The sequence below is a fragment of the Emys orbicularis genome, chromosome 7, assembly GCF_028017835.1.
Source record: "Emys orbicularis isolate rEmyOrb1 chromosome 7, rEmyOrb1.hap1, whole genome shotgun sequence".
Lineage (NCBI taxonomy): Eukaryota > Metazoa > Chordata > Testudines > Emydidae > Emys > Emys orbicularis.
Genome location: NC_088689.1, coordinates 72,893,067 through 72,964,998, shown reverse-complemented (window position 1 = coordinate 72,964,998; position 71,932 = coordinate 72,893,067). Strand labels below are relative to the sequence as shown.

Here is a 71,932-nt window from a genome sequence, read left to right as displayed (position 1 = left end):
GATAATGATACTGACCTCCTTTGTCAGCTGCTTTGAGATTTGCAGGGGGAAAGCGCCAGGCATTATTAAGACTAAGTCTTGTTTCTCACTGTTTGAATGTGTTAGAAGCAATTGGAATGTGTCTTTAAACCTTCTCAGCAAGACTACTAGGAAAGCGATCATCTTCAGAATCAAACTGTTATTGGAAAGACTCAGGTGTGGGGTACAAGTGTCTTTGCTTTTAAGAAGAGGTCAGAGGCCCTTTCCTGCAGTGATGAATATGCTCAGTCAAATTCCACACAATGTTTTCCCATCACTATGGGAGCGTCACACATCAGACCCCAGCTATTGCACAGGTTTCTGCAGCTTTCTGCCCCTTCAACAAAACCACTCAGAGGTGCCCCTACTTCATGGAGGGTTCTCGACAAGGCCTTGGTTTTCAGCTGCAGGGCATTCCCTATGATGATGAGAAGAACAGGCCCTGGTGGCAGCTTCCCATTTCTGGACAACTTTCTCCATGCTGTAAAGAAAAGAAGGCAAGAGATACAAGCCACCAGGAAATAGACTTGCTCCTGGAGGTTCCATTGCAGAATGTAGCAATTATTCTGGGTTCTAGTTGGAGTTAATTGGTATGTCAGAATCTGGAGTTGATATACTGCTTGGTGCAATGGCAAGTGACAGCAACTTAGCCAGTAGCAGCTCTTAGTTACTCTGTGTAAATAAAAGTTAACTATTAACTAGTTTGGTTTGCATAATATTATCAGATTAGGAATGAACTTCTCTGAACCCTTATTTATGCATCAGTTTGCATCTCCAGTTCCCTCCCACATCATATATATGCTCCCCAAAGACAATGGTGGTTACGCAACTAATCCTGCAGCATGGTGTCAAGATTTGCATGACAGTATCTGCTCTATAAACCCAACACTGTTGCAATATCCTTCACCTCCCGGGTGCTAGCTGGAGCCTGACCATGCCACCTCTCATTCACGGGAACTGGGATTCCTTCTTTGTAAAGCCCTGCTGAAGTCACCGAGATGGGAAATGGGGGGGATTCACTCCCCCCACAAATGTTAGTTGTGCTTATGCCTGAAGCTGGCTATAAGAGGTCACTAAACTAAACCCAGATGAAAAGGGCTCATGCGGATCTTCACAAGTCCTGTATTCTCTCTTGAGTACAGTTACAGTAACCATCTACACAATCAGAACCCAAACAAATTCCAACCATCTAACCGCAGGATGTGGAACTATGGGTAAGCAACATTATAATTCTTGTAAATGAGGGTGGATGCTGCTGCCTTTTTTCACCTAATAGAGGAAGCCTCTAAACCTTCACCTTCTGGTGTGTACTTGCCTATAGGAGATCTGTCATACTAGGCGCATGCTAAGTGATTCTGATTAAAATCCTAGCATTATACAAAATCAATATGGAATCTGGTAAATGTTTTACAAGCTGAATAACTGAGATCTCCAAACAGAGCTGTTAATGGGGATGTATCAACTGGTTCTGTTGGGGGAACTAGTTTTCAGCCCAATGTTAGTGAGTATTTTTATCACTGATTTGGAAGAAAACATGAAACCTTTGCTGATAAAGTTTGCAGATGATACAAATGTAACCCTTCTGCCAGGCCAAGTTGATAGCAGCAAGGGCCGGGTTCAATACATAGGGGTCCCCTCCCAACAGCGTGACACAAAACCAGCTCGAGCCCCCACCCAGTGACCTGGGAAAATCTTACACACACCCCTGGGCGCCTTGAAGAGGCAATACTTCCCCTCTCGCAAGCACAGAGCCTTGTTGTAGCAGAAAATGTTTAATAACATGAGGTAAACGACATAGCATTAAATTGGGAAAACACCACAACTAGAGTTCATAGACCAAACCATGAGCGAAGACCCACCCCAGCAAATTGGGCCGTGTCCTTTCCCATTGGTTCTTGAAACCAGCAACCCAAAGTCCCAAAAGTCCAACAACCCCAAAGTCTCTTGGGTCCAGCAACCCAAGAATCACCAAAGTCCCAAAAGTCCAACAACCCCAAAGTCTCTGTCCCTGGTCAGTGCAGCCCCAGAGTTCAAAAGGGGGGGGCACGCAGGGTGTTAAGGGGCACCTTACGTGATCCGAGGCCGACTGGCCGCCTCTCCATGGGGTTCCGCCACAGCCTTCACCACGAGCCGCTCCTGCCATCCCACGAACTGCTCTGCTCTACCAGCTGCTCCGCTCACCGACCTGTGAGCCGCTCAGCTCCGCTCCAACCGTTCCTTGGGCCGCTCAACCGTCCCCACAAGGCTCCGCTCTGCTAGCTGCTCCTCCAGCCGTCCCCGCAAACTGCTCCGCCAGCCGCTTAGCAATATAGCTTCAGGCTCCCCCACTAGTCAACACAGCCTCAGTGATCTCAGCTCTTAGTAACTTTAGCTCTTTTGTGATTTCAGCTAGTAGTAGGGGAGCCCCAGTGCTGGTGCACTATTGGCCCGAAGTGAATTCAGCTCAGCAGCCTGTAACTAGATTCCTAATAGAGTCAAAGTTAGCTCTGACATTCAACAGTGGAGAGAGGGAGAGGAGGAGCAATTGGTGTTTCAGGCTCACAAAAGGGGGCCCACACCACCAGGTACAAATACATGCCCCCAACCTCTCTCAATTCACTAGGTTTTGTAACCCATGCCCCTTGTCAAGCAAGTGCTACTTAGGTAATGGTGTGTCCTTCTGTCATACAACAGTTCCACTGGCCTTGATTCACAGAATCAGGGTAACAAAACTTTATTCTTCCTGCCCCAATAACAGAGAAACTGGGGATCCCACATCAGCCAAAGTAACCACTTTCAGTTGCTGTTGTTTCATGCCAGGCGAGTGCGTGTGCCTGTGCAAACAAGATCAGCCCCTGGAGTTCTTTTCCACACTCGCCATAATTCACCACCAGATGTCAGGGTAGAGCTCATCCTGACTCTGCTTACACAAAGATTAGAGGGTTAGTTGACAACACCAAGGACAGATCATGGATACAGAGCAATCTGGACCACTTGGTGAGTTGGGTGCAATCAAACAATGTCTGTTTTAATGCAGCCGCCTGCTAGGAACAAAGAATGTAGGACATGCTTATCTGGGGCTCTGTAGGGGATTTTATCCTAGAAATCAGTGACTCTGACAAGGCCTTAGCAGTCTTGGTGGATAACCATCGCCCAGTGCGATACTGTGCCAAAAGGGCTAACATGGTGCATGGATGTATAAATAGGGGAGTATCATGTAGGAGTAGGGCAGGTACGACCCTACCAATGTTGACTTCATGACTAGCAAACTCTTCCCTTTAGTGCTCTGGGCTGTCCCGGTCACATGGACCCTGACGCTCTTCAGGTCATAGTTTGCTTCCCAAAGTCACTGACTGTAAAGGGCCACTGTGTCCTGCTGTTCTACACCCCAAACACACCAGTGCAGGGACCTGCCCCCTCTTTGACCTGTCCTCCGGAATTTCCACCTCTGGGAATTTCAGGCAGTGTTTCCTCTTGACCTCCTGGGCCCCCCAACTCCCTTCCCCTGCTGCCAGCTCCTAGATGCCCTCCTGCTGAGAGGTGTACCTCTTTGGGGTCCAGAACAGTCCCAAACTTCTCCACCATAGCATCCAGAGCAGCCATACACCTGCCATGAGACCTCTGGTCTTCAGAACCCAGTGGCTTGCTCCACAGAAGCCTGAACACTCAGTAATGACTTTGGCTCGTTACTGGACACGTTCCCTCCATCCCAACTTAGCTGGAGCGAAAGGATCCCACCAGTGGAGGGCTCCATAATGCCTAAAGTATCCTGGGGGACCCTCAGTGATGCCCAAGGGGGCCAGGCTCAGAGGGGGCATGAGAGCAGGAGCAGCAGCCTGGAAGCTGGTGGCAGAGAAAGGCTAGACTGGGACAGGAAGGCTGAGAGCCGGCAGAGTGACGCATGGTGCCAGCAGTAGCTGTAACAGGAAGGATATGGGCAGTGGCTGGCAAAGGGTTGACAAAGAAAAACTGTTACCATTAGGAACTGTTGGGGGTCATCTTACATGCACTGTGATTCGGGTATTTGCACTTTCTGGCAGCCAGCATTGTCCATGTGACTGGGCGACCCCCAGCGCACTGAATGGACGAGTTTCCCAGCAAGTCACGGCTGAATTTTCTCTTTCCCAGCTAACAAGAGGACTGTGACTGCATGTGAGGAGGAAGGGCATGGGCAGGGAGCAGCTGAGGGAGGAAACGCTTGGGGTATTAGCAGAAAGTGCAAGCGGGAACAATGCCCAATTCTCTGAGCTGGAGGGGGCATCTAAGAGCCTGCATAACAGTACTCCTGGGGGAATTCTGCGCCAAAAAATGAAAAATTCTGTGCACAATATTTTAAAATTCTGCATATTTTAGTTGTCAAAATAACACAGTATAATTATGCCAGTTTCAATTATTTTGGTAATTTATTTCAAAATACCCATCAGCAAGTATGTCTGTAAACATACAACAAAGAAGCTTCAGGAAATGTTTTTTGACAAATAGATTCCTTACTGGGAATATTAATACAGAACTCTGAGTTATAAGTCATTTAAACTACAATACGGAAATGTATTTCCCACACCCCTCAGAAGCAGTGCAAAGGCTTGGAGGAGTCAGGGGTAATGAAGGAGCTGAGGGAGAGGGAAGAAGTAGTGTGGAGTGAACCTGGAGGGTTGTTGGGTGTGGGTAGGCGAAGTATGGAAGAGTTTTGTTGGGGGGGGGGAGAGTGGGAAGGCTTGTTGGGGAGCTTCCCCCATGCAGACCCTGGCTGACCCCCCGCCCCAGCCTCTCCCATTCAGTCAGGCACATCTGCCCCTGTGCCCATGTGTCAGCCACCCTCCCTCCCTCCCCTTCTCCCCATGTCCCTGTACCACCCCCCCCCATCCAACGTGTCCCTGCATCCCCACTCACATTCAGCCCTGGCTCAATACTATCACCCATTAGCTCCTGTGCACCTGTCCCAGTCTGCCTCCCCACTAGCCCTTCTGAACCCCAGTCTGTGACCCCTTCCCCAAAGCTGCACTCTGTCTGTCCTCTCATATTCTGTGCTGCCTCACCTGGCAGGCTGCTGTGAGGAAGGCAGCCTTTCCTCCTCCCTCTGTGTGGCTGGTTGCCCTCTCATCTGGTGCTATAGCAGCCTCTGGTGGGTGAAATGCATAATTGTAGTCCCTCCCTGGTAGAATGTATTTTCTGTGGGCGGGCGGGGAGCGGGGGGGGGGGGGGTAGGTCTGCAGGGGACATGAATTCTCTGTGTGCGCAGTGGTACAGAATTCCCTCCGGCGTATAACAGAGAGAGGGCAGTAATGGGATGAAGTGTGGGAAATATTTCAGGTAGAGTGTATCCCCCTAGTGCCCATCATAGAATCCACGCAAAGGCAATGAGCTATCAATGTCCTGGCTGTGGGAAGGCCACGCCATGCCAGCCCTGCTCTTCCTGGGCATCGCAGACACTCCAGGGAAAAGAGGCTGCAGCTGTGGGAAACGTTTCCTGCATGGCCTGGCACTTCTCCAATACTGCAGATGAGTCGCAGGGAACACTGGGCGGCTAGGGCTGTAGGCACGTTACCTCCACCTAGGGTGACCAGATGTCCCGATTTTATAGGGACAGTCCCGATTTTTGGGTCTTTTTCTTATATAGGCTCCTAATACCCCCCACCCCGTCCAGATTTTTCACACTTGCTGTCTGGTCACCCTACCTCCACCAACTTGCCCCAAAGCAACAGGTTCTTTACTAGTTTAATGCAGCTGTTTCATTTGTGAAATTGGAATCTTCTCTTGCCCTCCCCACTTAAAATCCACTCTCTAGCTCGCTCCTCAGCCTCTTTTCTCCTTCCGCCGCTTCTTTTGTCCAGGTGTTTGTACCCATCACTGTAGTACCTGACCATCGGCCCATTGTTAACCAGCGTGTTCTCACCAGCCCTTCAGAAGGAGGGGAGCATCATCATTAAACACCTGTATGATGAGGCCAGAGCGCTTCAGCTGTGGTCACATAGCGAGCCCATGGGAGAGCTGGGAACTCAATTCTTGTCTCCTAGTCCAGTGCCTTAGCCACAGGCCCATCATTGCCTCCTCCCTCCTTCAGCGCCTCTGAGCATAAAAGAGCAGTAAGCCAAGCTGATGTTAGCAGGATCTCACCTGGGCAGAGCCCTTGGCCTCCCACCAGCCTGTGACTGAGCAGTGGATGGTCACTGGGCAGCAGGCTCTGAGGGGGGCGCTGTTGTTGCGGGACTTTTCAGGAGACGGTGGTGCATTTCAGTGCTGCAGAACAGGCTCTCTGGACGAGATGCAGAGGGCACTGCCCAAAGAAGTCATGCTGGAGAACTATGGGAACGTTGCATCACTCAGTAAGGTTTTGCTTCCCTATTTATGAGGAGCCGGGAGGTCTCTGAGTCCCATGCCTAGGACAGCTTCAGGTCACTTTAGATTCCCTGGGGGTCAGCCCCTGCAATGGCTGTGAGAGCCACGGCTGCCCCGAGCCCTCACAGAGCCATAGCAGTGATGCTGCCACAGGAGCTCTGCTGTGTTAGCATTCCCCTGTTCCTCTTCCCCAGGGCCTGGTGCAGGACTGGTCTCAACAGGGTAGATACAATCATAGATGTGTATGGCTGGAAGGCCCCAAGTCCAAACTCCTGCACAGAGACTCCTCTGTCTGCTCTACTGTACAGACTGTACTGTACTCCAGTGACTGAGTTCCCCCACGTCCCTTAGGAGATTGCTTCCCACAGCGGTAGCTTGCACTGCTGGGAAGTTTCTCCTGATAGTCAGCCTAAACTTGCCTTTCCCGTTAGTCCACCTCCAGCGCCGACAACCCTTCTTACTGCCCTGACTGCTCCCTTGTGCTGGCTGGGGGTTACACCCATTAAATATTTGCAGCCTGTTTCCATGGCCCTACTTGCAGGGCCGGATTAAAGAATTTTGGGACTGTGCATTATGAAATTCCTCCCCCCCCTTCCTTTAACTCAACAGAGAATGTGATTTACAAATATGAGAAGATCTCCATTTATTTGTGTAACTAGATCATATGGACTCAGCTGGGTATTGTGCCAGCACTCTAGAGATTATATTACATATAGGGATTATTATTTTCATGTGTACATAGTGCGTGGGAGCTGGACAGACATCTGAACACTCCCACCCACCCACCCACCTTCTCTCCCTCCCACCGCCCCTCCCCCCCCCCCCCCGTGCCAGCCAACCCCAACCACAGGATTTAGCGTGATGGTTTTTTCACTTATCGGGATATCAGAAATAGTAACTTCTCCGCCTTTCACTGGGAGCAGAGCTGTCCACCAGGACCTTCCCAAAATAGCCAAATGAGAGATTATTCAAAACGGGCAGAGCAAGATCGCAGAAGACTTTAAAAAAAACTTCTAACATGAAATATATTAATATTAATAGAGCTAGTATATTTACTGTAAATATGTACAGCAATTTAATTTTTAAACTTCTACTAACCACTCTGCTCTTCTTCGTGCTCTGAGAATCATTTGCTGAGCTGGCTAACTGCTTGGGTGGGTTTATGAACTGTGGCTTAGAAATGGAGTGGCCAGTTCCCCGCTAGCTCCCCACTTATAGGGGAACGTGTTCCTCACGAAACCAGAATTTGGCAGAGGCCCTATACATCAGAAAAGAGCACATAGTGCAGGAAACAGCTGAGACAGAGCTGCTTTGTTGCCTTTTGGAAAAACAGGCAAAGCAAAAAGAGGAACTTTACCAGCTTCTCGGGAAAAGGGGCTCCGAGTCTCAGCTGGCTCGGGACACAAGTGTGAGCTGAACCAATACAAATCAGGGCCTGCCTGAGACCCTGGGGTTCGGCAGCCAGGCAAGCAAGAAAGCTGGGGCTTTTCACTCAGGAAAGGAGGGTGAAGTTGGGTGCCATGACTGGCACACTGAAAACTTGCCAGTTCGAAAGAGCTGGAATAAGCACAGTACACCTAGCTTCTCCTCCCCCCCCCCCCCCACCAACCCAACCCCGGATCACCATTCACAACTAATGGTGCTGCCTCTCTCAGCCCCACTCAGTGTTTCCTGGGAGGGGAGGGGGGAGGGAGAAGCAGCCCCGGTTGACTCAATGCAGGGGAACTTTGGAGGAACAGGGGCTCCGGGGAATGGAGACAAACAGAGGATGGGGGTGGGGAAGGGTAAGTACTGTCACGCTTTCTATAGAGCAGGATTTCGGGGCTGCCACTGTCTCCCCCAGACAGAGTTTGGGGTTCCTGGCCTTAGCCCCATATGCTAGACTATACCACTGTATTCACATCCTACACAGTACTGTAATAATCGTTGTCCAAAGAATGCCTGATGAGGGTTTTTTTTTTCCCTTGAAAAGATGATTTGCAGGTCAGGCGTGGCCTGGTAAAATATCTGTGGCAACATTGTATGGGAAGTTATAAGATTCCTGAGTATGGTGCCCAAAGAGCCAAAGGAATGTGTACACTGCTTAATTTGCATTTAAGCAGTAACCAGCATCATCAACCAGGAAAGGGGGGAAAAAGAAGTTCAAACAGGTAGAAAACCAAGCAGGGAACAGTGTTCTACATAGACTCCTAGTGCTAGTTCTCAGCTGGAAATGTTTTTCAAGAGGGGAACTAAAACTATAAAAAAGAGGAACAAACACCCCCCTCTGACTCTCCCTGACCACTGCAGTCACTGCCCCTGAAGAGATAAAGGAAGCAGCCATTGGACTTGGGGGCAGGGAGGCTTGACTTAAAGAGTTTGGTCAGAAAGCCTGCTGAAAGCATCTGGTGAGAAAACTTTCCTTTGAATCGAAGTTAGGCACCAGTAAGCATTATGTCTTTCATTTTCTTGTACCCTTTTATGCCTCATTACTTGTACTCACAGAAAATCTCTCTCTGTAGTTAATAAACTTGTTTTAGTATTTTATCTAATTCAGTGTATTCACGTTAAAGTGGCTGGCTAATGCCATTGGGGGAGGGTGACAAGTTGTGTGCATATTGTGCTCTTAAAGGAGTAACGGACTCAACATATTTGGACTGGCCAGGAGAGGGCTGGGCAGTACAGGCCATACATTTCTGGGGGAAGAGCCAGGACTGGGGCTGTGCTGGGGTCACCTTGCAGCATAACCCAGGTCGGCAGGAGCCAAGGCCTGGCTGGCCGACTGAAGCATACCCAGACATGGCTGGGTGTGACTTACATGCTGGAGGCTGTTTGTGAGCAGTCCAGGTTCGAGGCTACAGCAGCAAGGCATTGTAAAGGGCACCCCACTTACAGGGCCGGGGTGACACAGCTACTCAGTCTGGATTGGACCCCAGTATGTCATACTCCCTCCCCAGTTCATGGCCCAGCAAGACACCCTCTACTCCAAACTGGGGGAATAAAAAAAAATTGTTTGATTGGCAACAAAATGCAATCAGCAACAGACCACAAAAATTGCCCCCTCCAGCCTCCCGAACCCGCTGCTCCCTCCCCCCTGCCCGCATTCTGCCGGGGCTCACCCCCTCCCCTTCTTCCCCCCGTTGAGGTTAGGGTTGCGAGGCTTCTGGTTTTTGACCAGGACACCTAGTTGAAGAGGGACCCTGGCAGCTCCGGTCAGCACAGCTCTGCAGCACCCATTGGATGGGAACTGCGGCCAATGGGAGCTGTGGGGGCAGCGCCTGTGGGTGGGGACAGGCCAGGGAGCCCCCTGGCTGCCCCTCCACCTAGGAGATGGAGGGACATGCCATCGCTTCATGGGAGCTGTGCAGACTTCTTCCATCCCCAGGAAATGCCGGGGCTGCCTGAGGTCTGCGCTGCCTGGAACCTGTGCCCCAACCCCCTTCCCTCCCACACCCAAACTCCCTCCTGGAGCCCGCACCCTGCACCCCCTCCTCCACCCCAACCCCCTGCCCTGAGCCCCATCCTGCACTCCAAACCCCTTGGCCCCAGCCCAGAGCCCCCTCCCACACTCCAAACCCCTTGGCCCCACCCCAGAGTTCGCACTCCCAGAGCCCTCTCCCACACTCCGAACCCCTCAGCCCCAGCCCAGAGACCCCCTCCTGAACCTCAAGCCCCCGGGCCCACCTCTGAGCCCGCACACCTCCAGCCAGAAGTCTCACTCCCCTCCTGTACTCCAACCCCCGTCCCAGCCCATAGCCCCTTCCCACACCCTGAGCCCCTCATCCCCATCCCCACCCCAGAGTCCGCACCCCCAGCTGGAGTCCTCCCCCTCTCCCGCTTAGCCCAGTGAAAATGAATGACTGAGCAAGGGTGGGGGAGAGTGAGCAACGGAGGGCATGGAGTGAGCAGGGGGTGGGGCCTCAGAGAAGGGGCAGAGCCTCAAGGCAGAAGCGGGGCAAGGGGGTTCGATTTTCTGCAATTAGAAAGTTGCCAACCCTACTTGGGGCTGGGTGCTGTGGGGCCAGTGCTGGGGCCTGATGAGTCGGGCAGACGAGTGACAATCCCCAGCTGACTCCCTTCTCCAAAGGTCTGTCTCTCCCTGGTGCGGGAAAGATCTCTGGATCCTCTCTATGCCCCTGCCGGCAAGGGGCTCTCCACTGAGAACAGCGCAGGAGAGAGACCAGCCCCCATGCTGCCTCCCTCAGCTAGGAGAATCCCCCAGCCCTCTGCTGAGCCATGGAACCATGTCAGGAGCATGCAAGTAGCATTGGAGCCATCTCACAAGCTAGAAACCATCTGCCGCCTTTGGGCCCATGGGGCAGCATCCTCAGCCCAGCTGAAAAGTGACTAAGACCCCAGGGCTTGTGGCTAAGAATGGATGCGCATCTCCCTGTCACAGGGTGACACTGCCCTGGGATCTTAGCCATACATACCAACTGGGCCAATTAACTGGGCTTAAATGAAGGCACCTGGAGCCTAGGGAGTGCGAAGCCCTGGTGAGGCAGGCTGGAAGTTTAAGCTAGACAAATTCAAACTGGAAAGCTGGTGTAAATTTTTACCAGTTAGGGTAATTAACCCTGGTATAATTTATCAAAGGTTGTGGTGGATTCTCCATCATTGGCAATTTACTAAATCAAGACTGGATGTTTTTCTAAAAGATTTGCAATAAGAATTAGTTCGAGGCAGTTCTCTGGCCAGTCTAATACTGGATGATCACAGAGGTCCCTTCTGGCTTTGGAATCTGTGAAGCTCCACCAGTTGCAGAGCTGAGCATTCTACCTTGGTGTGAGAGCCCCCCATCCCTTGGTTCTCTGTTCGCAGCGGCTCCTAGCACCTGGTGCTGACCCATCTCCCTGTGAAGTCAGTTGAAAGGCACACATAGACTTCAGTGGGACCTGGATCAGGTTGGTGAGCAGGAATTCATTAACCATCTTTGTAGGTCATTTGGTTGTCATTAGTGCATGAAGATAAAATGTAGGGCATTCACTTGCAAGTCAGTTTGCACCTGTGACATTCTCTCTGGCCCCAAGAGGGAGGACTGGGGGGAAAGGTCAGGTTCTAGGTGTTTCGCCAGCGTGGACACGCATCACACTTGTTGTTTAAAAGGCTAGGGAGAAAGTCTCCTCTGAACAGCATGGCTTGTGCACTTTTACCTCACTGGTCCGAAACAAATGAGGCAGGAGACTTCCAGTTCTCCTTCACGTAGCCCCAACCAGTTCCAAACCACTGGATACAGGTGGAGGCCCATGAGCCTTTGGCTGAGAGAGAGAAGGTGCATCTGGGACTGACTGATCAGAACGGCTCTGCGCCAGTGGGTGAGGATAATTCCTCCGGTCCACTGACTGGAGGCAAAAGTAGGCTGAACACTTGGAGCATGGTTCTCCATAGCAGCACAGAGACTCTTATATTGACTCACTTTCCAGCCAGTATGGAAGGAAGGGTCTCTCATCCATATGTGCTCCAGCATCAACCAGCTCACTGGACTCTGGAATGGGAGGCCCATCAGGCAACCTTGGTTCTCCTGGGATTGGATCAGACTGGCCGTTATCAATTCAGTGCCAGTGCTCTAGGTATACCTAGCAACTCTACTTTTATCCCACCATCGTGTGCCAGTGACAGGGAACAAGAGTTGCAAGTGAGCGACTGTCTCCTCTCAGTTTGTTTTTAATTTTTGTAATTAAAGAAATCGAATTTTTGACAGTGCAAATTAGTTTCATAATCAGAAAGCGTGCACCAAATATACCAGAGACCATAGCATCTGCAGCATTTTCTAGTGTAACTTTGTTTCGTGCCACTTGCACACAAAGAATCTGATCCCCTGGTAAATACCCTGCGATTGCTAAACAAATACATAGCTTTACTCCTGCAGTCAGCACTTTTTAGGTACTGTGGTCAAAGAAAGGCACATCAACTTCAAATATATTATCGCCCAGCAGGAAGTGGTTTTACCTTCCGCATTTGCTGTTACTATTCGGTGCGGGGGAAAAAACAGTTTGAAGTATAAGATGTATGGAATCTATTTGGCTTTCCCTTTCCACAAACCAAGGTGGGGAATATGCAACATATAAAACATACATGTTTTAATGGCACCATTTTCTAAAATTTATATTAATAGTGAAAATGACCATATTTCTTTAACTGCAGAAGTGTGACCATCTCTAAATTGTGAACACTAATTCATAAAATGCCTCTGCATCTGTTGGCTTTCGGTATAATGGAGCCTCTGTAATAGTTGATCATGGTTGATATTGAGAAATAAAATATTCAGACCTATTTTCTTGTTCAGTTTTATTCCATTAGCAAAACAGACTTTTATCTATGGAGAATACATTCTGTAAGGGCACAAGGGTATATTTCAGGCAACAAAATATGGGAGAAATAACAAAGAGTGTTATTAACAAAAGCACAAACCTTCCCTTTACGTTTCCCTAATCTCATTTCTATATTCATTATTACTGTGTTTAGAAAAGAGTGGACCAACTTCATTTATGGTGTAAAACCAATGAGATTACACCACAAATGAATTTAGCCTTTTGTACTGAGTTTCTTTATAACCAACGGTAATCTCTATTTTCCAAGAAGTAATTTGCAAAAATGCATAGTGTCATGCAGTGGCAGCCAGGTCACGTATTAGTCAAGCCTAGTGACTTCAATGCAGCACCAAGAGGAAATGTCGAACTGTTAGATGACACCAAATAGCCCTGACTCAAACCGGTCCAGGGGCTTTTCACACACTAGTCCCACTCCAAGCTCTTGGATAGAGTTCTATTTATTGATTAGATACTGTGAAGATCAAGGTCAAGGTTTGGGGTTTTCAGCTAAAAGGCCATGGAAGCAAAACACAGATTGTTCCATGTCCCTGATCCTTCTAACACGTAGGTATCCTTATAAGTGCATGATGGAGGGGGGTGGAGAAGGGGGGGGGGGGCGTTTCTGCAGTTTATATACATGCACACAGCCAGTGAAGCTGGTCTTAACTACTCAATGGTAATGACAAAAAATAGTTACTTAATGAAAGAGGCCTTCTGATAAAGATGGTGAACTGTGCTGAATGGGACAGACATTGAGAAGCTGATTTCAGAGGCGCTGGGGCCTTTCTATTCCCATACCAGCCCTCTTGATCTACAACCTCAGTTTTCATTTCTAAACACTGAGCCATATTGTACCTAAACTAAACAAACAAACAAAAAAAGGCGAACCAAACCCTGAAAACCACCCACCTCAGCCAGGAAACAAACTGAGTAAAAGCACTTCTCAGTCTGCATTTATTGCGGAGCTAGCAAAAAGTCTGTCCATATGCAACAATACAAAACATCTGTTGAAAGACACTGAGAAGAGAACTTTTAAAATTTCATGTAGAAAGATAACACCCTGATTCAAAAAAATTACTGAAGCCTCCTTCCACATGAGACCACACCACTTCATATGAACGCACAGTGATATTTTCTGGCTTCTATTTCTGGTTCCAAATCAGGAAGTTTATGACTAAGATAAAAAAATACATTAAAAATTGGATTTAAAAGCCCAGTTTTAAAAAGTAAATTTGCTTTGTTGTGTTCCTGATATCACTGCCATTTATTAAAACAGAATTAAAATCTAATTTACTTGCTGCTCCTGATGATGTGTATTTTTGCTGACCAAGCTGAGTGAAACGCGAGATGTGAATAGACCAGTCAGTTTCTGTTTTCAGTCAGTTTCTAGTCATCCGAACTTTCCTGATCTCTTGCACAATTTGGCTTGCAAACACTGCTGGGTCTGAAGATTTGTAAAAGCTTTTAAGACGAACTTCTGAACACATTTGAACTGATATTTCCTGATAATAATTAACATGTAAAATGATTAAAGTAATAACCAAACTTATTTTGTAACTCAAAAACCACTCAGGGTCCACTTTGAGTGAGGTCTGAGTTGCTTCTTGTCTTGCTGATGGGCCTGCTCATGAGTGGCGCGTGTCATGGAGCTTTCCAAACCTTCAGCCTCTCATGGAGCTCTGCTCAGACAGCGACGCTGTTGGGGATGCGGTTTGGGGAAAGGTAATAGTAGGGTAGTTTTTTGTTCTTGTTCCGTTCAGTGATGACGCTGACGATCTCATCGAGATCCTTGCGGAATTTCATCATGGCCTGCTTCACCGGCTTCTCTACGAAGTGCTCATCTGGGTACATACCCAGGAACAGCTAATCGTAGAAGACACAAAGAGATCACTCTTGGGGTAGGTTGGAAATAAACCCTGGAGCCCCAGCTGTTCTGTCTAAATGTCCCATCCTGCAGCAACGCAACCCCCTCTCCTGGGACACATCAGCGCTGCTGCTGGAGACTTTGGTCTGTTTGGATTCTAAAGAAAAGCCACACAACGTACCCTTTTGCCATCATGCAGCTCCCTGCTTTGGGCAACTACTCCAGAGTGTCCCTAGGAGGCGTCCATTGTTTCACCCTTTGAGTTGAGGCTCACCTCTTCTTACAGAGAGTTATCACTGTACGTAACCTCACTCAACCTCCATCCCTTCAAAATGTGTTCCACAAACCTGCATGAATTTGGCCACACAGCCCCTTTGCAAGGTAGGTGAGTATCATTATCCCATTTACAGAGGAGGAAACAGGCAGTGGGAGGCAAAGTGACTTGCAAAGAGCCAGGAACAGAACCCAGATCTCCTGGCTCCCAGTTTATGTGGTTTTGCCATGACCCTCCTTCTGCCCTCTCCTATAACTCTAGGTCACAGTACCCTCTTGGTTGGAGCCATGGTAGAGATACAGTAATTGGCAGTGCACAGCCCACTTGCCAGCAGGACTGGCAGCTGCGATATCACCGCCCAAGTCCTTTGAAGGATTGAGGTCACGAAGCAACCAGTTTTGTGGTTCTACAAGTATTCAAGTGAAAAATGTTAACCCCTTCCTTGCCTTGTGAGATGAGTGAAACCCGAGCAGTCAGACTCCTGAGAGAGAATAGACAAGGTCTTGAACTTACTTCATTCTCCTGGAACTGGCTCAAGGCCCAGACAGCTCCAAGATGCCAACAAGAGCGACCCCTGTCTGGCAAGCTCTCCACAATCTGCTCAATTGTGACTGTCCCCTTTTCTGTAGGGGGAGGCTGCCGCATGGTCGGAGGGGAGTTGGGAATCCAGGAACACCAGTCATACTGAGAGAGGCAAGACAAAGCAAGAGAGTGCAGTGAAAATCACAGCCATCGGCATTTAGGAAAGTCACTAATACAGCGTTATTGTAGCCATGTCGATCCCAGGATATCAGAGAGACAAGGTGGGTGAGGTAATATCTTTTATTGGACCAACTTCTGTTGGTGAGAGAGACAAGCTCTCTTACACAGAGTTCTTCCTCAGATCAGCTGAAGAAGAAGAGTTCTGGGTAAGCTCGAAAGCTTGTCTCTCTGGCCAACAGAACTTGATCCAAGAAAAGATATTACCTCATCTGCCTTGTCTCTCTGATATCCTGGGATCGACATGGCTACAACAACACTGTATATAACAAAACGTTTGCACATAGTCAAAACCAAGGAAGATTTTGCTTCTGACTGTGGAATCTTTCCAGTCCCTCCAGAGCAGAGTTGTGTGTATTGGCCTGGGATGTTTGGGATACTGAAAGCAACTTACTTTATATAGTAAATTGATGCTATTTTTCCTGGCTGGGCAGAATTTTTAATTAGGTTCTCCCAGGCCAAAATGGGTCTGCCTATATGAAGAAAACAGGTTATGTGTGTGTGAGGGGTAGCAGTGGGGCTGGGGGTTAGAGTCAGGTGACTTGAAACACCCCCTGTCACCTAGTGTAGATGCAGTTTACCACATTTAAAATCATGTTAGCCTTGGCTGTAGCCTTTACTATCCCTCAAAGTTATAAAAGGACAAGCTAACAGGAGTTTAAAAGGCTTAAACTGTGTCTACACTAGGTATTAAGGAACACTTTCAGTCATGTTGGTTAACTTGAGTCAACTAACTGAGTTTAGGAAAGCACTTTTTTTGTAGTCCAGACCAACTGGAAGACTATTCAAGTCTGGTGAGACACTTAATTTGTTCCACGTAGGAGATAAGGGGAGATTATTATACATTTTATTTTCCAGAGCTGTTCAATATTGGAGAAAAAACATGATTCTAAAGGTAGGCTGTTTTGTGGTGGGTATACTGCCAGCACAGGGCATGTTGGGATACCCCTGCTATCATGTAAGAATATAAGAACATAGGAACGGCCATACTGGGTCATACCAAAGGTCCTTCTAGCCCAGTATCATGTCTTTCCACAGTGGACAATGCCAGGTACCCCAGAGGGAATGAACAGAACAGGTAATCATCAAGTGATCCACCCGCTGTCGCCCATTCCCAGCTTCTGGCAAACAGAGGCTAGGGACACCATCCCTGCCCATCCTGGCTAACAGCCATTGATGGACCTATCCTCCATGAATTTATCTAGTTATTTTTTGAACCCTGTTATAGTCTTGGTCTTCACAACATCCTCTGGCAAGGAGTTCCACAGGTTGACTGTGCACTGTGTGAAGAAATACTTCCTTTTGTTTGTTTTAAACCTGCTGCCTATTACTTTCATTTGGTGACCCCTAGTTCGTGTGTTATGTGAAAGAGTAAATAACACTTCCTTATTTACTTTCTCCACACCAATCATGATTTTATAGACCTCTATCATATCCCCCTTTAGTTGTCTCTTTTCCAAGCTGAAAAGTCACAGTCTTATTAATCTCTCCTCATATGGAAGCTGTTCCATACCCCTAATCATTTTTGTTGCCCCTTTCTGTACCTTTCCCAATTCCAATATATCTTTTTTGAGGTGGGGGGACCACATCTGCATGCAGTATTCAAGCTGTGGGCGTACCATGGATTTATATAGAGGCAATGTGATATTTTCTGTCTTATTATCTATCCCTTTTGCAATGATTCCCAACATTCTGTTCGCAATGTAGCATGATGAGTCCCATCGTGGGACTTTAAAACCAGCAAGTGTCTCAGTAAAATGGCCTGAGATCCACTTCCTCATTGGTTGGGGTTATTGAACTTTTGAAAATTTTACCCGTGACCTAAGAGTCTAAGTCCCATTGACTTTCCATGAAAGTTAGCCTTCTAAGACCCTTCTGAAAATGGGACTTAGGCATGTTTGAAAATGTTACCCATAATCTGAACACTGAAGCCAAAATGTTCAAATCTGTGACTCAAGTTAGGCACCAAAATCCATATTTAGGCACTGAAATAAGTGGCCTTTCAAAAGGCACGGTTCCCATGGACTTTGATGGTGTTTGCAGGAGGCTAGGCGGGTATTTTAGCACAGAAGGGCAATTGAGTGTGTAATCATACATTTAAAAAAAGTTCCCAGTCCAAGCCACTGCGGCTGCACATCCCAACTGATATGAGCGCTATTCTTCTTGAAAATAAGAATGTGTGAACTCCACACAGGAAATAAAGGGGTTAATGAGGGCCTGAGAGGCCAATTAACCCACCTGGCTGCATCTGGAGAGTGAGTTAGGCTTAATTAAAGGTGAATCTCAGCTGGGGAGGAACTGCTGGTTGCTTTAAAGACTGGCAGGCTGGAGCAGAAGAAACTCTGCAGTCACTCTCTGGGACTAGAGAGTGGAGACAACGGGAGGATCAAAGAGACAGTGTGGGAGAGAATTGGCCTTGGGATCCTCTCCTGAGTAGAGAAGTCTGGCTAGAGGCCCGCAGAGACACGGAGCAGCTGCTGGGGAGTGGAGCAGGCTCTGATGGGGAGCCCTCATACTGGACTGGACTTCCAGGAAGATAGCCCTTGCAGGCGTTGGATTGAGGAATGAAAGATCAAGTCTGAGGAGGGCAGAAGTTGGTTTTAAGATTTGGCTGTTGGTTTGGGATTATGTTGGAGGAGTCCAAGAGGGAGCCCAGCAAGTCCTGGCCCTGCAAGAAGGGTGAACTTAGGGATGCAGGGGGGAGAAGGCCTGGGAAAAGACCACAGCAGGAAGAAGCCCAGGGAGGAAGATGGGGGTGGGTCTGAATAAACAGACCTTGCCTGCTCACCAGAGGGTCCCTGGGCTGGAACCCTCAGGAGAGGGGGAGCCTGGGGTCTCCTACCAGCCAATGGTGAAGGAGGCATGAAGCCCCCAGATATAAGGGGATAGGGACACTGGAAAGCCCTGAGACAAAGGTGTGAAAAGACCACAGGGCCCAGCATCGGGGTCAAAGACCGGACATAAGGAGATTGGACATTTATTTGTTAGACTCTCTGGCAGGGAGGGGACTAAACATGATTGGCCAGGGGGCTGAGTCACGAGAAGAGGCGGGCCACAGTGGGACCGGCACGATGGTCAACAGGAGGCACCTGATGAGAAGAGAGCTGCTGCTCCACACCCAGCCATGAGTCCAACTCTTCTACACCCGTACCTGACCAAAATTCACAGCCGCGTGCTGGGCTGACGCTGTGAATATTGCCACAGTTAGATATTCCGATAGCTTCTCGCGGGTCTTGATTGTCTTCGGAAATCCTAAAAGGGGGAGGAGAAGAAAGCTGGAAATGAGGTTTGGATCAGTTATGGCACACCTGAGTTATTGGCCTGCGGTAGGTCAAACAGCGCATGGCTTTCTGTTCCTGGCTTCTGCTACTCATCTGCCAGGTGGCCTTGGCACCTCTCTGATCCTCAGCAACCCATCTGTAAAATGGTGGATTCACTGACCCACCTCACAGGGGAATTTTAAGGCTTCATTGGTGTTTGTAAGGCCCTGTGAGATCCTCAGGTGAAAGGTTCTATATGAAGGCAAAGGGGTGTTTCTATATTTTAAAACAATTCCATTCTATTTCTTCCGACCAGGTCCCCAGCAGCTAAGGACACGAATGAGAGCTGAGCACTCCCAGCCATTCCCCTTTCACTTCAGTTCACAATTCAAGCAGGGCAACGTTGCACAAGAGTAAACACTGCTGTGCTGTGTCTAAATAGTCTGGCGAGTAACTGACCCAGGAGGCAGAGGGACAATGACGTACGATTAGCCTGAAGGCAGCATTTAAGGGATGGTGGGAGGTGGGAAAATGGCAATTCTAAACCTGTTCAGGGGAACAAGGGGAGGAGGAACAGAAATATTCACATCAGACACCCTTAAGACTAGGTAAAACCAAGTGGAGCTCCGAAGAGGTGATTGCAGAGAAAGCCACGCTTTCGTTAACCTATGGGAGACAGCTGGGGGGAAAAAAGGGATTAGGGGGTCTCCTGTGCATAATGCTCTTCCCACCAGCAGAGATTTCCCCACCCTTCCTTGAGGCCAGACTGTGCGGGGAGGGGGAGGGGAGATGCGTATATAGGGTGGTGAGACCAGAATCACATAATCTATGGGAAGGTCCAATTCCAGCCAGCTACTTCCAAGAATGGGGAAGCAGAGAGATGAGAAAGCAAAGGTGAATCCAACTTTGAAAGTTTTGTGAGAGTGGCATCTCTACAAGTGTGGAATACCTTAATAGCAAGGCAGCGATGGCACAACACTGGGTGAATCTGAAGGGCAGGGAGATACGGGTATAGCCAGTGCCCTCCCTGCTTACGGGAGGGCTTGGACTAGATGAATCAAAGATGCTTTTCTATTTATTATTTGTATTGTCCTGAGGCCCCGACCAAAATAAAGGCTCCATTGTGCACATGCACAAGACTGCCCCTGTCCCAAGAAGCTTACAAACCAAACAGACAAGATGAAGCGCGGTTATCCCCAATGTACAGACAGTGAGCTGAAGGACACAGACATTAGAACCAAGATCCCCTGAGTTCCAGCCCAGCACCTTAACCACAAAACCAGGAGGGAGAGACTCCAAGGCGTTGGGGTGTGTGGCTTTGAGTTGTGGCTGGCACCATGGAAGACTCAGCCCTGACCAGGCTGACACATCTCACCTGAAGACTTGTTGCCCTTCATTCCATAGACATAGACGTCCTTGACGAAGGCCTGGAGCTCCAGGTCCTCACACACGACCTCATCACTCTCGTAGTAGATGTCAATCACGTCTGTCATGAAGCTTCAGCCACAGCAAGGGAACAAAGAGCAGAAGGGAAGCCCTGTCATTTCCTGGAGACCCTTTGCCGTGGTGTCTCGGAGAGCACATCAAACATTGCACTGGCAGGCGGGCACGGCCACAACCTTCCGAACATGCATTTGCTCCCAGGACAGGAGGCAGTGGAGGGTGGAGGACTCCATGATCTCAGAGGGCCTCATTGATGGCAACATGGCTTGGGTGGGGAGTCCCTCTAGCAGCTCCGAGTCATCTGCAACTATGGCATTATCTCTGGCCTTTGCCCATCTCCTTCAGCCTGCTCAGAATGATGTCATTCCCTGATCCCCCCACCCCTGTTCTTTGACTCCCTCCATTTATTCTCTCTGGCCTCCTCAATCAAGTCTGCATTTCTTGCCTTCCCCTTTGAGGCTCTGCCTAGATCTCTGATGACATTTCTTCACACTCCCTTCTGCCCAAACCTCCCTTTCTCTCCTCCTCCATCTTTACACTCTTTGGCTGCAGCTCCTTCCTAACCCAGTGCACTAAGTGATCATCCTCTCTCTATTCTGACACTTCCATTGAACTCCCTCCCTCTGCAAGGGCTGCTGACGCGAAGTGCTCTTAAACAAAATCTTGCAGCAGCCGGAGATAAAGTTCTCCACATTCTCCACTGTCTTCCCCCTGGGGTAAAAAATGCTCCCAGTTCTCCACTAACCCCACTGGCAGCGTTTTAGATCCACCTCGTCCAGATGAAGAGGACTATACCAGGTGCAGGCCAGTGCAAAATCGACCCCTGTGTGTCAGAATTGACTTACTTTCACTGCATTGCATTTAGCCTACAACTGGAAGAGTAATTTGCCATGTGACCAGTGACTGCAGTGACCAGTATCTGCACCCCACATCCGAGCCGCTTAAGAACAGAGCAAACAATATTAACAGTGGCACTTACTGTGTTGGAGGACCCTAGTTGAGGTGTACTCTAGTGCTTAGGAGAGTCACCGTGACTAGGCCCCTGCATGACAACACGTTCACAGGTCAGTGTGTCACAGACACTCTAACATGTACAATTTGAGAGTTCAGAAACTGAACGACTCGTTAATGAAGGATGTTTCACTGAGGACCAGATTCTGACACCTTCCCACCATGCTGTCTAGCATCTGCAAACACTCCCATTGGCTGCCATGGGGCTATCGATGGAGTAAAGTACTATTCAGTATTTGTAAAGGCATATAAGCAAGATTAATCAGTAAAGGGGAGAAAAACACCACCCAGTGCATCAAGAAAATAACCACATGAAAGATGGGATTTCCTTGCCTTTCATCTGGGATCTAACAGTGTTGGGAGATACTCAAGATAAACAGCTGCCAAACCAAGAGCTGAGCATGGGGGAGAAGAATGTGAACCAGAGTTTCCAAATATGCTGACTATTAATAACATGCACTAATGCTTTCAGTTCAAGAGGGCTTTAACTCAGTTTAGCTGAAGCCTAATTGGCTTAAGCCAGAGTAAGTCACTCTCAAGCCAAAATAATGGCCTGTCCACATGTGAAATCACAACTCTCTGGTGTGAATGAGGCCTATTGACCCTGCAGAGCTAACAACTCTGGGACAGGAAGATAGATTCTATTCTGGCTCGTCCATCACTGATAGTACAGTTGATTATGTTCCATCTTGTGGCCAAATTCAACCCTTGTTTAACCCCATGCAATCCTACTGAAAAGCATGGGCTGCACAGGTGTCTCTGGGGACAGAATTTGGCCAGCAGAATCTCTGTCGCTGGTCAAGACACACAAGAAGGAAAGTACCCAGCATGGCTCCCAGAGCCCAGGTTCAATTTGCAGGGCTGGCAACCCCCTTCCCGCCCCCACCCCCCCACATTTTTACTTGCAAGAACAGGCAGGCAGGTTTGATCCAAAGTGACAGAGACACACAGTGTCTCCTACCTCTTTATTGCCTCCCAGACTTTGATGCCATCATCCCGATAGTAGTAATATGGGATATCTTCCTTGCTGTCCATCCCTTTGGCTTTGATTTCCTCTGGGAAGCAGAGGGAACTGTAGGTAAGTTCTTTTGTTGCTCGCTGGACCATTTGCACATGTCCACCTCCGCCAGTGGCATTCGCCTTCAGTGTAAAAAAAGAGACTCAAGAGCATTAGGAGAACATGGTTGCCCTTGCTGAGGTCTCACACGCTGTCCTGTCCACCTCCCAGCAGCTGGTATGGGAGCAGGCCCGTGCACATGTTTCTGCAGGAGAAACTCAAACCTCCACGTGAATTACTATTGGCTTAGCCAAACAGAGTGAGACTGCACATTTGGGTTTGGATCTTTCACACTCATTTAGCGGATCATCATTCACATCCAGGGTTTTTCCAGACTGGTTTTCTCCCACTTATAGCATCTCCTAATAATACCTTCCATTTATTGCCAAAGGATCCCAAAACACTTTACCACACATACATGCGCACACGCACCCCAGAATCACCTGGCCTGTCACTAGAATGCATGTCACTGGCCTGTCACTGGAACATGCCAGCAGCTTAACCGTGCACCATAATTTTACACGACAGTTTACGACAGGAGTCGAAGATGGATACAGCATCCAATTCGAGGGGTAGTAAGGGCAGCAGTATGTAATTACTCAAACTGGAATTTGGCCCAAACAACTGGATCACATCTTATGAAATGTGCAATGGGACCAAATCAGAAGTGGCCAAGGCTTCAGTTTACATCTCATGTGGAAGGATGGCATGCCTGTAACAAGCTGCATCATAACAGCATCAGATTACATATTTTAAAAAATGTTCTTCCCTCTAAGTTTCTCTCTTTCTAACATATGGCCCCACCACCTTCCTATCACTCATCTTATATTTATTGAATTCTAGTTGCTTCTTAACCTAATCATCTGCATCTGACCCCAAATGGAAACTGCTCTCAGTGGAGGCTCATTTACTGAAAGACAGCAAAATCATTATCTGCGAGCATCCCAAGCTGCAATTCTTCACACGACACTTATCTCATTTTCATTGGTTACCAGCTGGCCTCCTGCCTGACTGATTCTCTGCCAATATACGGCAGGATTTTTCCTTCAGTGAGCAGTTACTTGTGAACTTCTGCATGGAGTTGTCTGCAGTGCATACATGATGCTGTAGCACAGACAGGGTGCTGGGAAGTTCAGAGCAGATCCAGTCATGCTTAGCTAGTGAAATCTGAGACAACTGCAGCCCAAAGTGGAATGGCTGCAAGTTGATAGCAGCAGCAGCAGCTCCAAAATTCATCATCACAAAGCCATGATTCTGCTGTTTTTTGCAATTCAAGGAAATGGTGGTCAGGACTGACGCAGGGGACTGGTGGTCCATAGAAACCTATCTTGCTTTCAGCATCACTTCTAGCAGGGCGTTTAGTGAGACCCGGTTTATCTCCTTGTCTTATCAGACCCTTACACTATTTTTAGTACACAACCCAGTTTCCATGCAAATAATTAAACACTTCAAAAATGAAATCTAAGAACTACACTTAAATAAGGTTAACTTTTGGGCACAAACAACACAACAATGACATCTAGTATTCAACACACAAACACCATGGGTTAACATCTTCACAAGCACCTAAAGTCCCATTTTCACTCTGAAAATGGGCCATAGCCTCCTAAATCACTCAGGTGCTTTTGAAAATTGTACCCTACAGCCCTATAATGTACAAACATACCATGTGTTAGCTTCTATATCTATAAAATTATACACGTCTGCATATAATTGTGTGTGTATGTATATGCCCACATGCACTTGTATATTATATAAGCTCAGTTCACACAATCCAAACAGCCATTAGTGCCTATGATACTTGATTACTACAGACCCCATTCAGTTTTGAATTGGTCAATTAAAGGTGAAAGGCAGTATCTTCATGTTGTCTCATGCAACTTTTTGAACATCTAGCACAAGAAACAAAACACAGCGCAACAGATAAGGGAGTAAGCCTTACAGTCAGAGGAAGGGTTGCAGGGTAGTTGACGGGGGAAGGAAAGCAGAAGCATGATTGTCTCACCTTGTCAAAGAGGCCACATTCACAGATGAGCTGCTCTCGGGCTTTGGTGTTGATGGCTATTGTGAAGCGCACATGGGGTACCAGGAGCTGTGCAGGAAAAGAGAAATGAGAAAGGAGCACAGTTTGATTCACCCTTTATGATTTCATCTCATAGCAAATGTCTGACAAGTTTAAAGACCTGAAATTTCAGACTTTGTTATGATGTCACCTTGGAGTGCAACCAACCAAACTATCTATACAACTAATACAACTTTGTTTTCTCCTGGTTCTTCAAAATATTCAGCCCACAGAAAGGAGAAAAGTGCCCTGAAAGCTGCAAACCTTTGTAAGTTTTGAGCCACTGCGTCTCAGTCAGCCCTTGTTGAAACAGAGTGATAATCTCTCCGGCACACGCTCTCGCTGGAATCTATTATTCTTCCTTGAAAGTAATTACCTACCTTGAAAAGGGGGTGCACAGCAGGCAGCTGCCGGAACATGGCTATACCAAACACTTCTGAAATTAAGTGTGTCCGCAGAAGATGGGTCACAGTCTGATGCATGTGGAAATCCGAAGAGCGAACCCAAATTTTCGCCAATAACCAGTCGTATTTGTCATCTGATGGGAGGAAAATGGGATTGTCTGGTCCGGGGATTTGACTGATCTGAAAGGGTTAAAAAATCATTTTTTAAAACACTGCCCATAACAATGCACAGTGCCCCATTAATGGCTCAGACAACAAACATACCTGGATAGCAATGGGAACGATCTTATTCTCCATGTTCTTATACAGTAAGCAGATGGGTGCAGCCAGGTACTGTAATGTGCATGGGTCTGTTTTATTGGCATCAATACCATCCAGCAGTTCATAGTCCACTAGGAAAATGTTCCCTTGCTGCAGAAAGAGAAAAGGGGGCAACACATTTAAGCAGAGAGGGAAGGGGGCACAGGAACCGACTCACCAGACAAGAGCGTTCTACCTCTGATAGTCTCAGATGCTTTGGACAAGGTGCAAGATACCCCATAGTGAACTATTACAGAATAATTTGCCCATGTGGGAAGTTTCTTCTAATCCCCATCAGTCAGAGGTTGGTTTATGCCCTGTAATTGTAGACTGGCAGTTGGACCAGGTTAGCCCAAGCTGTGCTTTGTTTAACTTACCATTTAAAGATCTAACTTTTTTCTAAGAGGGCTGTTTGCTTTAGTGACATGCATCTTGCTGGGGCTCAACAGCTTTTTATCCAGCTTGGCTTTTCTTATGCGTGAGATATGATGATCATTTGCAGAACACATTAGCCACATCTCTGTGGTACTTTACTGGGGTCAACTGGTTTGAGTCTGCACAGTCCAACATTCCGAGTTTGCTTTAGCAAAGAGTTATGCTCTTTTTAGGCGTTTGCATTGTGGTCACTTGACACATGCCATCACATCACACTGCCAGCCCAGGACAGACTATATGCCAAGAGCGATGGCTTATGCCCACCCCCATGTTTCTTTGCCATTGCGACTCCACTCTGCATGATGTAGGAGAGCAAACCACCGCTAGGAGTGAGCCAGGAATTCAGTCCATTCCATCCTAGCCTTTTGCTGAAACTGTCAGTAAGGGAAACAAGATGGATCAGGTGATCTTTTATTGGACCAACTTCTGTTGGTGAAAGACACAAGCTTTTAAGCCACACTCAGAAGCTTGTTTCTGTCACCAACACAAGTTGGTCCAGTAAAAGCTATTACCTCACTCACCTTGTCTCTCTGCTATCATGGGAATGTCATGGCTACAACTACAGTGTAAGGGGGACAGTTAGTGCCAACTGCAGCACTATTTTTTGTGATAGGGATATTTCTCTAATGGGAACTGGACTAAAACTTGCCTACTTATTATTATTATTTTATTTTTTACTCAATACTCAAACTGCAGGCGTTCTCCTCGGAAGTGAAAAAAGTGAGCAGAATTGCTCTAATCTAAAAAGTTAGCTTTGCCATTACAAACCACATGAAAAGAGATAACTGAAACCATGCCAGGATAGCACAGTGATTGGAGTGTTGTTATAAATATGGAGAGACAAAGTGAAAGAACAAGTCAATGCTCATTCAATGCTGTACCTTTATTTCCTCTTCCAGAGTCAGGTTCCTTTCCAGGCTGCATTCCACCATATCGGTGGTAACTGGAAGCTTTTTGGGTAGCTCTCTGCATCTTTTGATCATTACAGGATTGCATCCATTCAGGAACTGGTATCCAAACATAAAATCTTCCTGCCAGTGCTGCATCACGTATTCTGAAGGAGACACAAACATGCAGCACCCATATCACTACCTGCTGATGGTTTTTGCATTATACTGTGCACAGAACCTCACTAAGTAAATGAGATATCCAGAAAAGGATTTTTTTTTCAGTATATTTGTGTCCTACATGTAATAGGGGTTTATAACAGTCACTCAAATTAAACTGCCCTTGTAGTTGCAAAAGGATAATAAAATATCTTCACTGTTCACTTTCTGTTCTAAGCTATTGCACATTGTATCATTAAACGACCACTCTGTTCCCACCCACTTGTGGCTACATTTCAGTAGGGAGTGAAGCAATTCTTGAATACAGAAAGTTTGCAAAGCATTTTGGAAACCTTTTGGTGCTGTAGATATGTAAGATCATTAGGTATGGGAATGAATTATAATCATACAGGGAGATTCTGCATCCACTTGTACTAGATTAGGCAACATTACACTAACAAAATGCAAAATTCATTCAGCCTTTTTTTTGTTGCTTGTTTGTTTTTGTTGTATTTTTTGCCATGCTATTACTTTTGTGTTGCACAGGGTGTTTTCCACCATTATCTTGTGTTGTAGATTTCATAACGTCATGCTGCCGTTCCAGCCAATGACACATGAGACAGGAACACACAGTATTCACATTTCAACATCAGGTTACAGCAAAAGAAAGTTCAGTTGATGCCTCATGGGGGACAGCGAGAGATTTCCAGTATTTCTTCTTTTCTGCCTGACCAGACATTTTTATGAAAGCTCCTTCTTGTCTACTCTAGCTTAAAGCAAGAAGACCACAGACATATGGAAATATAAAGATGAATGGATCCGAAAAGTAATATATTTGAAGACAGCAATTGCTTTCTACCAGAAGTAAAATATTGTGGATTGCTTCAAGGTTATATTTCCATCATGCTTGCAAATTGCACAGTGATTTTGTATTTGTACTGGAAGTTGGCATGAGGTGGCAACATTTCTCATGTTTGGGACAGAAACCATGGGATTGCAAAGAACAGTAACTTGAACTCATCCTCATATTGGTCCCGGTTCTGCAAACACTTACACATATGCTTAGCTTTAAGCAGGGGAATGGTCATATTAAGCATTAATCCTAATTAAATCAAAGTCAAGCACATACACAAATGTTTGCGGCACTGGAGAGCCTTATTAGGACAGAAAAGTTATTAGTTAATTTATATGGCTTTCATCTATAATAAAGTACTTTAGGAAGCAAACTTATTACATGTAACAAAATATTGTAATCAGGTTTTAACAGCTCTGCATGCCCTATGTGGCATTGTTTCTTGTATTCAAGAGATCATAGGCATTACCCATATTTTTGTTAATTCCCATTTTGCTTGACTAAACAGTTAATAGCTTCAGGGAATCTATGTATAAAATTCTTAACCAGCACCTAAGGAAGTTTAAAGGGACACCATCAACTTAAAAAAACCTAAACATTCTTCTGTCTGAAAATCTTTTACCTACTATTGTTTCAAGTAACAGCGGAGATTACTACAATTAACTGAAAGGGATCAGAGACAAATGTGTTTTATTTTGGTATCTGACAGCACTTGGTATAGAGTCAGTTTCACTGTTTCCCTTTCATAGTCAGGGAGGGCAGTTTCCCCTGTTTCTGTGGGTCTTTCACATAGCAACACAGAGAGAAAAACATAAATAAATTTGATTGTAAAACCCCAAACATTGGCAGGAGAACTTGGGAGCAGGTGTAATCATAGAAATGTCAGACTTGGAGAGGCCTCGAGAGATCCTAAAGTCCATCCCCCACACGCTAAGGCAGGACCAACACATGAAACTACTTTTGATTCATTTTTGGATTAGCATTTTCAAAAGTGCACTTAGGTTTCTATACCCCACTAATTTTCAGTAAGAATTAGGAGCCTAAATCACTTTTGAAAATGGGGCTTTGGGTTTGGTTCTCTGGCCTAGGCCAGGCAGGATTTCCACAACAGTCCCTTCTAGCCTTAAATTCGATGAATTTGAAGTGTAAAGTTTTCAGAAGTGCCCAAGGGACAGATTTACAAAGGTATCTAGGCATCTAAAGATGCAGACAGGTGCCTGATGGGATTTTCAAAAGCACTTGAACAGATTAAGTGCCTAACTCTCCTTGAAATCAAGGGGAGTTGGGCACCTGACCTGCTTAAGTGCTTTGAAAAATCCCATTGGGTGCCAATGTGCATCTTCAGGTGCCTAAATACCTTTGAAAGTCTGTCCCTAAGTGACTTGGGGACTTTGACAGTGTTCATAGATTTCCTAAGAGCTAGAAGGGACCACCTAGTCTAGCCTCCTGCCTAGTACGGAGCAGAAAACCTCCCCCAGGGAATCCTGCCTCCAGCCAGCTATTTGTATTTGAAGTAGCACTTGGTTTTCAGGTTGAGTGGTGTCCTTTTGGCCCCATAAACTAGAGTTCTAACTGCTCATCTAAACTGTGCTTTTCAGACAGCATGTGGCTGAGGCAGATCAGAATAGACCAGACGCTCAGGCGGGAGCCACTTCCGTTCCAGTTAGTACTAAGAAAGGGGAACAATTAGTCACTCTATAAAGCAAATACTGACAAATGAAGACAAACCCACCAGAGATTGTATTGCTGATTCGGACAAAGATCTTCTCGAAATCTGCAAAGTCACTCCAGGAGGACTGGAACATGTGCATGAAGCGGTTGACATAGAGATTCTCCATCCTATGGAAAAGACGACAACACTAGAAAGCCATTTGCAGCCTCCTCACCAGCCCTTCTTATACTTCTCCCCTTACCACACACCCATAGTAAATTTCATGGTGGTGAACTGTGTGACATTATCCTCTCTAAAGGGCTCTGGGCTGCATCTAAACTGCATTCAAATATTTAGGCTCAAAATTCCCCCCCACACTCTCCCTCGTGGGAGAAAGAAAAAGACAGAACCAAACATGACCAATGCTAGCCATGTCACTTCATGCACGGGAAGGGGCTCGGGTGCTGGGTGCAGAGAACCTGAATGGAACGGACTGGGCTGGGGGTGCTTAGGAATTCTCTCATTGGTACGTTGGCAGCCCAAATCCACGCCACATTGTTTAACCCGATCAACAGCAGGTCTAGATGGCCTTGTAGTAAAAATGCTATTGGAGCGAAGTATTATTAAAAACACTTGCCACTGGTAGCATTGGGGAGAGGCATTGGTGTTAGACCAACACTGGGAGAGTTGTTAAAAACATTCCCTGTAGATGAGACACTATTTATCTAGCTATGCTAAGTACATCTATGGCCCCCCATCACTGTGGAATCTTAGCACCCAACAACCCTTAATGGATTTATCCTCACAACTCCCCTTTGGGGCAGGGCAGTGCCTTTATCCCCATTAAATACAGGGGGAAGTGAGGCAGAGAGCGACTAAGCCATAGCTCCTCAAAGGGACTTAGGTGCCTAATGCACATTGATTTAAATGGGACTTAGGCAACTAAGCATCTTTGAAGATTTGGCCCTAAGTGACTTGCCCAAGGTCACAACACAGGAAGCCTGTGGCAGAGAACACGCTTGAAGCCAGGTCTTCCAAGTCCTAGGTCAGCCCCAACCACCTTGCCTGGAATTTCACTCAACCTGGTCTCCAGAATATAAGCAGCACCAGCAGTCACAGAGCAAGTTTCTCCACAGTGCCCCATCAATAAGTCTCAGCCTTAGAGCAGGAGGGGAGGGAGTTCAGCTCCTGTGCAAATTCAAGAGACACCCTGGGGTGTTTTCGCCTTCCTCTGCAGCATGGGGCACGGGTCACTTGCAGGTTTAAACTAGTGTAAATGGTGGATTCTCTGTAAGACCTTAAACCATGGACTTCAGTAATCCAGCCAGACGTTAGGGGGCTATTGCAGGAGTGGGTGGGTGCGGTTCTGTGGCCTGCGATGTGCAGGAGGTCAGACTAGATGATCACGATGGTCCCTTCTGGCCTGAAAATCTCTCAGCCTATGAGTTTAAGGTCAGAAAGCTCCACCAGATCGTCTGGTCTGATCTGTATCCCACCGGCCGCTAGCACCACCCAGCACCCGCACACGAAACCCAGCAAGTGACATTAGTGCTAATTGTAGGGGTGGCGTATGATGTGGCCAGCTGTCTTCTGGGGAGTGGACTAAGGGTGGAGTTTTCAAACACGCCTACGTGATTTAGGCACCTAACTCCCTTTGAAAATCCTACTTGTTCTACGTAGGTCTCAGCATCAGAATCTCATGCTTCTGGACGCAAGGTTATTATTGCAGGAGCTATGGAGGATTTTCCCCTTGTGCCTATTACTGCAAAACCAGGATGTGTTTGTTTTATTGTTACCTTCCTCCACCCCACCCCACTCTCTTCCATTGCATTCTGACTGACTTGTAGACAGTCAGCTCTCTGTCCCTTGTCTTTACAAGGGTGTTACTGCAGTAGAAATATGTTCATTTGTTTTGCCTTCATCTGTAACAGGTATGTGCCATGGACAGAGGCAGAATACTGCACTCAGTGGACCAACAGTCTAAACAAGAGCCACATCCAAAACCTACACCAGGAAAATCTAATCTCGGAGTGGTAGAAGAGGGAATGATGTCAATGGGTGTAATCTAGTAAGGTTTTAGCGAACTAGCCGATAATACATCATGTGGGAAGCCAGGCCAGTAGATAGCATTCCTCAGTCTGGTGCTGACATTAATAACTGGCTAACAGAGAGGCTGAAGAAGTTATAATAAACGGCAACATGAATTCATAAAACAGTAAGGGTGGGATGCTTTGAGAACTCTCTGTGTTATTCAGTCAGTGGGATAATGTGATGCTCTATTTAATTAAGTGCAAATCTCAAGAACCAAATAATCTGATTTAAGAAATAGTCTGAACACAGGCCTGGAAGTCAGACACTCCCCAGTTCTAATCCCAGCTCAGACACAGGCTTCCTCTATAGCTTTGGTCAAGTCACTTCACCGCTCGGTACCTCAGTTTTCCCACCTATAAATAGAGATAATCAGATTGATTTACCCCATGGGCTTAAAGTTAGTGAAGTGCTACGCACATGCAAAGCTTTAGTATTATTAAAAAGAAATCACTTCTTTCAACTGAAAGGTGAGGAGCGGGCTGGACCGGAGGAGGGCTTTGTCCTGACACTGGGGCTGGAATGGAGGAGTGGCTTTGTGCTGACACTGACAATTTGTTGAGTAGAAACTGACCAGCAACACTAAGGTGAACCAGGCAATGAGCAAGGGACATCTGTGGAGACCACCTGAGGATCTGAAGTAACAGCTTGTGGGAAAGTGGCCAGAAGAGTGAATTCATTGTCAGTCAAGGCAGATTCGTGCCCCTTGACTAGGACAGCACTAGACACAGCCAGGGAGGGCAAAAGGCTGGAGTGGCAGGAAGAAATAGTTTGCAAAAGGGCCCCCAGAAAGTGATGGCAGCAAATGAGGGGGGGGGGGGGAAAGGTGTTTGGCTGCACTGAGAGGGGAATTTATCCATGAATCCAGGGAGATAAGATGCTAAACAGGGTCAGGTGTGAAATCGTCCATTTGTTTCTGGGTACCAAGATTATAACAGAAGAAGTAACAAGAGGTACCTGAGTGGTGCACTAAGAGGGAAAGCTGGTGGATCTATGTAGCCGGAAAAGGAGGTGATTTACAGGACATCTGATCCTAGTTTATAGGGATCAGAAAGGATCATACAAGGACCAAGAGAAGGCCCTTCTCTGAGCATCAAGAAGGGAGACTAAAGCATGGACATGATTTTAGGCTAAGGCGAGATAACAGGAAGGGCTGCTTCCCCCAGAGGGTCATTGGCTGTTGGATGAGTCTCAGGAAGAAGCAAGAAGTGAGCAGAATTATAAGTGAATTTACAGTCCCTACTTGGGAGCTGCCTGTCCAGTTTAAATTTCCTGTCCAGCCAGACCCAGCAGGTTCTAAAGCCCTAACTAGCAAGTTAACAAAGCACTTACCTTTACAAAGCTAAATATGCAGAAAATCATTTCAAACCCTACCTGCGTTGCCAGTTTTGGCTGGACATATTCCTGGAGGTGTCATTACACAACATAATCTTTAATTAAAGATTAATCTTTAATTCCTGGAGACTCCAGGACAATCCTAGAGGGTTGGCAACCCTAACCAAACTGCAGCTGCCTCTGGGGTGGAACACTGTTGCTTTTTAACAGTGCACAGCAACCACACACGACACAATAGTTTAGTTTAAGATAGGAAGTGCAGAATATCATACTGCTTGAAACCGTAGAAGGAGAAGAGGGAGTGAGAATGTAAATCCCCAGATGGGAATATGACACCAGGATTAACTCCCATATACTTGCAAGATGTGCCGTGGGATCTTTAGATTCCATAGGTGCTTTTGTATGAGACATAAAACAGAAGGCAAAAGACAGTACCTCTAGCAGCAGTGTCTCCTTCTGGAGCATCAGATCAGTACAGATGCTGAAGGAACTGTACCACCTCCAGAATTAATACCTCCCTTCATAATTTTTTTCTGGCATTGTAGGTCTCCCACCCAGGTACTGACCTGTCTTGATCCTGCTTAGATTGGGAGAGGCCAACATGGAGGTGGCACGGCTGTTGGGGAGCTAAATAAACCAGCCCCATAGAGACATTAAAGCACGATTTTTTCAGAAGTGGCCATTGATTTTGGGTACCCAGCTTGAGATCCTTGGGCCGGATTTTTCCAAAGGGTTGAGCACCCATGTCTCCAGTTGAAGCCAATGGGAGCTACAGGTGTTCAAAACCTCTGAGACTCAAGCCCAAAGCACCTTAGGTTAGACATTCACAAAGGGGGGCACCCAAAATTCAAGGCCACTTTGGAACCCTGGTTGTATGCGACCCCAATATACTGACTGGATAAACCCATGTCACAATCTAAGAATGGAGCTGGGGTTCTCTCCATCACTGTAAAGTCTTCTTCTCATACCTGGGTTCTTACGAAGTTATACACGTCACTCCTAATGATGCCAACGGGAGTAACAAACTTGAATCCCGAGGCAGCGGGAGGAGAGTATATAATTCAGAGAATTGAAAAGGAAATGATTGGTCTCTGAAGATTCAAAACTAACATGAGAATCCCAACTGCAGAAACAGTTATTTCCAGCTGCCTACTTACACTGATGCAACTTGCAATCATTGCGTAATGGACGGCAACCTCCTCTGCAATTCCTGGCTTTAGTCTAGAGCATGAGATTACCATGCCCCTTTGCTCTGCTACAGGGAGAGACACGCATGCAACCATGCCCAGCTGTTTAAAAGCCAGTTCACTGGAAAGGAAACCACAATGCTTCCTCTTTTTGAACAACTTCCCCCCCAGGAACTCAGAACAAAACTCTTCTCTCCATTGGCAATCGGGGCACTGCATAGGAGTGAGGTAGATGTGGCTGGGAATTGTTTGCAATATGGTATCTTCACATGCAGGTTGCTGGCCCAGCACAGCCATATACTCTGGGACTCTGGCACAGAGTTCAGGGTGAGCTTTGGGGTTTGCCAGACATCCACACCTTCTAAATTAGTCACCCTGTGCTCCGAACACCGGCTTACACGTGACTTTCCTCAGTAACCTCCTGAGATTGAATTCAGTTTTAAATGTTCCAGGTGATGGCGCTTACACCATTCCGCCTGGGAGACTATTCCATAGTTAGCACATTTTCCCTTGGCTCATGTTCACCCCATTCCTCCCAGTTATACTCTGTGCTTACAAACACCCTTCACTGCCTTTCTCTACAATACAGACCCTCACCTGAATGCTAACCCTGCCATGGGTTTTCCAGTTCTGGGTCCCAGCCACTTCCAGGGACAGGCATCCCAGCCCCACAGCACTGATTTTATTTCTTCCATAATAAAACTGCTTCCCAATTTCCTTTCCTTGCATGTGTCTGACATATCACATCGCTTCTGGAGAACAGCTGCGTTAAAGATTTAGGTTCCTAGGAAGTGGGGGTAACCCATTGGAGATGCTAACTTTCCCCACTCTTCTAAATGCTCTGTGTAATTCTTTTCACTATTATCAAGATATCTGGTAACATGCTGCAAATACCACAGCTGGCTTTCACATGTGGCTGCTCTTACTATGTCACCAAAGGGCCCTGCAATGTAGTCCCTTGAGGTAGGGGAGCAGGCATCTTGCACTAGCATATAGGTAGCATCTCCTTGAGAATATGTGCTTTAAAAGCTTGTAAATAACTTGTGCAACAGTTTAGGGAATTGGCACAGATCTAATAATAATAGAATAAGGAACATGTTCCTGGATGAGGGCTGGCTCTATAATGCCTCTTTAGGGGATCCTCCTAAATGCCTTCGTGAGCACGCACAGCCAGAGTCTGGACGGAGGGAGTAGCCTCAGGAGCTTTCGCCAGTTTCTCTTGCATGGATCTCTTTCTGTGGGGTTGCCCCCACTTTGTTCTAAGCCCATGTTGTGACTGTATAACACTGAGTTGCCTGTTCTATGCCAGGCACTGCTCCCTGAAGAGCAAGCGAACGTCACAATACCATCCTTCCTGCATGCTTCTCGGAGCGCCATAGTTACAAATACGCCAAAAATGGAGCCTCCTCCCTGACTTCCCATTGGACTGGGAAGGTGAGCCACAGAGCTGACCTGGGCAAAATGTTTGCAAGTAACCCTGAAACCAGAAGAGGCTTGCGTGGTTTCATCACGAACGCTGAACTCAGCCCTGGTTTGCTTGTAGCTCTGCTAGAGATCGTTCAAAGAGCTTCCGAACCAGCCTCAGGCTGCAAAACGTGTCACTTCCCTTGGCTCCAATGCAAAACCAGGGGCAGGGAACTGTTTTCACTAAGCGTCATGAGCTAAACCCAGGTGGTATGAATCCTACACCACCAACAGTCTGCACAGACTGGAACAGCCAACTTTCACACGGTCTGGTAAAGCATCAATGATTCGCACATTTCAGCCACCAGACCCAATTATCTGATGAATCCCATACCCCACCCTATAAAATCCTGGCCTTGGAACCCTGGTTTTACAGTCCCCAAAGCTCTACCACCTGAGCTAAAGGAGAACTCCCCTAGCTGTCAGCAGTAACAGGTCCCTTCCCCTAACTTTGGACCGGGCACTAGAGCAGAGTATTGCACACTGCTACTCACGTTACTAAGGACACAGAGAAAGCCAGTGGCAGATCTGAGCACAGAGTTTCTGGGGTGAATTCCTGATACCACTGAAGATCCCCACCCCCTTTCCTCTAACCACAGAACACAGTCCCCCTCAAGAAAAGAATCCAGGAGTCCTGACACCCAGTACTCTGCTCTAACCACCAGAGAGTGTCTCTTAAGCAAAATATTCAGTGTCTAAGTGACTTCACTAAGTGAAAGCCCATGGAACTTGGGCTCCTAGGGACTGCACTTACAAGGATATTTAGGTGCCTGAACATGCTGCTTTGCACCTAGTGGGATTTATGTAAGCACCTAAATGGGTTAGGCACCTAAGTCCAATTGATTTCAAAGGGAGTTAGGCACTTCTAAAAATCCCACTAGGCTTAGGCTTTAAAAAACACCTCCAGGATTCTCCAGTAGTACTGATCTACAGTACTTTAGAATATTTTGGACACTATCACTGCTTATTTTACATCTTTACCCCCTATGTCCTGGCAGTTTCAAATTGTATTTCTCTTCCCTTCTTGTCCTAACGAGTTGAGCCATTTTGTTGTGCACTGCTCAGCTACTGCTGCATTCTATCCCAGAGGCAGCTGCATTTCAGTGGTGGGTGAAACGATTCTTGTATCTAGTTTGTAAACTGCTTTTTGGGCTCCTGCAGGCTGGTTGGTGCTATATAAATGTAAGATGATATTGTAAAGAGGCCATTTCCCCCCCTGCATGACGAAATAGTGGCATTTGAAGTTTGATAGAGCAGTTACTGATTCCACATCAGGCCCGCCTATGGTACCAAATGAGGAACTCAGAAAGGGATACATTGCAAAACACCTTAAGACCTGAAGAAGAGCTCTGTGTGGGTTTGAAAGCTTGTTGCTTTCCCCAACAGAAGTTGGTCCACTAACAGACATTACCTCACCCACCCTGTCTCTCTAAACACCTTATGTCACTGACAATAAATTAAAGGATTGTTCTTTAGAAACCCAATAAATATATAGAGAGAAATAATGCAACTAACAACTTGACAACTGCTTGCAGAGTTATGCTCGACACAAACAGATCCATGTCTCTGGAAGTCAAATTCATTGACAAATCTGGCCTTTATGGAGAAATGAAACTCAATAATCTGTTCAGCATTTACAGTCTGTTGGCAACAACTGCAGACTTCAGTTACACTTCTGCTTTTAGAAAGACAAAGCCTATCAAAGCGAAGGTTAAGAGGCGATTTGATCACAGCCTCTAAGTACCTACAGGGGAAATATTTGCGGTAAGAGGACTCTTTAATCTAGCAGGCAAAGGCATAGCCAGAAGTTACAGGCTCAACACAAGAGCAGGAATTCTCTGGCCTGTGTTATACAGGAGGTCAGACTATGATCTCTAGGGTCCCCCTTCTGGCCTTACCAATCAAGGAATCTATGAAACAGTTAGCGCTCCTGGTATCTATAAATCATAAAACTTCCTTTGCTTAACTTTCCTTCCCTTTTCCCCTTACCAAGGAGTTGCGCCCCTCCCCCCCGTCATTAATAAGAATATGGGGGCACTGGATTAAGAATAAGGGAAATGCTATCTCAAAAAAACCCCTCTCTCATGTTGAGTGATTTTCAAAGCGGACTAAGGGAGTCAGGCACCCAAATCTGGGCACCTAATTCCCTTAAGCATCTTTGAAAATCCCAAACGTATTCCTTGTAAGGATCCACAGGGCCTGGGCCCAGGCCTGCAGGCCACTGCTGCAACTACAACCCCCCTCCCCCCCCCCCCCCCCGCATCCCAATGGCTCAACTAATTGGAGAACTGGTAGACCTAAGGCCTTAAGCACCACTAAAGGTACCACCCACAGGGACCTGATTGGGCCGGATACACTATTTAAGCCAGAAGAGACATAAGGAGTTGTCTGCACAACAGCGTGGATCCCAGCTTGCTGCTGCTGCTACAGACCCTGCCATATGCTATTCTATGCAACCTGACCTGACCTGCTCCTGGTTTCTGTCTTATTCCTGTTCCCTGCGTCTGGTCTCCAACTCTGGCTCCAATCCTTGGCTTGACTCTCTGACTCCAACTCTAGCTTTGACCCTTGGTTTGACTCCTGCTCCATCCAGTCAGGTTCACCATCCAATTCCCAGTTGTGACATTCCTCAAATAGTCTCACTGAAACTAATGGGACTATGTGACTAGTAGGGTACTATGCACAGTGAGTAGAGGTATCAGAATCTGGCCCTTAAGCAGAATAGGTATTTACTAACTGTGAGCATCAGTCAAAGGGGAAACATTGGACTATGATCTGTAACATCAACTTAATCACGTGCTGTAACACCCAGATGTCTCTCCTGCTGTCATGACCAAGCCATAAGAGGGGGTGCATTAGTCAGCTATTCGTTCATGCCTTGAGTACACTGGGTAGCATAAGATGGAAGGCTAAGTGCCTGCAGCTGCTGGAGAAGGGTCCCAATAGGGAGCTCATTGCTATATAGAGTCTGGCTCCTTCTCTTCAAGGGCCATATTTGCATTTCAAAAAAAGTTTTAAAACATTCAGTGTCCATCCACTATGAAAATCCTTCCTAGGAGAAGAAAAAGTAGCAGGGAGAAGAAAAAGAGAAATGCCACTGTGGGACCAGGTGTGGCTGAGGGGGATGGATGCTCTCTCGCGCTCCCACCCACCAATTTAACAATAGTAGAATTCTATGTAACGCGATGTGCGAAGGCATTTTCCTCTTGTTTTGGTGGTGAAGGCCAAACACGCATTGCTGTGAGTTGGGGCATGGCTGTGACATCATAAAGAAGGCCCAATGAGATCATGGCTTGGGACAATCCAGGTGCTCAGCTGGACTCTGGGAAAGAATAGTCCTTAGTTTGGATCAAGTCATGTTGGCTGACATTAATGATGTCTGGTTCCTCTAATGGGCAACAGCACAGCTTTTAAAACAGCATTTTAAAAAATTAAGATACCAAATGATTAATAGAATCAGAGATGGAATGATATACCGGCTTGTCTAGTCCAGACCCTGGTGGATAGGACAGGCTTATTCTCAGTGAGGGCTGTCCATCAGCTGGTGACTGTCTCATTCCCCCTGTACTAAGAGTTCCATGGGATCTTTAATGCTGATGAATGGTCATGACCATGTTTCATGAGTGATGTGAGAGATGCAGACGTTGGTGGGTTGGCTGGAGATTTCACAAACCCACATGCTTCAGATAAGTTATGTTTAATTGTGGGTTATCCCATCAAAAGGTATTGTACACTGCATGCCCAGTCTTTGCTCAGCAGACATTCCCTGTACCTTGGTTTGTCACCAATGTCTCTTTTGCTCCCCTGTGATCCCCAAAGCACGATTTAGTGTCATGCCTGAAACTTTTCCAGCTCAAAGCTCCAAATGTTTCAAATTTTGAAATGAAAAAAAAAAAAAAGACAAATTTGGGGGGAAGGTGTGCAGTATCCCCATTTATTGACCAACCATAAAACCACTTCCAAATTTTCAAACTTCAATATCCCAATGAAATTTCTAGATTTTAAATTTAAAAGAAGGGAAACATCTTGAACAAAATACAATTTCCTGCATGTCCCCCACTCCCAGCTTTTCTGATCAGAAATTCTACAGAAACACATACGCTTTGGAGTAGTTCAGAACGAAATCGACTCCCTTCTCACTGTCAAACTGGATGTCGCGAGGCAAGTCACTGTGACAATTCGCATCGATGCTTAAAGGAAAGCCGGGATGCCATTCCTTCCATCTGAGAAAGGGAAGAGGGAAAAAAGGAAAGGGAGTGGTGTCAACCATGTAAACAGCACAGCATAGTATCTTTAATGTCATTGTTATTAATTATTTGTATTACCATAAGGATAAAAGAGCTACTATGCTAGGTCGGATGATGGTCCATCTTGCCCAATATCCTGTCTTCAACACTGGCCAGCACCAGCACTTTAGGGGAATTGCACAGAACAGGGCAATCATGGAGTGATCCATCTCTGTCTTCTCCTCCCAGCTTCTGGTATTCAGGGGTTTATGGTCATCCAGAGCATGGGGTTGACTAATAGCCATTGATAGACTTATTCTCCATGAACTAATCCAGTTCTTTTTTGAACCCACTTACACTTTTGGCCACCACAACTTCATATCACCTCCATGTTGCTGCACATAACAAAATTCATGTAGTGGGGGTGGGGCTGAGGGGTTCGGAGTGTGGGAGGGTGGGGCCAGCGATGAGGGGCTCAGGGCTGGGGCAGAGGGTTGGGGTGTGTGTGTGGGGGGGTGAGGGCTCCGGCTGGGGGTGTGGGCTCTGGGGTGGGGCCAGAGATGAGGAGTTTGGGGTGAAGGCTACCCTGGGGCTATGGCAGGGAGGGAGGACTCCCCCATCTCTCTCTCCCCACAGCAGCACTGGGGCTGGGGGAGGGGGAAGCGCCTCTCCCTGCTGCGGCAGCTCCGGGGCTAGGGCCATTGGATAATCGCCTCTCCCCTGGCCGCGACAGGTCTAGGGCTGGAGGAGAGCATCTCTCCCTGCCTCTCCCTGATGCGGCAGCTCCGGGGTTGGGGCCACAGGATAGGCACCTCTTCCCTGGCTGTGGCAGGTCCGGGCCGGGGCTGGATTGGGGCCGGGGTGCCTCTCCTCCAGCCACAGTAGGTCCGGGGCTGGGCTGGATCCGCGGGATAGGTGCTTTTCCCAAGGCCGCGGCAGGGCTGGGCTGGGGCTGGGCTGGGGCTGCGGGAGGGGCGCCTCTCCCCCAACTGCAATAGGTCCGGGACTGGGCTGGGGTTGGCGGGAAGAGGTACCTCTCCCTGCTGTGGCAGTTCCGGGGCTGGGGGAGAGGCATCTCTCCCCGCCGCAGCCCTGAGCAACTGTGCGATACTTAATAGGCTGCTGCGCAGCTGCGCAGCTTAGAGGGAACTTAGGGTCAGACCTAATTTATACCCCATCATTGTATATGTATAGTTGGAATGATTTTTTCCACTGTACATTACTTTGCACTTATCACCATTGAATTTCATCTGCCCTTTTGTTACCCAGTCACCCAGTCACCCAGTGGTGAGATCCTCTCTGATTCCCTCCGAGTCTGCTTTGGACTTAACTATTTTGAATAATTTTGTGTCATCTGCCAACTTTACCACTTCATTGCTCATCCCCTTTTCCCGTAATGAATATGTTGAATAACACAGGTCCTGATACAGATCTGTGGCGGACCCTGCTACTTACCTCTCTCCATTCTGAAAACTGACCATTTATTCCTACCATTTCTTTCCTGTCTTTTAACCAGTTAATAATCCCTGAGAGGACCTCCCATCTTGTCCTATGACTACTTACTTTCCTTAAGAGTCTTTGGTGAGGGACCTGGTCAAAGGCTTTCTGAAAATCTAAGTACACTATATCCACTGGATCACCCTTGTCCACATGCTTGTTCACTCCCTCAAAGAATTCTAATAGATTGGTGAGGGATGATTTCCCTTTGCAAAAGGCATGTTGACTCTTCCCCAACATATTGTGTTCATCTATGTGTCTGATCATTCTATTCTTTACTATAGTTTCAACCAGTTTGCCTGGTACTGAAGTCAGGCTTTCCGGCCTGTAATTGCCAGGATCACCTCTGGAGCCTTTTTAAAAAATTGGCATCACATTAGCTATCCTCCAGTCATCTGGTACAGAAGCTGATTTGAATGATAGGTTACATACCAGTTAGTAGTTCTGCAATTTCATATTTGAGTTCCTTCAGAACTCTTGGGGGAATACCATCTGGTCCTGGTGACTGATTACTGTTTAGTTTATTAATGTGTTCCAAAACCTCTTCTATTGACATATCAATTTGGGACAGTTCCTCAGATCTGTCACTCCAATAGAATAGCTCTGATGTGGTTATTTCCCCCATATCCTCTGCAGTGAAGACGGATGCAAAGAATTCATTTAGCTCCTCTGCAAAGGCCTTGTCTTCCTGAGTGCTCCTTTAACCATTTTGTTGTCTAGTGGCCCTGCTGAATGTTTGGGAGGCTTCTGGCTTCAATTTTACTCCGAGGTTTTACATCTTTAGCAAGTTGCTTCTCAAATTCTTTCTTGGCCTGCCTTATTATACTTGTACATTTTACTTGACAGAGTTTGTGCTCCTTCCTATTTTCCCCATTAGGATTTGAGTTCCAAATTTTAAAGGATGCCTTTTTGCCTCCATTACTCTTCTGCTTAGCCATGGTGGCATTCTTTCAGTCCTCCTATGGTGTTTTTTTGTTTATTTGGGGTACATATGTAGTCAGAGACTCTATTATGGTGTTTTTAAGTAGTCTCGAGGCTGCTTGTAGGTATTTTACCCTTGTCACTGATCTTTTTAATCTCTAGCTAATCAGCATCCTCATTTTTGTGTAGCTCCCCTTTGTGAAGTTAACTGTTACTGTGGTGAGTGTTTTTGGTATTTCTTCCCCCTCCCTGCCCCCCTGAGGAAGTTAAATTTAATTACATTATGGTCGCTATTACCAACAGGTCCAGCTATATTCACATCTTGGAAGAGATCCAGTATGCCATTTAAGACTAAATCAAGAATTGCCTCTCCCCTTGTGGGTTCCAGGACGAGCAGCTCCAAGAAGCAGTCATTAATGGTGATCTGATTCTCCACAGCTTTGCACCTTGTGTAGTCATTGACCTCTGTGTGCAGTGGGTGTCAAAGGCTATGAAATGAGTAGTGTGTTTACACCACTTTGCACAGGTGTAAATGGCCATGCTTGGCAATGGGGAATCAGACCTACAGTGTGTGTGTGTGTAAATAAAGGACGTTTGGTTCCTTCAGAATGAAAGGCATTGTTATAAATATGTCATTATCAGTATCCCTGATGAGTCTGCTAGAAATATCATTCACGGCACTGAGGCATATGGTTCACAGCAGTGAGCAATGCAACTAGAGAGAACATTGTCGGCTGTTTTGGGCAGGACCTATCTTTTTGTTCTGTGTTTGTACAGTGCCTAGCACAATGGGATCCTGGTCCTTGACTAGAGCCCCTAGGCGCTATGGTCTAAATGCATGGATGAGACGATGGCGTAGGGAGGAGGGATTTAGGTTGATTAGGAACTGTGGAAACTTTTGGGGCGGGAGTAGCTTATGCAGGAGGGATGGGCTCCACCTTAACCAAAACGGAACCAGACTGCTGGCATGTAGAACAAAAAGGTTGTGGAAAATTTTTAAAGAAGGGTTGGGTGAAAGCCAACAGGTGTGGAAGACCCCCTCCCCTTTCCAGTGGTTAAAGACAGAACTTATTAGACTCAGCTGAGATCCTTGTTTCTGTTCACTGATTATTAGAACTGAAATCACTGATGAGCATGGTTCGGAGCTAAGAATCTGGCCCATAATGTATTTATAGGGCCACAACCCAGAAGGCACTGAAATGCCCTTTGACTTCACTAGGAGCTGCAGTTGCTTAGCACCTCTTAAGATTTGGTTCATAAGATATGGGTATGCAAGTATAACATATAGGACTCACTCACCCCACCCTCTCATACAGCCAGCACTGTGATGGAACAGGCCAGCACACAGCAATACAACACCATTTTATTAATAATAGAAACACACATTACAGATAAGGAAACACATGGAAAGGTGACATGCCTCAGAACTAGGATAAGTTCTCAGAAGTCCCTGCTGTCTCGTCCCATTCTCAGCCCATTAGACCACATTCCGCCTCTAGGCTGGAAATAAATAGTACTGTATCCAGCTAAAACTGCAGAAATCATTTAGTGGGATGTACATTTGGCTGGCATGCCTCACTCTTATGCAGAAAAAGGGTCATAAAGTTTCTAACAGCTTAAAGTGCTCAGGCTAAGTTTGTTCTCTTCCAAAAGGCAACACTACAGAGACGCAGAACCCCCTTAACAGCTTAGAAGAAAACTAACGCTACCTAAAGGAGGCACAATGCTGTGGTACTTTCTACTATACTAATGTTCTTACATTGTGCCCATTGTGTTGGAATCTGAGTGGGAAATTTTTATTTCAAACCAAAGGAAGGTGGTTTGCGAAGCAGGAAGAACATTAGAAAGCCTGTCAGATTGCCAGTCAGATGCAGATTGCATTGCTTGTTTTCTGTCCTGATAGAGCTGCCATTTCTACCTCTGAACCTTAAACAGCCATTACCCTTGAATTCCAAATGGCTTTATTTGCATTCCCTTTTGTGCATGTAAAGCTGGTCTTGTCCAGAACTTTTCCTCGGGAATTGTCCCGGTAGCTGCTCTTTCTATTCTGTTTCCCATCATTTCGAAGGAAGTCTCTGTCTCATTACAGACCAGTCAGCTTAACTTCTGTATCCGGAAAAATAATGGAGCAATGGGGAGGGATAGCTCAGTGGTTTGAGCATTAGGCTGTTAAACCTAGGGTTGAGAGTTCAATCCTTGAGGGGGCCACTTAGGGATCTAGGGGCAAAAATCAGTACTAGGTCCTGCTAGTGAAGGCAGGGGGCTGGACTTGATGACCTTTCAAGGTCCCTTCCAGTTCTAGGAGATAAGATACCTCCATTAATTTAAAAAACAAATAATTTTGCAAACATTTAGAAAATAATAAGGTGATAAGTAACAGTCAGCATGGATTTGTCAAGAACAAATCACGTCAAACCAACCTGATAGCTTTCTTTGACAGGGTAACAACCTTTGTGGATAAGGGGGAAGCAGTAGATGTGGTATATCTTGACTTTAATAAAGCTTTTGATATTGTCTTGCATGACCTTCTCATAAACAAACTAGGGAAATACAATCTAGATGGAGCTACTATAAGGTGGGTGCATAACTGGTTGGAAAACCCTTCCCAGAGAGTAATTATCAGTGGTTCACAGTCATGCTGGAAGGGTATAATGAGTGGGGTCCCGCAGGGATCAGTTCTGGGTCCGGTTCTGTTCAATATCTTCATCAATGATTTAGATAATGGCATAGAGAGTACACTTATAAAGTTTGCGGAGGATACCAAGTTGGGAGGGGTTGCAAGTGCTTTGGAGGATAGGATTAAAATTCAAACTGATCTGGACAAACTGGAGAAATGGTCTGAAGTAAATAGGATGAAATTCAATAAGGACAAATGCAAAGTACTCCACTTAGGAAGGAAAAATCAGTTGCACACATACAAAATGGGAAATGACTGCCTAAGAAGGAGTACAGACACTCCCCAACTTACGCAAGTGTTCCGTTCCGGAATGCCTTGCGTAACTCGAATTTTGCGTAAGTCGGGAATGTATCTCCGACAATTACACAACCCCCACCCCCACCCCAAAAAAAACAAAAAACAAAAAAAAGTTTCTAGCTTACGGAACTTACGGAACTTTTTTCGTAAGTGCGGATTTGCGTAAGTCGGGTTTGTGTAACTGGGGAGCGTCTGTACTGCAGAAAGGGATCTGGAGGTCGTAGTGGACCACAAGCTAAATATGAGTCAACAGTGTAACACTGTTGCAAAACAAGCAAACATCATTCTGGGATGTATTAGCAGGAGTGTTGTAAGCAAGACATGAGAAGTAATTCTTCCGCTCTACTCCACACTGATTAGGCCTCAACTGGAGTACTGTGTCCAGTTCTGGGTGCCACATTTCAGGAAAGATGTGGACAAATTGGAGAAAATCCAGAGAAGAGCAACAAAAATGACTAAAGGACTAGAAAGCATGATCTATGAGGGAAAATTGAAAAAACTGGATTTGTTTAGTCTAAAAAAGAAGACTGAGAGGGGACATGATAACAGTTTCAAGTACATAAAAGGTTGTTACAAGGAGGAGGGAGAAAAATTGTTCTTCTTAACCTCTGAGGATAGAACAAGAAGCAATGGGCTTAAATTGCAACAAGGGAGGTTTAGGTTGGACATTAGGAAAAACTGCCTAACTGTCAGTGGTTAAGCACTGGAATGAATTGCCTCAATGAATTCAGCCTCGGTGAAATGTGTCATCTAGACAATATGGGTGAGTGAAGGGTTTTGTCTGCTCACAGAACTGGTATGGTATTTGCAGCATCCGGGCAAGCCTGACTGCACCGTCCTTCCAGCCTGCTTTAACCCTGACCTGAAGAGACCTGCTCCGGGAGCCAGAGGGACGTTCTGTCTCTATCCAGTGCTCGGCCACTCTGTGGAAGCTGCCAGCTTGTAACCCTTCTCCCCAGAGGAGTTGGGAGCAACAAGGGCCAGGTTCAATAGCTAGAGGTTCCTCACAACAATGCAAAACAGAACTGGCTTGAGCCCCCACCCTGTAATCCATGAAAACAACACACCATCCCTGGGCACTGCTAAGAAGCAACACTTCCCCACTCACAAGCACAGAGTCTGTGTATAGCAAAAGAAAACTTCTATTAAAAGAGGAATTGGAACCAGTGTTAATCTGGGAAAACACCACAACCACCATTCAAAAGCACATTACCATAAGCAAACATCCACCCTACAGTATGTTGGGCAGCATCCTTTGACTCAGTTTCCCACTTTGCATTGTGAAAGTCCAACGAATGAATGTCCCTTTAACATGCCACTCCCCTTTCCGTCTGCTGCTCCCCACTCTCAGCTGATTGGCTTTGGTCAGTGACAATCCAGAGTTCAGAGGTGCATTCACATGGATTCACCTCCCACCCCTGGAAGGAGGGGGGCATTGAGCAATGCCTCCACTGCTGCTGCTATCTGTGCCGCTGCTCACCACTGCTGCTATTATCTCTGCTACAGCTGGCCACTTGCTGCAACTGTCCTCTCTGTCACTCATACCACTGCTGCTGTTCACTGCTCACCACCACTTCTGCAATGCCATGTTCTGAGGTTTCCCCCTTTAGCTCAGCTCTTAGTGATTTCACTGCCTAGAGGGGAACCTTGCTGTGGCTGCCTCTTCATTGTCTTTCACTACAACACTGTCCCAATACCAGTTCTACAGTTTAGCCCCAAAACATGCTCATCAGTGATTTCAGTTCTAATAATCACTGAACAGAAACAAAGATCTCAGCTGAGTCCAGTCAGCTCTGTCTTTAATCGCTAGAAAGGGAAGTGGAGTCAAATGTCTAGGACTCTTTTAGGCAAAGTCCACACCAAGGGAAAAGTTTTCAACTAGCAATAATCATACCTCAGATTAACATCATTAGCTATGATATTACACAAAGCACCTATCATCCTCCCCGCTGTGGCTCTCATTGGGATTTGGCATCCCCACCTCCCGTTTAGGTTTGGGTTAGGGTGACCCCCTCAATCAGGACAGGCTAAGTAGAGTTCTGCTGCCATTTACTCATACAATAAGGTAACAACATTTCATTACCCCAGACCAGCCACAACTGATCACTTGGGCAAAGAAACTCTGTGTGCTGAACACCTATGCAGAGTAGGCATGTCCATGCAAATGCAGTCTGCTCCTGAAGTCTTTCCCCCCAGTTCACCACTAGCTCATTCAGACCCTGTTTACAAACAGGTGCCAGTCACCATGGTGATTTTGTGCCATGGACACTCACCTGCTAGGAATAGAACTAGGCCTCCCTGTGCAGCTGACATCAGAAAGCAGGACTGTTAAAGGAAACTCACCGATACATTTTTTGCCGTTCTTCAAGTTCTTTGCGTCTGTGCTGCTTGAGGATCTGAGTCTTGTCATCCCGGTGCAGCTTTGCTGTGAACAAATGAAGAAACAGTGCTATGAGGTTTCTTTACCCTTCACTGTCTAATCCTCCAGTTGGGTAATGGGACATAAGTGTCCGTCATTATCTGGGTTCTCCTACTATGTGCTGTAGCAAATCAGCTGCAGTTCTCTCTTGTACTCAATTATAGCAGACAGTTTGCCCCCTGCCCAGTGAAATACAATGGGTCTGAACAGCAAAAGGCTTATTTTCATCCTCAGAATTGCTGCCCTGCAGCCATGGAGAGTGTCTCTAAGAATAACTTCTACACATCAGACTACAGTGGAATATTCATCTGCTGTGCTAGGGAGCCAGGCCCCTCTGTACAGGAAGGAGGTTGGTTAAGGCTGAAGAGTGACAAGCAACTGAGGAAGAACCAATGAGGAGAGTATGAGGCAGAGATTGCAATCCAGGCCCCAGTGAAAGTTGAACCTATGACCCCTGGATTCTGAGACCACCACTTTAACCCCTGAGCTATGGAGCCAGGGCACAAGTCCCCTCACTACAGGGTGGAGGTTGGTTAAGGTTGAGGAGCGACATATGATCAAGGAAGATACAGCCTTGTTAAATCTTCTCTGCTGAAGAATGCTGATGCTAGAAAATGTCTTGACATCCCTCTCCTAGGTTCATACTCTCTGTTCTTACACTGCAAGAACAAGTGTTTCTTCCATGCCAAGTTCCATGCCGGTAGCTTCAGGATCAGAAGAAAGAGAGAGGCTTTCCAAAACTGATGGCTTGATGCTCTGAACACGTGGCCCTGATGTTACTGAATGAGACAGACTTTCTTAGAAAGGATGGGGAACAGAAGAGAAAGAGCAGCTAACAGGACAACCCACAAGGAAAAGTGATGGACAAGACCCGACCCGCTTTACATACACAAAAGAGAATGCAAATAAAGCCATTAGGGATTTTCAGGAAATGTTTGTTTAAGGTTCAGAGGTAGAAATGGCAGATGGAACAGGGCTGATGGTAGACAATGCAGTCTGGTTAAGCTACTGGCAGGATCTTGCTAATGTTCTTTACTTCTTCACAAACTGAAATCCACACACCACCTTCCTCTCTTGAAAGCAAGGGTTGAAATAAAGCCATGGCAAGTTATGGAGAATCCCTCTCCTACCCCTCCGAATACCCCACAGGTGGAGAGATCAATGAGGGAGCCAGAAGCTGAGAAAAAAAGTTGGCACCTGACTATTAAGGGCCTTAACCACTGAAAAGCAAACTCCTTAGGGCTGCATGTCTAATTATGCAGCCAATGACCTGAATGCAGCAAAACTGGTTAAACCCTTGGTTCCCACCCCATATCTACTGGCACTAGATCAGCATTTTTAATGGTGCACACTATAGCATATTGCAGCAGTCAAACTTAATTGCCACAAAGGCACAGTTGTGAGCAACTGGATTATGTAGCCAATGAAGTGCCTGTCTTTGGCCACGGTACTGTATTGGCAGTGGGTAACCAGAGCCAGTTAAAATGCAGGGGTAGCACACAAGAGCTAGGGCACTTTTCTCAGCACAGCACCAATAGCTATCTCCGACACATTTCACACCATCAGCCTGTTTCTGGCTCTTGCAGGATGAAACAGCTTAGTTGAATTCTACTTCCCAGCCAGCCCTAATGCTCTCTGAACTAGAATTTCATTCCAAGCTGCCCTTTCCTGGGTTTTAGAAAACGGGACAGTTTCCAGGTGGATAATACTTGGAAAACTGCTATATTTTAGAGTCTCAAGGTTAGGCAGCCAGGGGATGCTCGGCCAAGGACTAGAGAGGCTTTCCAGCAATGGATAAGCCGGAAACTGAGCATTGAGGCCAGCCTGCAATTTAGGAACAGTGTACTGACCATCTCCACCGCTGGAAAAAAAATCACCTTAGCACATGTCCTCAAAGTAACCCAACTGTTTCCCTGTGCAAGACCCAGTGGACAGTTCATAAACCAGTACTGAGGTCACGGTCAGCCAGGAGCATATATCCCACAGGGGGTGTGGTAGGTTTGCAGGTGGGAGAGAAGGAACTGGAGTTGGAGAGAGGGTTTGGGTGCCTCTGGAAGGAGAGGGAAAGATAGGGGGAGTCCTCATTGCTCTAGGGGCAGGGGGGAGCACAAGGAGGGGGAGCAGGGGCACGGGTCCCCCCAGTAATCAGCGGGGGCATAGAACTCCTCTGGCCCCAGGGCTGGATAGATCCTCCAGCTCTGGGGCCACAACAAGGGCATAGAACATGCCCCCGCAAAAGCAGTGAAATTTAAATTCCTGAGCTAGGGGTTAGTAGTTCTCTCATGACGCTCACCTCTTCCATCTCGGAGGACAATCTCTTTATCCTCTGTAATCCATCTGTAACATGGGAATTCCAGATGGTCACCTACTGGCGTTTTCACAGTGATGTACCTGAGGTACCAGTCGTCATGAACCCAGTACTTTCGCTTCTCAATTTTTAGCAGCTGGATTTCTCCCAGGTCTTCTGCCACTGTCACATCGTAGGAGTCGATCTGTGGAGAAGAAAAATGGTCTGTGACCGGCTGAACACACAGAAAGCACCCCAGCTCCAAATGGAACCTCTTGTTTGCAAAGGGGAAAAAATGAAGGGTTATTTTCAGACAGCAAATTGACAAATGGATGGGTAGGAGAATATCTAAGAACAAGCCATGCACAGATATCCTAGAAATATGGAAAGGGTGAAATTTCTGTGTTGGGGACTTGATAATGCTTTGATTCATTTGTGATTTCTGAACAAATCTACTGCTAGTAAAAATATTTATAACTACTCCAACAGCATCCCAGAAAAGAACGGTCGGGAACCCAAAGTGGGTCACAACCCATTTTAAATGGGGTCACCAAGGCTGCCTTAGACTTGCTGGGATCCGGGGCCAAAGCCTGAGTCCGAGGGCTTCAGCCCTGGATGACAGGGCTCAGGTTACAGCCCTCCCACCCTGGGCTGAAGCCCTCGGACTTCGGCTTGGCCTTCCCCCTATGCCCAGGTGGCGGGATTTGGGCGGGCTCAGGCTTTGGTCCCCCATCCTGGGGTTGTGTAGTAATTGTCAGAAGGGGGTCACGGTGCAATGAAGTTTGAGAACACCTGAGATAGACTGATGAGATATATATCCCATCCTGGCTTTATAAGTGTTAAAGTGGGCCTGAGAGGCCAATTAACCCACCTGGCTGCACCTGGAGGGTGGGCCAGGCTAAATTAAAGATGAGTCCCAGCTGGGAGAGGAGGAGCTGGGTGGTTACTATAAAGGAAGGAAGTCTAGAGTAGATGGGGGCTGTCGGGAGAAACTCTGCAGTCACTCTCTGGGATGAGAGATTAGAGAACTCAGGAGAAAGCCCAGGGGGAGAGTTGGACCTGAGATCCTTTCCTAGGTAGAGATGTCCGGCAGGAGGCCAGGAGAGACATGGAGCAGCCACATGGGTGGGGGGAGCAGCTCCAGTGAGAGGAACCCTGATAAAAGTGCAGGATCTGGACTTCCAGAAAACGTGTCCAAGAGGCGTCCAGTTGAGGAATGGGGCTGAGGAGATGTGAGGGATGACCAGTCAAGCTTGAGGAGGGCAGAAGCTGGTCTAAATTGGTATTTTTGGTTTGGGATTTTGTTGGGAGATTCCAGGGCAGAGCCCTGCAAGTCCCAGCCCTGAAAGAAAGGTCAGCCTAGAGAGGAAGGCTCTTTCAGGCAAGGAGAAAGCCCAGGGAAAGGCTTGGTTGGTAGGAAGATGCCCAGGGAGGTGGCAGCAAGGAGACTGGCAGAATGATCCCTGACTGCCTGTCCTGGGCTGAACCTAGGGTAGAGGGAAGGCCTGAGTTCCCCTATCAGGAACTGGTAAGGGGTGTGAAGTCCCTCAGAAGGAGATACAGACTCCTGGAAGCCCTAAGAAAGGGTGTATGGACCACTGGGCCCAGAATCAAAGTAGCAGACCAAACAGAGGGATTGGACACTTGTATTTGTTGGACTTTCTGTTACCCGGGGAGGGGTAGGAGTGATTGTGATGAGCTGTCAGGCCGAGTCACGAGACGAGGGACTGCCACAGAGCCGCAGCAGCCATCGGCAGGGGGCACTAGAAAGCAGACAGTGGCCACGCCCAGCCACACAGGGGTGCTCCAGCAGCGAGTCCACCCTTCTGCACCTAGTCATGCAAACTGAGAGAACGGTTGTTTTGGGGATTAAGGCACTGGACTGGAAATCAGATCTGGGTTCATTGTCCAGCTCTGCTATAGAGTTAGTGCAGGTCCTTGGGCAAGTCACTTAATGTCTGTGTGCCTCAGTTCTCCAGGTGTTAAATGGGGATAACACTCCTTCCTTTCTCCCACTCCTTGTCTGCCTCATCTGTTTAGAAGGTAAGGCCTTTAGGGTGAGGACTGTGTCTCATTCTATGTACGTGCCGCGCCTAGCATGTTGGGGCTCTGATCTCAGAGTCTCTAGGCACTATTGGAATACCAGTCATTAGAAATGCCTCTGTTTGCTTTTATAGCTCAGCTGAGATAAACAGTGATGCTTTTGTGTTTGGCGAGTCAGAATGGCAGCATCTGACACTCCCTTTGCGCTAGTGTAAATGGCTGCACAAGGTGCAGGACAACAGGCCCCTTGCCATGGCTAAGCTGAACTGGCTAGGACCGTCATGGGACTAGAAGCAAGAGCCCAATCTGTTCCTATGACCCCCCCAGAAGAAGTTATGTTCTTGTTAAGACAGAGCATTACCAGAAAGACAAGCCTGGGTGAGAAATTGTTAGGCAGTTTTGGAATCACACTCTTTTTGTTTAAATTTGTTGCTTGATGTGGCTGCAAAATGAAACTTCCCTGGTTTGTGGTTTGGAACATTTTCGGTATTCTTAGAAACCAACATGAACTCTACCTCTTCCTTCACTGAGTTTAGTACCATCTGAAATGATGCTGCATGTATATGTCCGGTCATTCTGCCCTCCCCCTCCTACCCCCCCTGCTAAAAACCACACTCTGCTTGTTCTTTTCAGGTATATTTTTTATTATCACTTCCTGTCAATATGAGGTCATTTCACTCAAGCCCTCCCATTATTTTATAGGTTAAGGCTAAGTCACAAAAACCAAGTCAGAAAAGTGAAGAAAATGCAGACAAACATGTTATGGACACCAGTTGCGATAGCAGTTTTGTAATGAGGATGTTTGTCCACAAGGAACTGGGCTGAGAGCCCCAACTTTCTCTACAATCCACTCCATGCAGCCACCAGATAGTAACGGGGCGCGGGGCAGCGCAAGGTTATTGTAGGAAGGTTGCAATACTACTACCCTTACTTCTGTGCTGCTGCTGGCGGTGGCGCTGCCTTCAGAGCTGGGTAGCCGGAGAGTGGCGGCTGCTGGGCAGGAGCCCAGCTCTGAAAGCAGTGCTGCCACCAGCAGCAGTAAGGATGGCATAGTATGGTATTGCCACTATTACTTCTGCGCTGCTGCTTTCAGAGCTGGGTCCTCAGCCAGCAGCTGCCACTCTCCAGCTGCGAGCTCTGAAGGTGGCAGTGCAGAAGTAAAGGTGGCAATACTGCGATGTCCCCTAAAATAACCCCGCCCGTGGCTGCCTTTTGGGTCAGGACCCCCAGTTTGAGAAATGCTGGTCTCCCCTATGAAATCTGTATAGTTTATGGTAAAAGCACACAAAAGACCAGATTTCATGGGGGAGAACCACCTTTCACGGTCTGTGACGCATTTTTCATGGCCATGAATTTGGTAGGGCCCTAGTTATAAGGGACTCAGAAGTTAGAGATGAGAGAGAATGTTTTAAGCCCTCTAGTCCATCCCTCAACCAATGCAAAATGGTTCCCTCCAGTGCATGCACAAATGTTTTGCCCAATCAAGTTTTAATTGGTTATCAGACTCCCAACACTTCTCTTTGGAGATTATTTTGCAGGGTGAAAAATCTCATCAACTGGAAATGCCTCCTGATATTCAGCTTAACTTTTCCTTTCCTTAATTGCATTCCACTGTTGCTAGTTATCCTCCTGCTCCCATCCCGGCAGTTCCACTCTCGACATGAAGACCATAAAATAGTTGGTTATCATCTCCACTCCCTATCCTCCTGCTCTACAGCCCCAGCCTTATTTAATCAAGCTATATATCTTGAGTTATTTCACCTTCCCTCCTGCCAATCTCCCTCGCAACTAAAAACTCCTTTAAGCCAGCCCATTAGAAGGCAGTGACACTGTCTTGGCTTTCAAGCTCTTCCCTGAAGTGGTTCTTAGAAGACCTGTTGGAGCAGGTTTCGGAGATAGGTCTGACTATTCCTTCACTCCGGAGGTGCTAGAGGGCAAGTCCTGGCTCTGACAGCAGCCAGAGCCAGATGAGTTTAGAAAGTGCTGCTGCTTCTGAGAACATGGATTATCTTCACCAATGAGAAAACAGAGCTAATTTAAATTAGGCGTTCAGGTTAGGAAAAGATGACAGCGGCATTGAGGCTGTCTAGGCTGGGGCTGGAGGTGTCTGCCCTGCATGTGAGGCACATGGTAGAGGAACTGCAAGCACTGATCATGAGTATTTCAGCACCAGTGACATGCCTGGCCTGGTGTAAGATGAACATACAGACTGTCCCTGCCCCTCAAAGAGGTCACAGTCCAAAAGATACAGGAATAGCCTGTGCATGTTCAGTATGTAGGCCATGAGAGCACCCAACAGGAGATGGTCCACAGGTGGAGTCACCTCCACCTAGCGCTGTCTCCCATAGGGCACAGAAAGACATTGGTTTGGAGAGAATGAGTCAGTATGCTCCCCAATATGTCAGCCAGCAGCCATCCTGCTTAGATAAACACAACAGGGAATGCACTGCAAGTTAAAAAAATGAAATGTGAACTACAGCTAGGCCCGAACCAAACCCAACTCTCCCAATCTGTGGGGAAGTTTGGATCCAGATCTGCAGCCATAGCTTACAGCACCTCTAAATCCAACAGCTGCTAGATAGTGAGGCTCAAATTTTCAAAACTGGACACGGATACTGGATGCCTTGATTTCTGAGATACCAGGGCCCTGGTTTTCAGCTTGCACCAAGCCCTCACCGCTCCAGCCAAGGCAACAGAAGGTGCAGTGCATGGCAGGTCCAAAAATCAGGCCCAAGGTGTCTCTGCTTAAGCCAATGGTCACATCAGGAGGAGACTCAAACCCACGTGTATTTAACAGGCAGCGGGCGCAATCCTGCTCACACTGAAGTCAATGGGAGTTTAGCCACAGAGCTCAGTGGGGCCAGGATCTGTAAGTTGTGCCTGTTATTTTCCCCCGTGAGCGACAGCATCTCCTCAGCAGAGCAGAAATGGCCCTTGCAGCCATATCACCAAGTGCATTCCTATATCACTGACTCATCTGATAGAATGTCTAACTCCATATTCCCCACCCTACCGCCTCCTGATGTCATTACTGATGTGCAGATTGAAACGCGTTTTAAGACTCCTCCAAGCTCTACAAGAATCCCCCTAAAACAGCCAATATTTGTGCCCAGCTGTGGCAGTAGCAGACTGCAGGACACCCCTCCACTGTATTCCTAGCCAGGCCATGTCCCACCCTCCCAGAGCAGCTGCCTTCCAGTGCCCTCCTGATCTTTGCTTATCTCCCACCCAACCTTCTGACTTTTCAGTTCAAAAACAGTTACATCCCTGCATTTTCCAACGCCAACACAAGGCCTCTCTTCTTTATTGGTCAACCTGTGCCAAGGATTCTGGGTCTTGAAACTGAAGGTACCAGGATGCAAAATGTTTCTCCTCTGCACTTTTCAATTTTTCTGTCAGAAATGACAATGCTTGACTCGTTTCTACTTCATACTCCTCTTTCTGCGGCTCCCAGTTTTCTCCATAGGCAATCATGAAAGCACATCTGCTAGAAGAAGCTCCTGACTGGGCCTGTATTTCACATCTAGTGGGTACTTTTGCAATATCATGATAATTTTCTGCAGTCCAGATGATGCTACACACAGTGGTTTCTATAATATGGCTTCCAATGCTTGGCAGCCTGTTTCCAGCTTGACCCATTCATGTCTATAAACAGCTCCATGGAATTGCTCAAACACATATTTTTCTTCCTCCATCTCAGCATGGTTCTGTGGTGTTTGGAAGAATGTGGCCGAGGGCAACTAACGTTCAACAGGACAATCTCCAACCCATGTGAACTTACCAGTTTGCACCAGCACCAGTTTGGTTACTGCTACACATATGTCATGAAAGGGAATTCAAATACACTAATGCTTTCCCGATATTACCATGTAACATAATAAACATAACTAATAAACATAAGCAGTTCTACCTAGAAGAACCCGACTCAGCCAACTGGTATGTCCTACATGAATGGACCTGTCACGTTCTTGGCACACTCAGTGGTGTGTACTAATTAGCATGTTCTGCAGGCATGTTCTCCTTAAATGGACTTGGCAAGGGGTATCTGGAGGTACATGGCACATTCATCAGCCCCAGACCTACCTGGCGTGTTCAAGCAACACAGCAACTAATAGAAGGGTTTCAGTTTATAAATCCAAGTAGGGTTTTGCTAATAAGAATTCCACCTTTACTTTCCCACATCAGTGCCCTGCTTGGAAATAAAGAAATCCCTCTCCACCCCCCACCACCATTCAGTACATAAGAATGGCCATACTGGGTTAGACCAAAGGTCCATCTAGCCCAGTATCCTGTCTTCTGACAGTGGCCAATGCCAGGTGCCCCAGAGGGAATGAACAGAACAGGTAATCATCAAGTGATCCATCCCATCGCCCATTCCCAGCTTCTGGCAAAAGTAAGGATGAGAGTACAAGCGAGGGGTTTTTATTATGATGATTATTACTGCTGATATTTAACATTACTGCTGGTGTTACACAGCCACCAAGAGGTCCCGGTTGTGATCAGGGCCCCATTGTACTGGGAACTCTACAAAGACAATAGGGTACGTCCACATTTCAAGCTGGAGGTATAAATTTCACCTCGAGGAGACTTACCTGTGTCAGCGCTGATCAAACTAGTGTGCTAAAAATAGTGTAGCCGTGGCATTGCGAGTGGGGCTGGCCACCCTGAGGACATGCCTACCATCTCCGATGGGTACATACGCAGGGCAGCTAGCCCCTCGTGCCACCATGGCTGCACTCTAATTTTAGCCCACTAACTCAATCAGAGTCAACATGGGCACGTCTCCTTAAGCTGGAGCTACCCTTCCAGCTCAAAGGGCAGACATACCCATGCAGGCAACTTGCAGTCCAAATGGACAAGACAGACAAAGCATGGGCAGCAAAGAGCATTATTATCCCCATTTTAAGGATTGTGGGGAACTGAGGCACACAGAGAATACGTGGCATTTCCAGACGCTAACAGGAAGACTGTGACAAAGCCAGGAATTGATCTACTTTCATTATCAACATGAAACAGAATAAATGGATCATAGATTTAAAATATTATAGAACAATGTCAATTAGACCTAACAAACAGTTACAATCAAAATAACACAACCACGAGTGATTCATTGGCACAAACTCATTCAGCTGATGGAAAACCTAGAGCTCTAAAATACATTTATATTTCACAAGTCCAAGTAATAGAAAAAGGCTGCCCAGTTAGCCTAAACAGACCTCAATTTTTTTCATCTTTTCATGTACGTTTTGAAAATGTATCTCAGGGTGAATTGATTTAAATTGGGATTTAAATCCCCAACTGGAAAACCTTGGTTTAAATCAGCAATTATCACCAACTTTACCATTTGTACTTAAGTTATTTTCTAAAGAAAGGTGCATTCTCATTGGTTGATAGAATCATTAATATGTTGATTTACAACTAAATAGATCCTTTACCCTAGATTTGGTACATCTTTTTACAACCTAAGAAGGTACACTATAATTATATACATTTATTTAAGCAATTATATAGCTTAATATTTTCAGATTCTTATTAATTAATTATATGTTTTAGTATGTTAGAAAATGGTGAATGATATATTGCTTATTTACTAGATAATTAACTTTTTGCTCAAGATTTGCGTCAAGCAGCATTAGAGTGGTAACTGGTATTTAATTAAACACACAAAACATCATATAACATTTACTTTTATTAAACAAAACAAGCCCTTAATACAGTACATGACCTATTTTGCCGTATTTATAAAGCTTGACCCCCCCCCCCCAAATAGCTAGATATTTTCCCCCTGATTACTAACAACAAATCATGCCAAACCAGCTTGATTTCCTTCTTTGACAAGGTAACCGGTTTGCTGCATAGGGGGAATGCGGTGGACATATTAGACCTGGACTTTAGCAAGGCTTTTGACTCAGTCCCACATGACATTCTGATAAGTAAGCTGGAGAAATGTGGGCTCGGCAGAACTACCGTTAAGTGGACACATAATTGGTAAAACAACTGCAAACAAAGAGTAACTATTAATGGAATGATGTCAGATTGGAAGGTGTCAAGTGGGGTTCTACAGGGTTCTGTTATGGGTCCGGTGTTGTTTGACCTAGATGTAGGTATAGAGCTTACTGATCACGTTTGCAGATGACACAAAGCTAGACTGGGGTTGCCAACACTTTGGAGAATAGAGCTAAGATTCAGAGGGATCTTGGTAAATTGGAGAACTGGGCTATAGACACCAAAATGAAATTCAAGAAAACAAATGTAAGGTGCTTCACTTAGGAAAGAAAAACCAAATGCACAAACACAGAATGGGAGATAACTGGCTTGGCAGCAGCACTGCTGAGAGGGATCTGGGAGTCGTGGTGGATCAGAACCTCAACATGAGCTAACAATGCGATGCTGTTGCAAAAAAAAGCAAATGCAATTTTGGGTTGCATTAACAGAGGCATAGCATGCAAGTCATGGGAAGTGATAGTACCGCTCTACTTGACACTGGTTAGGCCTCAGCTGGAGTACTGTGTCCAGTTTTGGTCACTGCTGTATAGAAAGGATGAAGAGAAACTGGAAACGATACAGAGGCGAGAGACAAGGATGATCAAAAGGATGGAATACAAGCCATGTGAGCAAACTGCCTAGGGAGGCTGTGGAAGCTCCTTCACTGGAGGTTTTCAAAAGGAGGCTGGGCAGCCATCTGTCTTGGATGGTTTAGACATAACAACTCCTGCATCCTGGCAGGAGGGTAGACTAGATGACCCTTGTGGTCCCTTCTAACCCTATGGGTACGTCTACACTTACCTCCGGGTCCGACGGCAGGCAATCGGTGTTCTGGGATTGATTTATCGCGTCTTGTCTAGACGCGATAAATGGATCCCGGATCGATCCCGGAAGTGCTCGCCGTCGACGCCGGTACTCCAGCTCAGCGAGAGGAGTACGCGGCATCGACGGGGGAGCCTGCCTGCCGCGTCTGGACCCGCGGTAAGTTCGGACTAAGGTACTTCGAATTCAGCTACGTTATTAACGTAGCTGAATTTGCGTACCTTAGTCCGAAGTGGGGGGGTAGTGTGGACCAGGCCTATGATTCGATGATTCTTTCTTTATACAGAAAGCAGCCTTTAACTCAAAGGTTTTGTTAGAGGCTCATGGATTCAGCATATTTATTTTTTATTTAAATGGTTTAAGTGATTATAAATGTAGGCCTTAACATATTTTGTATTAAATTCAGATTTCATTTTAAATAGATTTATTTTTAAAAAGAAAAACTTAGTATAATTTAAACAAAATAAGAAGATCGATTTAAATAAAAAATCCAATTTAAATTAAAAATGATTTTATTTTAAATCATCACTTTTTGTCCACCCTGATGTATCTACAATAGTTTTCTACAGGTACACGGTTAGCTTTTTAATATATTTGGAGGAGCAAGTATTTCAGCAATATATTTCAAGTATGTCAAATCAGAGCAAATATTTACCTTTCAAGATCACTTTTTATTGTAGGCCCACCACATCTCACATACAAGTAAGTTTTGATTTGGGCCCCAATTCTGCACGATGTGTGCTTAACTTTAAGCACATGGAGTAATTCCATTGCCTCCCCAGAAGCCATGTACTTAATGTTGAAAACGTGCATGTTTGCCCAATTCTGCCATCTGCTTCTTTCTCTTCTCGCTTCCTATCATTCTCCCTCTCAGTCTTTTCTTCTTCATGTCTCTTATTCTTCCTCCTTCAGCCTTCATTCATACACCCTGGCCAAATGTTAACTGTATTGTTGGCCTACATCTCAGTAAGGTGGTGGTCTCATTTTTTAATGTTTGGGGCTAAAAAATGACAAGCACTTTGAACTTTCAAAGTTTCTCTCCACATTGTTACTTTTGCATATACCGAGTGAACTCTTTGTATGCACTTTGGATAAACTTTACAGATGGGGAAATGATCGCATTGCAATCACAAGCACTAAACTTTACCAAGGAACCTTTTAAAAATCTGATTTGCCCAGCTAGAGGGCAATAAGTTAGGTGCATAAAACTGGGATGCAAAAGCTAACAATATTTTCAGGTATACCTGGCACGTTAACTGCACATCTGGACATCGTCTGCAAGACTTCAGAATTGTTTTGCAGCCCTTCCTCCTGTGTGTTTAATATTTGGGCTTTAGGAGGGGGCAGAGATGGCCAGAAATGTGATACAGCCATTACTCCACTTGTGCAGGCTGGGGCTGTCATTCTCAGCCGCTTTGTCCTGGTGACAGTGTTGTGAGTCAGGGAACTGGAAGCCTTTATGCACAAAGGCTCAGAATTAAAGTACAGAACTAACGTTTTATTGGATCTATCCGACATGGCCGAAAATAAACTTGAAACTAAGCACCCAAAGTATCCTGTCCAAGCAACTAGTTCTCCTGCAAAACCTGGAATGAGTTGTTGAGGTGCAGTCTATAGTCGGCTGTTCTAATTCTCTGCTCTGGATTAAGGAGGGGATCTTTCCAGGGCATTAAGAAGGACACAGATAAATCCTCCCCAAATAAAAATTTGAGATTGAAAAGATGGGTTTCTTCTCTGGAAGTACTTGCAAGATGGGTTTCTTTTAATGACAACAAACAGACAGACAGGGCTTAAATGGGAAATCGGAAGAAAATGGGGAACTGTGAAGTGCTATGCAACACTCACTGTGACATCTCTCTGCACCAACAGGAACTTACTCAAAAACAACTTGATAAAAACCAGCTTCTAAATAGTTTGTGTCCAATACTCAAAGTAAGTCCCATGAATATCAGAATCAGGGCTTTCATTGTACAAGTCTCTTTGCGCTTTCCATATCCCCTCCCTCATGGAACATTTGACATGCAAATCTCTTACACAGAACTTGTCCAAGACTTCGTTTATTATACCCAACAATAACCATGATTTGAATGAATTCAGAGGAAGCAAGTATCAGGATAATGGAAACAATCGACCTGGCCTACCTATGGAAAAGGGACTGTAAAAGTAGGTAAGGCCTTCTGCATTAACGAACTATACTCCGCAAGTTTTGTTCTGAGAACTGAATGGGTTCTCTTTTGCAGCCTGGGTTCAAGACTGCATTGTTTTGTGGTGAAAAATTACGTTGGGGAGTCCAATGAGGAAAAAAAACAAAACACTGGGACAGGATTGGTGTCACCAGTTGCACTGAAAAACATAACATACAGAGAGACTTTGTGTCAGTTCAGTTTTGTTTATTTTTGTTCTGTGTCTTTTTTTTTAATTTCCACTAGGAGTAACAAGTCTAATAAGTGTTGCAGCCTTTGTGACAGTGTTTCTCATGCCTAACAGCACGTGTCTAGACATATATACAGTATTCTGCATTAAAATGTTGACTTTAACCACAAAACCTGAGCACATCGTATTCATAGATCTGACAATATAGTTGCCTATAGGAACATAGGTTTATATTTACTCTAATATAGCACGTAGTAAATGCATGCTGTAAAAATGGCAGCATACAGATAGTGTCACATGAACCATTAAAAACTGTTTGAGATAGTAAATACGTATGGAAAGCAAGTTGTTTCAGTAGTACCCAGAAGCCTACAACAGGGAGCCACTGTGCTGGGTGCTAGACAGACATGTGATAAAGAGGCAGCCTCTGCCCCAGAAAACTTACGACCTATCGAAAGGAGTATGTGATATAAAATATAGGACAAAGGTACAATTTTCTGAAGTGCCTAAGTTTCATTTTAAAAAGGGGCCCAGGCGGCATTTAGGAGTCTAGGTCTCATTGACTTTCTATGAGACCTGAGCTGCTATGTGCCCATGTCACTGTTGAAAATGTGACTTAGGCTCCTAAATCACATGGGGTACAATTTTCAAAAGTGCCTAATGCCAGGTCTACACTAAAAAATGTGGTCAACCCCACTACATCACTCAAGGGTGTGAAATTTCCACCCCCCTGAGCGATACAGTTAAGCCAGGGGTCAGCAACCTTTCAGAAGTGGTGTGCCGAGTCTTCATTTATTCACTCTAATTTAAGGGTTCACATGCCAGTAATACATTTTAATGTTTTTAGAAGGTCTCTTTCTATAAGTCTATAATATATAACGAAACTATTGTTGTATGTAAAGTAAATAAGGTTTTTAAAATGTTTAAGAAGCTTCATTTAAAATTAAATTAAAATGTAGAGTCCCCCGGACCGGTGGCCAGGACCTAGGCAGTGTGCGTGCCACTGAAAATCAGCTCGCGTGCCGCCTTTGGCACACGTGCCGCAGGTTGCCTACCCCTGAGTTAAGCCAACCTAACCACCGGTGTAGACAGTGGTAGGTTGATGGAAGAATTCCTCCCCTGTTCTCAGGGAGGTGGATTAACTACACCAATGGGAGACCCCCACTGTGTCTACACGGCAGCTGCACAGCTGTAGCATTTCAAGTGTAGACATGCCCTAAGTCTAGTATTTCTGCACTACAGGATGCAGAACAGATACTGAAGCTTACTATTATGAAACACAATATGGACTTTTAAAATAAATAAATAAAGCAACAGCATGGATGCTGGGATGTGACCAGTCAGATGAGGGTAAGGACAGAATAGGACTCTCAAAGAATTGTAGAAATAGGGATACAAAGTACATCAGTCCAGTTCTTCAGTCCCCCATTTTCCTAGCACCTAGTGTGTGTGATATCCCTGTACTGTTCTCCTAGTTCCATTTAAGGCGTCTCAAACATCTCTCTTGGCAGGTAGTTCCCTTGTCTTGGCCTAGAGCAGCGGTTCTCAAACTGTGGGTCGGGACCTCAAAATGGGTCACAACCCCCTTTGAATGGGGTCGCCAGGGCTGGATGAAGCCCGAGCCTCACTGCCCAGGGCCGAAGCCAAAACCTGAGAGCTTCAGCCCTCGGTGGCGGGGCTCAGGTTGCAGGCCCCCTGCCTGGTGCTGAAGCCCTTGAGCTTCAGCTTTGGCCCTCCTGTCCAGAGCGGTGGGGCTCAGGCTTTGTCCCGTCCACCGCATCCTGGGCAGTGGGGCTTGGGCGGGCTCAGGCTTTGGTCCCTCCTCTGGGAGTCATGAAGTAATTTTTGTTGTCAGAATGAGGTCGTGGTGCAATGAAGTTTGAGAACTTAGAGGTTTGATAGTTATCTATAGTGGCTCTTCTCTCTGAACTCTTCTCAAGAGAGGTACCAGAGCAGTGTCTTGAACAGCCAGCATAATTCCAACATCTATCAACAGATTATTTAATTGGATGAACATAAACAAACTGTCTAATTTCATATTTACATGGGCCAAATATGAAATTAGACAGTTTGTGTATTGTTCATCCAGTTAAATAATCTGTTGATAGACGTATTTACTGTTGGAATTATGCTAGCTGTTCAAGACACAGCTCTGATACCTCTCTTGAGTAAATAATACACATCTAGAAAACATTTTATTTTTTTCTGAAGAACCACTTAAAATATGTTCAATTAATGCTAAAGTCATAGCACAAAACCTACCAAGTGCATTATCTCACTGTGCTTTTCTTGTATTCCAAATGGTAAGGTAATATTTTAACCTTCCGTGGAGGCTCTCAAAGCACTTTGCAAATCTTAACAAATCAATCACCACAACACTCCAGTGAGGCATTATGACACCTTTTACAGACTGGGGAAACTGAGGCAAAGTGACTCGCTTATCATCACGCCTAGCGCCAATGGCAGAGGAGGGAATAGGATGCAGGAGTCCTGACTTTCAATCCCCTCCGCTAAGCCCTGGCATAGGCAAAGGGGACCACGTTAGATTCTTGGGTTTGCTGGTTCAGGAGGCATTATTAGAAGCAGTTCCCATGGGGCAATAAACCATGTCCATTATTCAACTCGAGAATCTTGTCCAGAAGGGCTAGGAAACATCATCATGCCCCTTCATCTGCTTTAGTGACCTAGGAGCAAGTCTTCCCCTGCATTGCAGCACCAGGTACACCAAGAACTAGCCCGTGTTGCCCTTCTCTCCAAATCCCATCCCAAAGACTTCCTGACTCAGTCAGATCCCAGCCTTGCCGGCGTGGGTAATAGGTAGGATGCCGGTGCCTTCCCTGCTCTAGATCAAGGGGTGGGAAGGGAGAATGGGATTAGGGAGGGATGGAGTGTCAGGGTAGGGGCATAGCACCCCCACCCCGCCCCCAGTGTCCCAGTCCCCTTCCTGCCGAGAGCACCAAGACAAGGAGAGATGCAGGGGCCCGCCTAATTCTGACCCTACCAAGGGGGCAGCAATGGGGAAGGATAAAAGAGTAATGGGGTGTGGGTGCCCAAATCCCCTTCCCCAGGGAAGTAGTGGGATAGAGAGAAGAGGTGGTAGTGGAGGGTTCCTAGGCCCACTTTACAGCTGCTCCAAGAGATGGGAAAAAGGGAATAAATGGGTAAAATGCCTTCCACTGTCGGGAGAGCCGGAGCATCCACAGGGCGCTATCCCATTGGCAAGGGACAGAGCTGGGGACGCAGTCCTAAGAGGTGGGTGTCTCAGAACTGGGGAGGCTGCAATCCCAGGGCAGGGGGCACAGGGCTGGACTTGGGGAAGTGGGGATGGAAAAGGGGGTGCACGGCTGCCCAGGAAAAGGAGGTGCAGGGCTAGAGCTGTGTGCAGGGGGACCAGTCACATGGAGGGGACTGGCCCAAGGGAAAGGGGACTCCGGGCTGTGCACAGTGGCGGGGGGCTGGGCTGGCTGGAAGGTGAAGGGGGCGAGGCGCTGGGCCGGGGACTGGAGAGGGGCGCGGGGAGGGGGGCGCACCGCTGGGCTGGCCGGAGGCGGGGGGCACGGGACTGGCCGGGGAAGGGGGCGTGGCGCTTGGCTGGCCTGGGCATTGGAGCGCGGGGCTGGGGCCGGGCTGCCCATGGGCAGGGACACCGCGCAGGCTGGCCGGGGAAGGGGGCGCGGGGCCGGCCGGACGCGCACTCACCGCGCCCCGCTCGAAGTCGTTGTAGAAGGGCTTGTCCAGCAGGTGCCTCTCGCTGCAGCCCGCGGTGCCCTCCAGGATCAGGTAGATGTAGTCGTCGGTGCCGGCGAACCACTGAGTGCCGGTGGCCACGGTGACGGTGTAGGACGGCATGGCCCGGCCGGAGCGCACAGCCACTAGGAGCGGAGCTGCCCGCCTGAGCCCGCTGGGGAATGAGCGTCGGGCCCCGCTGCTGCAGCAGCACCGCCCCCTCGAACATAGCCCCTCCCTACCCCCGGCTACACCCCTCCCGGTACACAACCCCCGATCACCCCTCCCTGCCCCCGGCTACACCCCTCCCGGTGAACAGCCCCTAGCTACCCCTCCCTGCCCCCGGCTACACCCCTCCCGGTACACAACCCCCGGTCACCCCTCCCTGCCCCCGGCTACACCCCTGCCGGTGAACAGCCCCTACCTACCCCTCCCTGCCCCCGGCTACATCCCTCCCGGTACACAGCCCCCGGTCACCTCTCCCTGCCCCAGGCTACATCCCTCCCGGTACACAACCCCCGGTCACCCCTCCCTGCCCCCGGCTACACCCCTCCCGGTGCACAACCCCCGGTCACCCCTCCCTGCCCCCGGCTACACCCCTGCCGGTGAACAGCCCCTACCTACCCCTCCCTGCCCCCGGCTACATCCCTCCCGGTACACAGCCCCCGGTCACCTCTCCCTGCCCCAGGCTACATCCCTCCCGGTACACAACCCCCGGTCACCCCTCCCTGCCCCCGGCTACACCCCTCCCGGTGCACAGCCCCCAGCTACTCCTCCCTGCCCCCACCCCTCCCGGTCCACAGCCCCTAGCTACTTCTCGTTACCCCCGGTTACACCCCTCCTGGTGCACAGCCGCTACCAACCCCTCCCTGCCCCCGGCTACACCCCTCCCAGTACACAGCCCCCAGCTACTCCTCGCTGCCCCCGGCTACACCCCTCCCAGTGGACAGCCCCAAGTTACTCCTCCCTGCCCCCACCCCTCCCAGTACACAGCCCCCAGCTACCCCTCCCGGTGCACAGCCCCTACCTACCCCTCCCTGCCCCCGGCTACACCCCTGAGGGTACACAGCCCCTGATCACCCCTCCCTGCCCCCAGCTACACCCCTCCCAGTTCACAGCCCCCAGCTACTCCTCCCTACAACCACCCCTCCCGGTACACAGCCCCTACCTACCCCTCCCTGCCCCTGGCTACACCCCTCCGGGTACACAGCCCCTGATCACCCCTCCCTGCCCCCAGCTACACCCCTCCCAGTTCACAGCCCCGAGCTACTCCTCCCTGCAACCACCCCCCCGGTACACAGCCCCTACCTACCCCTCCCTGCCCCCGGCTACATCCCCCCCGGTACACAGCCCCCGGTCACCCCTCCCTGCCCCCGGCTACACCCCTCCCGGTCCACAGCCCCTACCTACCCCTCCCGGCCCAAGGCTACACCCGTCCCGGTCCACAGCCCCTACCTACCCCTCCCTGCCCCCGGCTACACTCCTCCCGGTACACAGCCCCCAGCTACCCTTCCCTTCCCCTGGCTACACCCCTCCCGGCACACAGCCCCCGGTCACCCCTCCCTGCCCCCAGCTACACCCCTCCGGGTACACAGCCCCCAGCTACTCCTCCCTGCCCCCAGCTACACTCCTCCTCGTGCACAGGCCCTACCTACCCCTCCCTGCCCCCGGCTACACCCCTCCCGGTGCACAGCCCCCAGCTACTCCTCCCTGCCCCCACCCCTCCCGGTCCACAGCCCCTACCTACTTCTCGCTGCCCCCGGCTACACCCCTCCTGGTGCACAGCCACTACCAACCCCTCCCTGCCCCCGGCTACACCCCTCCCAGTACACAGCCCCCAGCTACTCCTCGCTGCCCCCGGCTACACCCCTCCCAGTGCACATCCCCCAGTTACTCCTCCCTGCCCCCACCCCTCCCGGTACACAGCCCCCAGCTACCCCTCCCGGTGCACAGCCCCTACCTACCCCTCCCTGCCCCCGGCTACACCCCTGCGGGTACACAGCCCCTGATCACCCCTCCCTGTCCCCAGCTACACCTCCCTGCAACCACCCCTCCCGGTACACAGCCCCTACCTACCCCTCCCTGCCCCCGGCTACACCCCTCCGGGTACACAGCCCCTGATCACCCCTCCCTGCCCCCAGCTACACCCCTCCCAGTTCACAGCCCCCAGCTACTCCTCCCTGCAACCACCCCTCCCGGTACACAGCCCCCAGCTACCCCTCCTGGTGCACAGCCCCTACCTACCCCTCCCTGCCCCCGGCTCCACCCCTCCCGGTGCACAGCCGATACCTACCCCTCCCTGCTCCCGGATACACCCCTGCGGGTACACAGTCCCTGATCACCCCTCCCTGCCCCCAGCTACACCCCTCCCAGTTCACAGCCCCCAGCTACTCCTCACTGCAACCACCCCTCCCGGTACACAGCCCCTACCTACCCCTCCCTGCCCCCGGCTACATCCCGCCCGGTACACTGACCCCGGTCACCCCTCCCTGCCCCCGGCCACACCCCTCCCGGTCCACAGCCCCTACCTACCCCTCCCTGCCCCAGGCTACACCCCTCCCGGTCCACAGCCCCTACCTACTCCTCCCTGCCCCCGGCTACACTCCTCCCGGTACCCAGCCCCCAGCTACCCTTCCCTGCCCCTGGCTACACCCCTCCCGGCACACAGCCCCCGGTCACCCCTCCCTGCCCCCAGCTACATCCCTCCGGGCACACAGCCCCCAGCTACTCCTCCCTGCCCCCAGCTACACTCCTCCTCGTGCACAGCCCCTACCTACCCCTCCCTGCCCCCGGCTACACCCCTCCCGGTGCACAGCCCCCAGCTACTCCTCCCTGCCCCCACCCCTCCTGGTCCACAGCCCCTAGCTACTTCTCGCTGCCCCCGGCTACACCCCTCCTGGTGCACAGCCACTACCAACCCCTCCCTGCCCCCGGCTACACCCCTCCCAGTACACAGCCCCCAGCTACTCCTCGCTGCCCCCGGCTACACCCCTCCCAGTACACAGCCCCCAGCTACTCCTCGCTGCCCCCGGCTACACCCCTCCCAGTGCACAGCCCCCAGCTACCCCTCCCTGCCCCCGGCTCCACCCGTCCCGGTGCACAGCCCCTACCTACCCCTCCCTGCCCCCGGCTACACCCCTCCGGGTACACAGCCCCTGATCACCCCTCCCTGCCCCCAGCTACACCCCTCCCAGTTCACAGCCCCCAGCTACTCCTCCCTGCAACCACCCCTCCCGGTACACAGCCCCGACCTACCCCTCCCTGCCCCCGGCTAGATCCCCCCCGGTACACAGCCCCCGGTCATCCCTCCCTTCCCCCGGCTACACCCCTCCCGGTCCACAGCCCCTAACTACCTACCCCTCCCTGCCCCCGGTACACAGCCCCCAGCTACCCTTCCCTGCCCCTGGCTACACCCCTCCCGGCACACAGCCCCCGGTCACCCCTCCCTGCCCCCAGCTACACCCCTCCGGGTACACAGCCCCCAGCTACTCCTCCCTGCAACCACCCCTCCCGGTACACAGCCCCTACCTACCCCTCCCTGCCCCCGGCTAGATCCCCCCCGGTACACAGCCCCCGGTCATCCCTCCCTTCCCCCGGCTACACCCCACCCGGTCCACAGCCCCAACCTAACCCTCCCTGCCCCCGGCTACACTCCTCCCGGTACACAGCCCCCAGCTACCCTTCCCTGCCCCTGGCTACACCCCTCCCGGCACACAGCCCCCGGTCACCACTCCCTGCCCCCAGCTACACCCTTCCGGGTACACAGCCCCCAGATACTCCTCCCTGCAACCACCCTTCCCGGTACACAGCCCCTACCTACCCCTCCCTGCCCCCGGCTACATCCCCCCCGGTACACAGCCCCCGGTTATCCCTCCCTTCCCCCGGCTACACCCCTCCCGGTCCACAGCCCCTACCTACCACTCCCTGCCCCCGGCTACACCCCTCCCGGTCCACAGCCCCTACCTACCCCTCCCTGCCCCCGGCTACATTCCTCCCGGTACACAGCCCCCAGCTACCCTTCCCTGCCCCTGGCTACACCCCTCCCGGCACACAGCCCCCGGTCACCCCTCCCTGCCCCCAGCTACACCCCTCCGGGTACACAGCCCCCAGCTACTCCTCCCTGCCCCCAGCTACACTCCTCCTCGTGCACAGCCCCTACCTACCCCTCCCTGCCCCCGGCTACACCCCTCCCGGTGCACAGCCCCCAGCTACTCCTCCCTGCCCCCACCCCTCCCGGTCCACAGCCCCTAGCTACTTCTCGCTGCCCCCGCCTACACCCCTCCTGGTGCACAGCCACTACCAACCCCTCCCTGCCCCCGGCTACACCCCTCCCAGTACACAGCCCCCCAGCTATTCCTCGCTGCTCCCGGCTACACCCCTCCCAGTGCACAGCCCCCAGTTACTCCTCCCTGCCCCCACCCCTCCCGGTACACGGCCCCCAGCTACCCCTCCCGGTGCACAGCCCCTACCTACCACTCCCTGCCCCCGGCTACACCCCTGCGGGTACACAGCCCCTGATCACCCCTCCCTGCCCCCAGCTACACCCCTCCCAGTTCACAGCCCCCAGCTACTCCTCCCTGCAACCACCCCTCCCGGTACACAGCCCCTACCTACCCCTCCCTGCCCCCGGCTACACCCCTCCGGGTACACAGCCACTGATCACCCCTCCCTGCCCCCAGCTACACCCCTCCCAGTTCACAGCCCCCAGCTACTCATCCCTGCAACCACCCCTCCCGGTACACAGCCCCTACCTACCCCTCCCTGCCCCCGGCTACATCCCCCCCGGTACACAGCCCCCGGTCATCCCTCCCTTCCCCCGGCTACACCCCTCCCGGTCCACAGCCCCTACCTACCACTCCCTGCTCCCGGCTACACCCCTCCCGGTCCACAGCCCCTACCTACCCCTCCCTGACCCGGCTAGATCCCTCCCGGTACACAGCCCCCGGTCACCTCTCCCTGCCCCCGGCTACACCGCTCCCGGTCCACAGCCCCTACCTACCCCTCCCTGCCCCCGGCTACACCCCTCCCGGTCCACAGCCCCTACCGACCCATTCCTGCCCCCGGCTACACTCCTCCCGGTACACAGCCCCCAGCTACCCTTCCCTGCCCCTGGCTACACCCCTCCCGGCACACAGCCCCCGGTCACCCCTCCCTGCCCCCATCTACACCCCTCCGGGTACACAGCCCTCAGCTACTCCTCTCTGCCCCCAGCTACACTCCTCCTCGTGCACAGCCCCTACCTACCCCTCCCTGCCCCCGGCTACACCCCTCCCGGTGACAGCCCCCAGCTACTCCTCCCTGCCCCCACCCCTCCCGGTCCACAGCCCCTAGCTACTTCTCGCTGCCCCCGGCTACACCCCTCCTGGTGCACAGCCGCTACCAACCCCTCCCTGCCCCCGGCTACACCCCTCCCAGTACACAGCCCCCAGCTACTCCTCGCTGCCCCCGGCTACACCCCTCCCAGTTCACAGCCCTCAGCTACTCCTCCCTGCAACCACCCCTCCCGGTACACAGCCCCTACCTACCCCTCCCTGCCACCGGCTACATCCCCCCCGGTTCACAGCCCGCGGTCACCCCTCCCTGCCCCCGGCTACACCCCTCCCGGTCCACAGCACCTACCTACCCCTCCCTGCCCCCGGCTACACTCCTCCCGGTACACAGCCCCCAGCTACCCCTCCCTGCCCCTGGCTACACCCCTCCCGGCACACAGCCCCCGGTCACCCCTCCCTGCCCCCAGCTACACCCCTCCGGGTACACAGCCCCCAGCTATTCCTCCCTGCCCCCAGCTACACTCCTCTTCGTGCACAGCCCCTACCTACCCCTCCCTGCCCCCGGCTACACCCCTCCCGGTGCACAGCCCCCAGCTACTCCTCTCTGCCCCCACCCCTTCGGTCCACAGCCCCTAGCTACTTCTCGCTGCCCCCGGCTACACCCCTCCTGGTGCACAGCCACTACCAACCCCTCCCTGCCCCCGGCTACACCCCTCCCAGTACACAGCCCCCAGCTACTCCTCGCTGCCCCCGGCTACACCCCTCCCAGTGCACAGCCCCCAGTTACTCCTCCCTGCCCCCTCCCCTCCCGTTACACAGCCCCCAGCTACCCCTCCCGGTGCACAGCCCCTACCTACCCCTCCCTGCCCCCGGCTACACCCCTCCGGGTACACAGCCCCTGATCACCCCTCCCTGCCCCCAGCTACACCCCTCCCAGTTCACTGCCCCGAGCTACTCCTCCCTGCAACCACCCCTCCCGGTACACAGCCCCTACCTACCCCTCCCTGCCCCCGGCTACACCCCTCCGGGTACACAGCCCCTGATCACCCCTCCCTGCCCCCAGCTACACCCCTCCCAGTTCACAGCCCCCAGCTACTCCTCCCTGCAACCACCCCTCCCGGTACACAGCCCCTACCTACCCCTTCCTGCCCCCGGCTACATCCCCCCCGGTACACAGCTCCCAGGCACCCCTCCCTGCCCCCGGCTACACCCCTCCCGGTCCACAGCCCCTACCTACCCCTCCCTGCCCCAGGTTACACCTCTCCCGGTCTACAGCCGCTACCTACTCCTCCCTGCCCCCGGCTACACGCCTCCCGGTACACAGCCCCCAGCTACCCTTCCCTGCCCCTGGCTACACCCCTCCCGGCACACAGCCCCCGGTCACTCCTCCCTGCCCCCAGCTACACCCCTCCGGGTACACAGCCCCCAGCTACTCCTCCCTGCCCCAGCTACACTCCTCCTCGTGCAGAGCCCCTACCTACCCCTCCCTGCCCCCGGCTACACCCCTCCCGGTGCACAGCCCCCAGCTACTCCTCCCTGCCCCCACCCCTCCCGGTCCACAGCCCCTAGCTACTTCTCGCTGCCCCCGGCTACACCCCTCCTGGTGCACAGCCACTACCAACCCCTCCCTGCCCCCGGCTACACCCCTCCCAGTACACAGCCCCCAGCTATTCCTCGCTGCCCCCGGCTACACCCCTCCCAGTGCACAGCCCCCAGTTACTCCTCCCTGCCCCCACCCCTCCCGGTACACAGCCCCCAGCTACCCCTCCCGGTGCACAGCCCCTACCTACCCCTCCCTGCCCCCGGCTACACCCCTGCGGGTACACAGCCCCTGATCACCCCTCCCTGCCCCCAGCTACACCCCTCCCAGTTCACAGCCCCCAGCTACTCCTCCCTGTAACCACCCCTCCCGGTACACAGCCCGTACCTACCCCTCCCTGCCCCCGGCTACACCCCTCCGGGTTCACAGCCCCTGATCACCCCTCCCTGCCCCCAGCTACACCCCTCCCAGTTCACAGCCCCCAGCTACTCATCCCTGCAACCACCCCTCCCGGTACACAGCCTCTACCTACCCCTCCCTGCCCCCGGCTACATCCCCCCCGGTACACAGCCCCCGGTCATCCCTCCCTTCCCCCGGCTACACCCCTCCCGGTCCACAGCCCCTACCTACCACTCCCTGTCCCCGGCTACACCCCTCCCGGTCCACAGCCCCTACCTACCCCTCCCTGACCCGGCTACATCCCTCCCGGTACACAGCCCCCGGTCACCTCTCC

The 71,932-nt window shown here is 49.1% G+C and overlaps 1 protein-coding gene across 3 annotated transcripts; it reads right to left on the bottom strand.

Annotated features, from left to right (window-relative positions):
* Positions 1-14,306: 14,306 nt before the first annotated feature.
* On the bottom strand, positions 14,307-64,512 carry ALOX5 (arachidonate 5-lipoxygenase). 3 transcript variants are annotated; one of them, XM_065407832.1, is made up of 14 exons: positions 64,363-64,512; positions 49,447-49,645; positions 47,078-47,159; positions 39,217-39,339; positions 29,124-29,230; positions 26,374-26,546; positions 25,022-25,168; positions 24,734-24,937; positions 24,297-24,383; positions 22,196-22,374; positions 20,156-20,277; positions 18,672-18,772; positions 15,275-15,445; positions 14,307-14,486 (listed from the first exon to the last, which is right to left on the bottom strand). In XM_065407832.1, the coding sequence occupies exons 1-14, from the start codon at positions 64,510-64,512 to the stop codon at positions 14,307-14,309; spliced, it is 2,025 nt and encodes a 674-aa protein (XP_065263904.1). The 3 variants fall into 3 exon arrangements, with proteins under 3 accessions (XP_065263904.1, XP_065263905.1, XP_065263906.1); XM_065407833.1 differs by having other exon boundaries at positions 22,196-22,287; XM_065407834.1 differs by lacking the exon at positions 15,275-15,445.
* Between the last annotated feature and the right edge of the window lie 7,420 nt (positions 64,513-71,932).

Bases quoted from the DNA above. Each gene is read 5' to 3' on its own strand.
- ALOX5 (XM_065407832.1), bottom strand. From the start codon at position 64,512: ATGCCGTCCTACACCGTCACCGTGGCCACCGGCACTCAGTGGTTCGCC. The intron at 24,384-24,733 runs GTAGGTAATTAC...TTTCCTGCACAG, and splicing joins CTGTGCACCCCCTTTTCAAG to CTCCTGGTACCCCATGTGCG. The intron at 22,375-24,296 runs GTGAGACAATCA...TTTACACTGAAG, and splicing joins AATGTGGCCTCTTTGACAAG to GCGAATGCCACTGGCGGAGG.